The sequence below is a fragment of the Myotis myotis genome, unplaced genomic scaffold, assembly GCF_014108235.1.
Source record: "Myotis myotis isolate mMyoMyo1 unplaced genomic scaffold, mMyoMyo1.p scaffold_m19_p_1, whole genome shotgun sequence".
NCBI lineage: Eukaryota > Metazoa > Chordata > Mammalia > Chiroptera > Vespertilionidae > Myotis > Myotis myotis.
Window position 1 is genome coordinate 120,093,960 of NW_023416313.1, and position 72,089 is coordinate 120,166,048.

The 72,089-nt window shown below is 42.1% G+C and overlaps 1 pseudogene; it reads right to left on the reverse strand.

The window, feature by feature from the left end:
• Positions 1–21,912: 21,912 nt before the first annotated feature.
• Positions 21,913–31,611, reverse strand: LOC118669541 (annotated as a pseudogene).
• Positions 31,612–72,089: the final 40,478 nt, after the last annotated feature.

The following is a 72,089-nucleotide window of genomic DNA, read 5'->3' on the forward strand; positions in this document are numbered from 1 at the left end:
TAAAATCTTTTATTAAGTCTAGTAGTTTTAGGTGGTCTTTAGGGTTATCTCTATAAAATATTTCATCTGCAAATATTGACAATTTTACAACCTCCTTTTCAATTTGGATGCCTTTTATTTTTCTTTTTGCCTGATTACTGTTGCTAGAACCTCCAGTACAATGTTGAATAGAAGTGATGAAGGTGGACAACTGTGACTTGTTCTAGTTTTTAGGGGAAATGGTTTTAGTTTTTGCTTATTGAATATGCTGTTGGCTGGAGGTTTGTCATATGTCATCCCTTTTTATTCCTCTATTCCCACTTTGCTGAGATTTTTATCAAAAATGGGTGTTGGATTTTGTTGAATGCTTTTCTGAATCTATTTATTAGATGATATGATTTTTGTGTTTCAGTTTGTTTATGTGGTGTATCACATTTATTGATTTGTGGATTTCGTACCAGCTTTGCATCCCTGGAATAAATCCTACTTGGTCATGGTGTATGATCTTTTTAATATATTACTGAATCTGTTTTGCAAATTATTTCTTAAGGGTTTTAGCATCTATGTTCATCTATGACCTGTAATTCTCTTTCTTTGTGGTACTGTTGTAATGTACCCTGCGAATCACACCAGGATGCCTCCAGAAGTCGAATTAAGGAGCCACATTTATTTCAGAACTGGCAGCTATGGGGGGCAAATGCTCTCCAAATCTTGAAGCCCCAACTGGCTGTAACATTAGCCTTATAAAGGCAAATATCACAAAGGTATTGATTACATCTCTAGGTTTGGAATGAGGAACCTGGTTTGCAAAAGCAGTTTGTTACAGAAGCTAAAATTGAGCAAGTTACTTATCTATGAAGAATAATTATAGTTTCAGGTCTTGGGACCACTGAGTCGACAGAAACACATTCTCTGGAGCCACTGAAGCAATTAAAGCAATTGTGCTGTCCTGGTCTGCAGGTGCTGAGGAATGTGTTTTGAAAGACCAGTAAAACCACAATCAATGGGTATTCAATCGAATTCAATTGAATGGAATGATTTGTATAAGTTCAGAAAATAAAAATAACTTCTCTATTATTTTAGCAAGCAAATAAGTACAGAAGCCAGAACAGCAGGGTTAAAAATTAAACAGTAGTTTTTACCCAAGGTGATTGTTACCATGCTTTAGTATCTTTATCTGGTTTGGAATTAGGATAATGCTGGCCTCATAAAAAGAGCTTGGAAGTGTTCCTTCCTCTTGGATGTTTTTGGAATAATTTGAGGAGGATAGGTGTCAGCTCCTCTTTGAATGTTTGGCAACCCCCCTCTCCCTCCCCCACCCTTGAGAAGCCATCTGGACCAGGGCTTTTGTTTGCTGGGAATTTTTTAAATTACTGCTTCATTTCCATGAGTAGTTATCAGCTTATTCAGGTTTTCTGCTTTTTCTTGATTCAATTTTGGATGTTGTATGTTTCTAATAATTTGTTTATTTTGCCCAGGTTGCTCTGCTTGTTGTCATATAGTTGTTCATAGTATTTTCTTACAACCCTTTGTATTTCTGCGGTGTCAGTTGTTATTTCACCTCTTTCATTTCTGACTTTATTTTTTGGAGTCCTCTATCTTTGTTTCTTGCTGAGTCAGGCTAAAGGTGCACCAATCTTGTTTATCTTTTCAATGAACTAGCTCTTGTTTTTGTTTTTTGCTTTTAATCTTTTGTATTTTTTTAGTGTTTATGTCATTTATTTCTGCTCTGATCTTTATAATTTCCTTCTTTCTACTTATTCAGGACTTTTCTTGTTTTTCTATTTGTAGATCTTTAACTTGTAATGTTAGATCATTTATTAGTCATTTTTCTTGTTTCTTGAGATAGGCCTATAGTGCTATGAACTTCTCTCTCAGGAGTGCTTTCTCTGTGTCCCATAGGTTTTGGGTTGTTGGGTGTTCATTTTTATATGTTTCCAGGAAGTTTCTAATTTCTTCCTTGATTTTGTTGGTGACCCAATTCATTGTTCAATAACATGCTATTTAGCCACTATGTGTTTGAATCTTTTGGGTTGTTTTTATTGTAGGTGATCTCTAGTTTCATGTCATTGTGATCTGAGAAGATGCTTGATATGATTTCAAGCCTCCTGAATTTGTAGAGACTTGTTTTGTGTTCTAGCATGTCTATCTTTGAAAATGTCCCATATGTACTTGAATAGAGTGTAAATTCTGTATCTTTTTGGTAAACTATTCTGTAAATATCTATTAAATCCATTTGATCTATTGTATCAATTAAGGTTGTAGTTTCCTTGTTGATTTTTTTTCCGGATCTATCCAGTGATTTCAGTGGGTTGTTAGGGTCCTCCACTATGATTGTATTGCTGTCAATCTCTCCCTTTAAATCCTCAGAAGTTTTTCTTTATGTATTTGTCTGCTCTTATATTGGGTGCATATATGTTTTCCAGGGTTATATCCTCTTGTTGTATCAATCCTTTTAGTATTATGAAATGGTCTTCATTGTCTCTTGTGGCCTTCATTTTGAAGTCTATTTAGTCAGATATGAGTTTTGCTACCCCAGGTTCTTTTTCATTTCTATTTGCATGAAAAATTATTTTTCTATCCCTTCACTTTTATTCTGTGTTAGTCTTTTGTTCTAATGTGGGTCTCTTGTAAACAGTATATATATGGGTCATGTTTTTGTATCTATTCAGCTATGCTATGTCTTTTGATTGGAGCATTTACTCCATTTACATTTAAGGTTATTATTGACGAGAGGTCCAGTGCATGAATTCGTGCACCAGTGGGATCCCTCAACATGACCTGTGGGATCGGCTGAAACTGGCTTTCTGACATCCCCTGAGAAGTCCTGGATTGCTAGATGGTGCAGGCCAGGCCAAGGGACCTCACCAGTGCACGATGGGGGTGAGGGAAGGACTCGGGAGGTTGGCCAGCCAGGGAGGACCACGGGAGGGCTCCAGGGTGTGTCGGGCCCATCTCGCTCAGTTCTGATTGGCTGGACCCCAGCAGCAAGCTAACATGCCAGTCAGAACGTCTGCTCCCTAGTTGTCAGTGCACATCATAGCGAGCAGTTGAGCAGCCTTAGCATATCATTAGCATATTATGCTTTGATTGGTTGAACAGCTGACTGGTCAACTGGACACTTAGCATATTAAGCTTTTATTGTATAGGATAGGTACTTATTTATTGCCACTTTTATTCTTTATGCCTGTGTTCTTTTTCTTCTTCTCCTTATAGCAATCCTTTTAGCATTTCTTGCATTGCTGGTTTGGTGGTAATAAACTCCTTTAGCTTTTTTTTTTTTCTTTTTTGTCTGCAAAGCTCCTAGTTGCACATTCAAACTTGAGTGATAGCCTTACTGGATGGAGTATTCTTTGGTTCAGTCCCTTGCTTTTCATTTCTTTGTATATTTCATGCCACTCCCTTCTAGCTTGAAGTATTCCTATTGAGAAATCAGTGGATTTAATTTATTTTCCAGTATTTATTTTTAATTAAATCTTTATTGTTCAGGTTATTACAGTTGTTCCTCTTTTTTCCCCCCATAGCTCCCCTCCACCAGGTTCCTCTCCCACCCTCCGCCCTCACCCCCCCACCATTGTCCTCATTCATAGGTGCACGATTTTTATCCAGATCTTCCCGCATCCCCCAAACCCCTTTCCCCCCCACAAGAATAATCAGTCCACTCTCTTTCTATACCCCTGATTCTATTATAATCACCAGTTTATTCTTATCATCAGATTATTTATTCACTTGATTTTTAGGTTCACTTGTTGATGGATGTGTATTTGTTGTTCATAATTTGTATCTTTACCGTTTTCTTCTTCTTCCTCTTCTTAAAAGATACCTTTCAGCATTTTATATAATACTGGTTTAGTGGTGATGAACCCCTTTAGCTTTTCCTTATCTGTGAAGCTCTTTATCTGACCTTCAATTCTGAATGATAGCTTTGCTGGGTAAAGTAATCTTGGTTGTAGGTTCTTGGTATTCATCACTTTGAATATTTCTTGCCACTCCTTTCTGGCCTGCAAAGTTTCTGTTGAGAAATCAGCTGACAGTCGTAAGGGTACTCCCTTGTAGGTAATTGACAGTCTTTCTTTTGCTGCTTTTAAGATTCTCTCTTTGTCTTTTGCTCTTGGCATTTTAATTATGATGTGTCTTGGTGTGGTCCTCTTTGGATTCCTTTTGTTTGGGGTTCTCTGTGCTTCCTGGACTTGTAAGTCTATTTCTTTCACCAGGTAGGGGAAGTTTTCTGTCATTATTTCTTCAAAGAGGTTTTCAATATCTTGCTCTCTCTCTCTTCTTCTGGCACCCCTATAATTCGGATGTTGGTACACTTGAAGCTGTCCCAGAGGCTCCTTACACTATCTTAGTATTTTTGGATTCTTTTTTCATTTTGCTTTTCCAGTTGGGTGTTTTTTGCTTCTTCGTATTTCAAATCTTTGACTTGATTCTTGCGATCCTCTGGTCTGCTGTTGAGAATCTGTACAATATTCTTTATTTCAGTCAGTGTATGCTTAATTTCTAGTTGGTCCTTTATCACAACATCGAGGGTCTCACTAGATTTCTTGAGGGTCTCATTAAGTTTATCTGCGGTTTCTAGAAAATTCTTGAAAAACCTTAAAATTGTGGTTTTGAACTCTATATCTAGTAGTTTGCTTTCCTCCATTTCTGTCATTTGTGTCCTGTTTCTTTGTCTCAGCATTTTATATGCTTCGCTGTGTCGATAGTGTAGCTTTCTGTGCTAAGTGTCCTATAGGGCCCAGTGGCTCAGCCTCCCCAATTACCTGAGGTAGACACTCTTGGTGCGCCCCCTTGTGGGCTTTGTGCACAGTCTTGTTGTATTTAAGCATTGATTGTTGTAGGTATCACTGGGAGGAATTGACCTCCAGGCCAATTGGCTGTGAGAATCAGCTGTGTCTATGGTGGGAGAACTTCTGTGCTGAAGGCACCCTTCTGGGGCAAGACTTGCTTCAGTGGGGCTTTGGTGCTCACTGAGTCTGCCCCCTGAGTGTGTCCCTTATGGATCTGAGGAGTTGTAATTGGATGGTCCTGCTCTGACCAGTGGGTACACTGGCTCTTGGATCTAAGGAGGTGCTAATCTAGCCTCTGCCTGAGGCTACCCAGCAGAAGCCAGCTGTAAAGCAATGCAAGTTACCATGGGGCCTTGGGCCAGCTGCAGTTTGTTAAGTCATTTTCAGATTACAAAGGGCCAGGCCTTTCATATGCAAAAGCCTCCGTGCACGGCTTGGGCAGGGCGAGCTGAGCGAGCAGTATGGCTGCTCTCAGTCCTGCCCTCAGAGGCCCTGGCAATCACTGTGAGCGCCTCCTAGAGAAAACTGTCTTGAGTTCCGACCTTTGCCAGACAGTCCCATTTCTCCCGTATGAGTATGGGTCCCCAGAGATTCGCCCGGAAATGGAGCTCAGAGCTTGAGACTCCCTCCTAATTGAAAAAGACAATCATGTCCTCAGCCGCCAGCCCTCTCCGCATGCACCTCCGCACCTTTGTATTTTACTTCCGCACCGCACCTCCTCTGAGTCTCGGTATGCTTTTCTCTTTCCTTCTAGTTGTAGAATTTCCACTCAGCCAGCCTTTCTGTGGTTCTGGATGATGTTCATTCATCTTTTAGTTGTATTTTTGAAGTGGTTGTGCGAGGCAGCAATCTCCGGTGTTTACCTATGCCGCCATCTTGGTTTCTCCTCATCAGTGGATATTCTAATGGTAATTCCCTTCTAGGTAACTTTTTGTCTCTCTCTTACAGCCTTTATGATTCTTCCTTTGTTTTTAATGCTTGCCATTTTAACTATGATGTGTTTTGATGTGGGTCTTTTGGGGTACATCTTGATTAGGACTCTGTGGTTCCTTCACTGTGTGACTTTTTTGTTCACTAGGTCAGGGAAGTTTTCTGTCATTATTTCTTCAAACAGGTTCTCTATTCTTTGGTTAGCTTCTTTTCCTGATACCCCTATTATGTGGATTGTTTCATCTCATGTCCCATAGCTCCCTTAAATTCTCCTCTTGCTTTTTAAAATGTTTTTTCCAAATGCTGCTCTTATTGGATTTTTTTTTCTACCTTGTTTTCTGACTCATTGATTTGGCGCTCAGCTTCTTCTACTTTACTGTTTAATTCTTCCAGGGTTTTTTTTTTTTTATTTATTTCAGCTATGTCATTATTCTTTCTGCTTAATTATTATTCATGTTGTATAAGGAGCTAAATGGTTCCTTATAATTCCCATTAAGTTGTTTGTAATTCTCACTTGGATGATTGAGCATCCTTATAACCATTACTTTGAATTCTTCATCTGACAAATTACTTGCCTCCATTTCATTTAGCTCCTTTTGGTTTTTTTTTTTACTTTGTCTTCCCATTTTAGCAGTCTGGTAGTCTAGGGAGCCCTGTGAGGCTGGCATTGCTGCTGCAGTGTGTCAGTGCATTCAGAGGTGACTGGGCACACTGGGTCCTAGAAGTGCATCTGATCTTCTGGTGGCACTAGGTTAGGCCCATCTGGTCTCTGTGGCAAGCAAGTCCTTGCTTGTTTGTGGGTGTGTGTGTGTGTGTGTGTGTGTGTGTGTGTGTGTGTGTGTGGCGGAATGTTAGGTCACATATACCAGGTGGTGTCAGCAGTGGAGACATTTAACCTGGGCCGCCAGGTAAGACACAGTGGGTCATGATGACATGTGCATGTATGTGGTTGTGTTGAGTTAGGGTGGCACAGCTTAGCATGCATTAAGGCAGTGGGGCCAGTCATCCAGGGGCACCAGGCTGGGCATACTGGTTCAGGGTGGCAGGTCCTTGTGCCCAGACTGGGTCCCTGTCAGGGTGGTGGTTCAAGCTGGGCCTTCTGCTGCTGGAGGGAGGTGTCTAGGCTGGTGATGCTCCACTGGTGCAGGGGATGGGCCAGGTTGAGTGCTACTCTGCTGGTGCAGAGGGCATGTGCTTGCCCTGTTCACCTTTATGGCAGGGCTGGCCTGTCACTCTGTTCACAGAGGGTTAGAGGCAGCTGAGAGCTGTGCTGCTGATAAGGCAGGGTGGCCTATAGCTCTGCTCTGAGGTGTTGGGAAAGCTGGGTGCTCACTGCTGAGGATTGGATGGGGTGCCCCATTTGCCAATATGGCCTTGCTGGCCTGTTGCTCTGTTGTGGAGGGGCCTGGGCAGTCAGGGTTCACATTCACCAATATGGCAGGGAAGGCTCCACTCACTACCAGTCAAGTCAGCCAGCCGGTCCTCCAAGATGCACAGTTCAGGCTAACTGAGCTGGTATGGCTGATCTGTGTGCCCATCGACTTTAGGTTTCAGCAGTGGAGCTGCGGGCATCTGACTGTGATTTAAGGGCACTGGGGCAAGATAACTCCCTGAAGCCTCCCTCCACAGAGCTCCCTGAGGCTCCCTCAAAATGATGCACCCTCTCCTGTAGTGGAGAGACGTGCCCAGGAGAGCAGCATGCTGCAGTGGTGATTCCTCCACCTGGAGTGCCCAAATCACCACTCTAACCTCCCCTCCCCAAACAGATGCCCTCCCACACTCATACTCTCCCTCTCACACACTCACACACTCACATACTCACCCTCATTCTGGACCTGGCTGCCTCCATGTTGGACCCCAATGACCTGCTCACATTTTTTTTCTTCGAACAGAGGTTGCTTTTTGAATTTGAAATATTAACATGCTTGACTTCTATTTGGCAATGCTCAATATTTGACATGCATAGGTCTCTCTATAAATGATAGGAACATAGAAAAAGTATCCTGTTTCTGATTAATTTTTGAAGTGGTTATATTTTTCTGAAAAAAGTTATTATAAAAAACAAAATTCAATGAATGCAGTAAATAGCTTGCTAAGTAAAGAAAAATAAATAAAATAAATGGAAAGCAAATTGGAATACCTTTAGAAAACAAAAAGAAAAAAGATAAAAGGATGAAAACGTGAAAGGGAAAATAATAGTTATGGAGGGCATTTATCAGAGATGCAGTCAATATAAAGATAATAGGCTTGCTGATAAGAGATCAAATTTAACATAAATAATAAGAAAACACTAAAAAAAATTTCCTAATCTAAATGAAGACTTCAATGAAATGTTTAACATGATCTAGGTAAAATTCATGCAGACCTGCTCCTAGTAATTATAATGAAAATTTTAAACAATGAAGACAAGGAAAAGAAAATCTTAAAGAATTTAGAAAAGAAAGCCATGAGGCCATGAGGATAATAATAGTTATGCCTTTGAAACAGTTATTTCCACAGAAGAATTAGCCCTAGATAGAGAACTTTCAAGGGAAATATGCAGACCCAATGATGCAGAAACTGATCACTGTCCCCACATATTCATTCTCCCCTTCTTTCTTTTCTAAACAGAAGCCCCTTGGTTTTAGCTGGAGAATACATTTCACAGCCTTGTTCCAACTTGGGTGTGGCCATAAGAACATGCAGGCCAGTAGGATAGGATCAGAAGTAATGTGTCCTGTCACCTTTTGGTAGATGAGGCTGCTTGAGTCAGGCTTTCTTCTTTCTTTCCTTAGATTGGAATGTCAGCCTGGACCACTGAGAAGTCAGTATGTGAAGAGATGGTGGAGCTATACACCAAAGTGTCCTGATAGACCCTGGGCTTTGGAGGTTCTTAGCAAGTCCTGATTGATCCCTTTGGACTGTTACGTTGAAGAGAAATAGACTTCTACCTTGTCTGAACACATAACACTTTGTTACAGCATTTTATCCTGTGCAATAACTAGAATGCCCAAGCCTTGTGCACACAGACAAGTTGTCAACCATAAAAAATATCAAGGAAAAAATTTTCCATAAAGTGAAGTGACAAATGATTTTGTAGCAACTGGATATCTATAGGCAAAATAGAAATCTCAACCAATACAAAAATTAACTCAAAATTGATCACAGATATAAATGTAAAACTAAAACTTGTAGAGAATACAAAAGAAAATCTTTTGGATCTAGAGCTATGGAGAGTTTATAGATATAAAACGAAAAGTGCAATTCACAAAAGGAAAATTGATAAGTTGGACAGCATCAAAATTAAACACTTTTGCTCTGTGAAAGCCCATGTGAAGGGAAAAGACAAACTACATACTGGGAGAAAGTTTTTGCAAGCCACATATCCAACAAAGACTAGTATCTAGAATATATTAAAACTTCTATAACTTAACAGAAATAAATGATCCATTTAGAAAGTAGGCAAAATACATGCAGCCATTTCACCAAAGTCAATATACAGATGGAAAATAAGCATTTGTAAGATGTTCAGTATCATTAGCCATCAGGAAAATGTAAGTTAAAACCTCAATAAAATATTACTACACATTTATCAGAATGGCTAAAATAAAAAATGATATTGTCAGATATTGAAGAGAATGGGGAAAAGTTGGACCCCTCTTACATTGTTGGTGGGATGTGAAATATCACAGTTACTCTGGGAAACAGCTTGGCAGTCTCTTTAAAAAACTAGAGATGTTACAACCTAGCAATTGAACTCTTAATCAGTTATCTCAGATAAGTAAAAACTTACGTTAAAAAACAACAACCGTGTATGTCAATGTTCATAGCAGCTTTACTTGTGATAACCAAAACCTGGAAATAGCCTTGACGTGCTTTAACAGGTGAACAGGTAAACAAATGGTATAACAGCCACACTATAGAATATTACTCAGCAATAAAAATGAACAAATTATTAATACACTCAATGACTTGGATGAATCTTTGGGGAATTATGCTGAGTGAAAAACCAATCTCCACAAGTTATGATTCCATTTATATGACATTTTTGAAATGTGGATATTTTAGAAATGGAGAGCAGATTGGTGGTTTCCAGGGATTAAGGAGTGAGATAGGTGTGAACACAAAATGGCAAAACTAGGGATTCCTGCCATGATGGAACATTCAATAATTTGATTGTGGTGGTGGCTACGTGTGATAAAATTGTAGAGTGTGCACATGTATGCACACACACACAAAATGGGCACAAGTAAAGTGGGAAAATTTAAGATTGGTAGATTCTATCATCTAAAAATCCTAGTTGTGATGTTGTACTTTCATTTTGCAAAATGTTACCCTTGAGGAAACAGTATAAATGATACACAAAACACTATATTATTTCTTTCTTTAAAAAATATTTGTTGTTGAAAGTATTACATATATCTCACTTTTTCTCCTATTGACCTCCTCCAGCCTGCCTCTGCCACTGCGTCAGGCCTTCAGCACCCTATTGACTGTGTCCCTAGGCTATGGATATATGCATACAAGTTCTTTGGTTGATCACCTCCCACACACCCACTTTCCTCTGCCATTCCCTCTGAGATTCTGCACCCTGTTCCTTGTCTCTGTATCCACGCCATTCATCAGTTTATTTGCTAACTAGGAGCCCAGCGCACGATTCAAAATTGTACAAGGTGGCCCACCAACCCGCAGTCCTGCCTTGACACTTGAACCTGTCCACGCAGAGCTCCAGTGTGCCTGGCCCAGCCCCAAACCCTCTGGGCCTTCTCTGGCCGCTTCAAGCCCCGCCCTCAGTCCCTCAAGTCACCTCCAGCTGTTCCCTCTTCTCTGGGTGCCCCCTGGCTTCCGCCCAGTCTCAGAGCAATATGCAGCGGCTCTGCCCCATCATGGCACCGGAGGAGAGCATGGAAGCCTCTCGCCTGCTGCGTTGTGCTCCTTCTGCTGGCAGGTGGGCCACAAGTGGTACTCAGAGTGTGAGCAGTACAATGGCTAAGGACTGGTGAGGGGGGTGATATGGGCTCTCACCCCTACCCTCCCCAGCCGGGATGGTCCCGCCTCCTCTGGGCGCATCCCTACTTCTGCCCCTCTGCGGAGCAATGCCCCAGCTAATATGCTAATAACTTGGTCATTACCGTTATGGCATATGGACCATTAGCATATTAGTTCTTTATTAGTATAGATTAGATTCCACATATGAGTGAGAGCATGTGATACTTGTCTTTCCCTGACTGGCTTATTTTGCATAGCATAATAATCTCCAGGTCCCTCCATGCTGTCTCAAAGGGTAAGAGATCCATCTTTTTCACTGCTGCATAGTATTCCATGGTATAAATGTACCACAGCTTTTTCTCTATTGATGAGCACTAAGGTTGTTTCCAGATCTAAGCTATTGTAAATTGTGCTGCTATGAGCATGGGGTTGAATACATTCTTTCTGATTGGTGTGTCAGGTCTCAGGATTTATTCCTAAAAGTGGGATCATTGGGTCAAATGGCAGTTCCATATTCAATTTTTTGACGAAAACCCATTCTATTTTTTATAATGGCTGCATTTCCAACAGCCTGTGCTATAGTACCCTTTTTTCCACATCCTCACCAGCATTGCTCATTTGTTGATTTGTTGATGGTAGCCATTCTACAGGTGTGAGGTGATACTTCATTGTCGCTTTAAATTGTTATCTTTCTGATGGTCAGTGACTTTGGGCATTTTTTCATATGTGTCTTGGCCTTCATTTGGAGAAGTGTTTATTTAGGTCCTTTGCACATTTTTTGATTGTCTTCCTATAGTTCAGTTGTATGAGTTCCTTATATATTTCAGATATTAACTCTTTATCAGATGTATTATTGGCAAATATGTTCTCCCATACATGCAGTGGGTTCCCTTTTCCTTTGGTTGATGATTTCTTTGATGTGCAGAGCTTTTTATTTTGATGTAGTCCCATTTGTTTATTTTCTCTTTAGTTTACTTTGCCCAAGGAGATGTGTCTATAAACATATTGCTATGATAGATGTCTGATATTTTGCTGCCTGCCTATGGTTTCTTCTAAGACTTTTATGGTTTCATGACTTACATTTAAGTCTTTTATACATTTTGAGTTTATTCTTGTGTATAATATAATTTGGTGGTCTAGTTTTATTTTTTTCATGTGTTGTCTAATTTACCCAACACCATTTATTGAAGAGACTCTCTTGACTCCATTGTGTGTTCTGACTCCTTTATCAAATATAAATTGAGCATAATAGCTTGGGTCAATTTCTGGGATCTTTGTTCTATTCCATTGATCAATATGCCTGGTTTTGTGCCAGTGCAAAGGTGTTTTGATTATGGTGGCTTTGTAGTATAACTTGATATCTGGTATTGTGATTCCTCCAACTTTGTTCTTTTACAAAATTGCTGCAGCTATTCGGGGTCTTTTTTGGTTCCATGTAAATTTTTGGAGTATTACTTCTAGATCTGTGAAATATGACATTGGTATTTTAATGGGATTGTATTGAAACTATAGATTGCCTTAGGTAGTATGGATATTTTAATGATGATAATTCTACCAAATCATCAACATGGTATATTCTTCCATTTGTTTATATTTTCCTCTATCTCTTTTTTCCCCAATATTCTATAGTTTTCTGAGTGCCTCCTTGGTTACATTTATTCCTAAGTATCTCAATTTTTTATTGTGATGGTAAATAGGATTTTTTGTTTAGTTTCTCTTTCTGAGAATTTATTATTGGTGTATAAAAAAACATTGATTTTTGGTGTGGATTTTGTATCCTGATACATTGCCAAATTCATTTATTAAATCTAGTAGTTTTTTTTTTTTTTTTTTTTGGTGGAGTCTTTAGGGTTTTCTATGTACAATACCATGCCATCTGCAATAATGACAATTTTACTTTCTCTTTTCTAATTTGGATACATTTTATTTCTTTCTCTTGTCTGATCATTGTGGCTAGGCCTTCCAGTACTATGTTGAATAAGATTGGTGAAAGTGAACCTTCCTGTCTTTTTCCTGTTCTTAGGGGAAATGGTTTTAATTTTTGCCCCTTGAGTTTTTTTTTTTTATATAGGTTTGTCATATATGGCCTTTGTCATATTGAGATATGCTCCTTTCTCGATTTCCCCTTCACTGAGAGTTTTTATCAGAAATGGTTGTTGAATTTTGGGGAATGCTTTTCTGCCTCTGTTGATATGATCATGTGATTTTTGTCTTTCAATTCATTTATATGATGTAATACATTTATTGATTTGTGAATATTGTACCAGCCTTGCATCCCTGGAATAAATCCCACTTGGTCATGGTGTATGATCTTTTTAATATATTGCTAGATTCTATTAGTTAATATTTTATTGAGGATCTTATCATCTATGTTCATCAAGGATATTGGCCTGTAATTATATGATTTTGGAATTAGGAAATGCTGGCCTAATAAAAAGAGCTTGGAAGTATTCCTTTCTCTCAGTTTTTTGGAATAGTTCCAGGAATACAGGTGTTAGCTCTTTGAATGTTTGGTAAAATTCCCCTGTGAAGCCATCTGGACCAAGGCTTTTGTTTGCTGGGAGTTTTTGATTATTGCTTCTATTTCATCAGTTGTTATTGGCCTATTCAGGTTTTCTGCTTCTTCATGATTCAGTTTTGGGAGATTGTATTTTTTTAAATTTATTCATTTCATCCATTTTGTCCAGCTTGCTAGCATATAGTTGTTCATAGTATTTTCTTACAGTCCTTTGTATTTCTGTGGGGTCAGTTGTTACTTCACTGCTTTTGTTTCTTATTTTATTTATTTGGATCTTCACTCTGTTTCTTGATGAATCTGGCTAATGGTACATCAATATTATTTATCTTTTCAAAGAACCAGCTCTTGGTTTCATATATATATATATATATATATATATATATATATATATATATATATCCTATCTAATAAAAGAGAAACATGGGATATATATATATATCCTATCTAATAAAAGAGAAACATGGTAATAGCCGTAACTTTGCTACCCTTCCCATTGGCTAATCAGCGAGATATGCGAAATAACTGCCAACCAAGATGGCGGCCGGCAGCCAGGCAGCTGACGCGAACATGGAGGCTTGCTTGCTCCAGTGACGGAGGAAACCAGGTTCCCCGCCTGCCTGCTGGGCTCTGAGCTGATCTCTAAGAAACATTGTTACAAATATAGAAGCTAAACAAAACCCCAGAAACCTGCTTTCAGTCAGCCGGGATCTCAGAGCTGGAGTCGCAACAAAGTTTCAAATACAGCAAGTAAACAAAGTCCAGAAACCTGCTTTCAGCAGCCGAGGTCTCAGAGCTGGAGCCGAGCCTCAGAGCTAAAGACGGCTTTCAGCTCCAATGACAGCCATAGAAGGTAAATAAAATCCCAGAATAAAAAAGAAATAAAAGACAGTTTGGGAGCTTCAGTCACCCGCCAGCCTGAAAACGGCCCTCAGCCCCTTACCCAGACTGGCCAGGCACCCCAGTGGGAACCCCCCTTTTTAGGGGGTGAGACCAGCTGCAAACAGCCATCATCCCCTCATCCAGGCTGGCCAGGCACCTAAGCAGGACCCCCACCCTCATCCAGGACACCCCTCAGGGCAAACCAGCTGGCCCCCACCCGTGCACCAGGCCTCTATCCTATATAGTAAAAGGGTAATATGCCTCCCAGCACCGGGATCAGAGGAACCGCAAGGCCTCCTGGCCTGGGATCAGCGGAGCCACAAGGCCTCCCTAACCCAGGATCAGCAGAGCTGCGAGGCCTCCTGGCACTGGAATCAGCTGAGCAGCAAGGCCTCACTGCCCTGGTGTCAAGTGAAGCGGCGAGGCCTCCCAGCACTGGGATCAGTGGAGCTGCGAGACCTCCCAGCCTGGGATAAGTGGAGTCACGAGGCCTCCCGAACCCGGGATCAGCGGAGCTGCTAGGCCTCCTAGCACTGGAATCAGCGGAGCCACGAGGCCTCCCAGCACCGGGATCAGCAGAGCAGCGAGGCCTCCCTGCCCTCATGTCAAGCAGAGCCGAGAGGCCTCCCAGCACTAAGATCAGCGGAGCCACGAGGCCTCCTGGCCCCTGGAGCAGCGTGACAAGGGGCAGCGCCCCAACCCCCTGATCGGCCCTGCTCTGTGCCTGATAGGGGGGAGCTCCCCAACCCCCTGATTGGCCCTGCTCTGTGTGTGACAGAGTGGAGCTCAACCTCCCCATCGACCCTGACTTGAGTGTGACAGGGGGTGGCGCCCCAACCCGCCAATCGGCCCTACCCTGAGCGTGACTTAGGGTGGCATCGCAACTTCCTAATCCTCCCTGCTCTGTGCATGGCAGGGGGATCTTCCCAACCCCCTGATCGGCCCTGCTCTGTGGGTGACAGGGGGGAGCTCCCCAACCCCTTGATCGACCCTGCTCTGTGTGTGACAGTGTACAGAGCCCCCAATCCCCCTGATGGGCCCTGCTCTGTGCGTGATAGGGGGCAGCACCCCAAACCCCTGATTGGCCGGCTCTATATGTGACAGGGGTGGCACCACAACCCCCTGATCTGCCCTGCTCTGTGCGTGACAGGGGGTGGCGCTGCAACCTCCCCATCGACCCTGCCTTGAGTGTGACAGGGGCCAGCGCCCCAACTCCCCAATCTGCCCTGCTCTGAGCCCAATCAGGGGCTGCAGGGCAGGCACCTAGGGATTGGGCCTGCCCTCTGCCACCAGGGAGCGGGCCTAAGCCAGCAGGTCATTACCTCCCGAGGGGTCCCAGACTGTGAGAGGGCACAAGTGGGGCTGAGGGATACCAGCCCCCCCACCAGTGCACAAATTTTTGTGCACTGGGACTCTAGTGTATATATATATATATATATATATATATATATATATATATATATATATAAATTTATTTCTGCTCTAATCTTTGTTTCCTTTTTCCTACTTACTCCAGGCTTCTCTTGTTGTTTTCTTTCTCATTCTTTAAGTTATAGGGTTAAATAGTGTATTATTAATTTTTCTTGTTTTTTGAGGTAGGCCTGTAATACTATGAACTGCCCTCTCAGGACTACTTTTGCTCTATCCCAGAGATTTAGGGTTGTTGTGTGTTCATTTTCATTTGTTCCCAGGAAGTTTTTGTTTTTTTCTTAATTTTATTAGCATCCCATTCATAGTTTAATAACATGCTATTTAGCCTTCATGTGTTTGAATGTGTTTTTTTTTACTGTAGTTAATTTCAAATTTCATTCCACTGTGATCTGGGAAAATGCTTGATATGATTTCAATCTTCTTGAACTTATAGAGACTTTTTTTTTTTGTATGTGTCCTACCATGTGGTCTATCTTTGCAATTGACCTATGTGCATTTGAGAAGAATATATATTCTGCAGCTTTGGGGTGAAATGTTCTATAAATGTCCATTAAATCCATGTGAACCAGTGTGTCCTTTAAAGTCACTATTCATTTGTTAATTTTTTGTCTGGAATATCTATCCAGTGAAGTCAGTGGGGTGATATAGTCTCCTACTATAGCTACTGCTGTTAATCTCTCCCTTGAAGTTCTCCAGAAGTTTTATTGATATATTTAGGTGATCCTATATTGAGTGCATATATGTTTACCAGGGTTCTATCCTCCTGTTGCATCGATTTCTTTAGTATTATGTAGTGACCTTTATTGTCTCTTGTTATGGCCTTTATTTTGAAGTCTATTTTGTCAGATATAAGTATTGCTACCCAGCTTTTTTTTGTTTCTTTTTGCATAGATTTTTTCCCCCATCCCTTCACTCTAATCTGTATGAATCTTTTGTTCTGAGGTGGGTCTCTTGTAGACAGTTTTTGTATCCATTCATATACTCTGTGTCTTTTGATTGGAGCATTTAATCCATTAACATTTAAGGTTATTATTGATAGGTATTTACTTATTGCCATTTTAATTATGTAAGCCTATGTTTCTCTCTCTTTCTTCTCATTACAGAAGTCCCTTTAGCATTTCTTGTAATGCTTGCTTGATGGTAATGAGCTCCTTTAGCCTTATTTTTATTTTTATTTTTTGGTCTGGGAAGCTCTTTATTTCACCATCTATTTTGAATGATAGCCTTGCTGATAAGTAATCTTGGTTTCAGATTCTTCCTTTCCATTACTTTGTGTACTTCATGCCATTCCCTTCTGGCCTGTAGAGTTTCTGATGAGAAATCAGCTGATAACCTTGTGGGAGGTCCTTAGTAGGTAACAGATTGCTTTTCTTTTACTGCCTTTAAGATTCTCTCTTTGTCTTTAATTTTTGGCAATTTAATTATGATGTATCTGGGCATGGGCCTGTTTGGGTTCTTCTTGCTTGGGACTCAGTGCCTCCTGAACCTGTGTGACTTTTTCCTTCACCAGGTTAGGGAAGTTTTCTACCATTATTTCTTCATACACGTTCTCTATTTCTTCCTTCCTTTCTTCCCCTTCTGGCATACCTATTATGTGGGTATTATTCCTTTTCATGTTGTCCCACTGCGCCGTTAAGCTGTCCTCTTTTTTTTATTGTTTAAAGTATTACATATGTCTCCTTTTTTTTCCAATTGATCCCACCCCTGCCACTCCCATCCTCCAGGACAAACCCCCTCCACCCCAGTGTCCATGTCCACTGGTTATGTTCATATGCATTCATACAAGTCCTTTGGTTGATCTCTTACCCCCTCCTCCAGCCTTCTCTCAGAGGTTGGATGGATGGTCTGATCAGTATTTCTTAGTCTCTGGATCTATTTTGTTCATCAGTTTATGTTGTTTATTATATCCCACATATGAGCAAGATTATGTGATATTTATCTTTCTCTGACTGGCGTACTTTGCTTAGCATAATGCTCTCCAGTTCCATCCATGCTGTTGCTAATGGTAAAAGTTCCTTTTTATAGCACTGGAGTATTCCATAGTGTATATGTACCACAGGTGTTTAATCCACTCATCTGCTAATGGGCACTAAGGTTGTTTTCAAATCTTAGCTATTATAAATTGTGCTGCTATAAACATAGGGGTGCATATGAACTTTCTAATTAGTGTTTCTGGTTTCTTGGGATATATTTCCAGAAGTGGGATTACTGGGTCAAATGAGAGTTCCATTTTTAATTTTTTGAGGAATCTCCATACTGTTTTCCACAGTAGCTGCACCAGTCTTCATTCCCACCAGCAGTGTCCAAGAATTCCTTTTCTCCACATCCTCACCAGCCCATGTCATTTGTTGATGGTAGCCATTCTGACAGGTGTGAGGAGGTATCTCGTTGTTTTGATTTGCATCTCTCAGATGATTAGCGACTTTGAGCATGTTTTCATATGTCTCTTGGCCTCTTTCAAAAAGTGTCTATTTAGGTCCTTTGCTCAATTTTTGATTGGATTTTTATTGTTCCTTTGTTAAGTTGTATTAATTCCCTGTAAATTTTGGAGATTAAACCCTTATCTGAAATAGCATTGGCAAATATGTCCTCCCAGGTAGTGGACTTTCTTGTTTTGTTGATTGTTTCTGTTGCTGCACAGAAGCTTTTTATTTTGATGTAGTCCCATTTGTTTATTTTTTCTTTAGTTCCTATTGCCCTTTACTATATCAGTAAAGATATTGATAGGAAAAAAGTCTGCTATTTTGCTGCCTATGGCTTCTTCTAAGATTTTTATGGTTTCCCATTTTACATTTAAGTCCTTTAACTATTTTGAGTTTATTTTTGTGTATGATGTAAGTTGGTGATCTAGTTCCATTTTTTTTTTTTTTGCATGTATCTGACCAATTTTCCCAGCACCATTTATTGAAGAGACTGTCTTGATTCCATTGTATGCTCTTGCCTCCTTTGTCAAATATTAATTGAGCATAGTGGCTTGGGTTGATTTTTGCGTTCTCTGTTCTGTTCCATTGGTCTATATGTCGGTTCTTGTGCCAGTACCAGGCAATTTTGAGAACAGTGGCTTTGTAGTATAGCTTGATATCTGGTACTGAGATCCCTCCAACTTTGTTCTTCTTTCTCAAGATTGCTATGGCTATTCGGGATCTTTTTTTTATTCCAGATGAATTTTTGGAGAGTTTGTTCTAGGTCTGAAATATGCCATTTATATTTTAACTAGTAGCCCAGTGCACAAAAATTTGTGCACTCGGGGTGAGGGTGAGGGTGAGGGGTGGGGCCAGACCCCTCAGCCCGAACTGCACCCTCTGTCATGTTCCTGGAACCCGGCCACTCCTGGCCTAAGCACAGGCCTACAGGCTTGGGTGGCCTGGCTCCCGAGGCCCCATTTTATCAAGAGAACAAAGTCAGCGTTAGTTACAACCCTCACCGAACCCAGTACAGTGCATCTGTGCATACAACTGCCTCGTTCATGTGCCTGCTTCGCCCTACTGAATTACTAACATCTTGAGGACATAGCTCTGTCTTGTCCTGCTTCACTTTCAGTGCCTGGCCTGGTGCCAGGGACCTGAGAGGGTTTGCGGAGTGAGTGAATGAGTGAATGAATGAGCAAGTAAGTGAATGAGCAAGCAGCTACACAGGCAGCCTGGAGTGGGGCTGGAACATCTGCTGTGTTGCCATAGCAACATGGCAGAAGTTCCCCCTGTAGCTGCTTGCTATGGCAACACAGCAGATGTTCCAGCCCCACTCCAGGCTGCCTGAAGTCCACTCCAGGAAAGTTCCCGCCCTGCTCCCAGCGGCCTGGCGCCCCTCTCCTGGCTGCATACTGAATTACTAACATCTTAAGGACATAGCTCAGTCTTATCCTGCTTCAACTTCACTGCCTGGCCTGGTGCCAGGGACCTGAGAGGGTTTGCTGAGTGAGTGAATGAGTGAATGAATGAGTGAGTAAGTGAATGAGCAAGCAGCTACCTGTCGGGATAGTTGGCACTTCACTCTGGGCTGCCTGATGCAAACCCTGGGAAGTTCCCACCCTGCTCCCAGCAGCCCCACTCCCCTCTCCCAGCTGCATAGTATTCGCAGGGCAAAGGCAGCCCTGGCAGATTGGTGCATTAGCACCCGCCAACCCGGGATCCTCGCGGGAGGGCCGTTTGTGGGCGTGGCCATTGGTGGATCGGTGCATTAGCACCTGCCAACCCTGGATCCCCGTGGGAGGGCTGTTTGTGGGTGTGGCCAGTGAGATGGGTGCATTAGCACCTGCCAACCCGGGATTCCGGGAGGGCCGTTTGTGGGCATGGCCATTGGCTGATCTGTGCATTAGCACCTGCCAGCCACGGATCCCCATGTGAAGGCTGTTTGTGGGCGTGGCCAGTGGCTTATCTGTGCATTAGCACCTGCCAACCCGGGATCCCCACAGGAAGGCCGTTTGTGGGTGCAGCCGGTGTCTGATCGGTTCATTAGCACCTGGCAACCAGGGATCCCCGCCAGAGGGCCGTTTGTGGGCTAAGTGGGTGGCTGATCAGTGCATTAGGACCTGCCAGCCATGCATCCCTATGAGAGGGCCGTTTGTGGGCGCGTGGGATGGTGGATCGCTGTGGTCCCGCAGGCCAGCCCTGGGTCGGGTCCCATATGGGCTGCCTGCCACCCCGGTTGCAGATAGCAGGCCCGGATGGCAGGGGGGCAGGCGGGATGGCGCTGTCCCGCCCTGCCTGTAGTATGCAAATTAGCCACCATCTTTGTTGGTGGTTAACCACCATCTTGGTTGGCAGTTAATTTGCATATCGCCCTGATTAGCCAATGGGAAGCATGTTGGAGGAATGGTTAATTACCAAGTTTGTCTATTATTAGGTAGGATGGTGATTGCATTGAATCTATAAGTTGCTTTGGGTAGTATGGAGGTTTTAGTGATGTTGATTCTACCAATCCAGGAACAGGGTATGTTCTTCCATTTGTGTATGTCTTCCTCTACCTCCTTTTTCAATGTCCTGTAGTTTTACAAGTACAGGTCTTTTACCTCCTTAGTGAAGTTTATTCCTAGGTATCATAATTTTTTTGTTGTAAATGGGATTTTTTTTTAATTTCTCTTTCTTTGAGTTCATTGTTAGTGTATAAAAAAGCTATTGGGTTCTGGGTGTTAATTTTATACCCTGCTACATTGCTGAATTCATTTATTAAGTCTAGTAGGTTTTTGATGGAGTTTTTAGGGTTTTCAATGTGCAATATCATGTCATCTGAGAATAATGACAGTTTTACTTCTTCTTTTCCAATCTGGATGCTTTTTATTTCTTCTTGTATGATTGCTATGGCTGGCACTCCAGTATTATGTTGAACAGGAGTGGTGAAAGTGGGTATCCCTGTCTTGTTCCTGTTCTTAGGGAAAATTATTTTAGTTTTGCCCATTGACTATGATGTTGGCTGTAGGTTTGTCATATAAGGCTTTTATTATGTTGATGTATAATCCCTCTATTCCCACTTTGCTGAGAGTTTTTATCAAGACAGGGTGTTGGATTTTGTCAAATGCTTTTTCTTTCTTTTTTTGTGTGTACACATTTAATTTTATCATAATAATGTAACTTGCACACTTTTAACGTTTAAAACTTAGCATCCTATTTCCTTTCCAGTAAAACAAAAAGAAAATTTTAAAATAAACAGGAACAAAATTACAATAGAGGAATGTCAATTCTGAATAAGATCCTACAGGTTCTGCTGATTCTCCCAGTGAGTGGCAGGGCTTAAGTCATCATTAGGAGAGAATTTTATTTTAAAAGGGTCATCTTAGACTGCAAGGATGTCCATTAAACATCACAATTAAACATGCCAAAGGAGAATCCATGTTGTCTAAATGCCCACTTAACCCACTCAAACATCTCAAACCCACCCTTTGCTTACCTTCTATAACCACCAGGGGGGGGGGTGTGCTTTTAAAAGTTTTTTTTTTCTTTTTTAAACAAGAGAAAGTAGACAGATACATGTTGGTAAAAGCTAACTGTCCATATTGACATAGAGACACAGTGTAATCTCTGAGCCAAATATACATAGAAAGGAGGAAAAAAGCAAGAATTCTATGCACTACTACACAGGGGTCTAGCAACCTCCAGCTCCCAACAGAGCTAAGGGAGTAGAAGGTTTTTCTTTTTTCTCCCACAGAGCATGGTAGTGTTGATTCCATTAAGTTTTTCTTGAGACAGGAAGGGATAAAAATGAATTTGGAACAGAAAGGAGCAAATATTCGTTTCCCACTATATTCTGCTCAAGGTAAACACCCCCCCCGCAAAAAAAAAAAAATTAAGTTGAGAACCATGGTGTGAAGGAGAGAAAAGAGACCTCAAAAACAGGGCAACTGAGCACAAGGGCGTGGGAGGAAGAAAAAGAAAAAAGAAACACTGCAACTTGCTCCCAGGGACTGGAACCCATCAGTGTTCATTAATCATCTTCTCCTTCACCTTCCTCTCCTTCTTCCCCCTCATCATCATCTTAATTTTCTGCACCTTCATCCTCATCACCTTCTTCATCAATATCTTCCAACTCTTCCTCCTCCTCCTCATCATCTTCTTCTCCTTCCGCTTCTTCATCATCCATGTCAGGAACCAAGTATTACTGAAATGGATTTGGCCAAATGTCATCTTTGATGACTTCTCCTAACTCATCTGCACCTGCATCAGAATGGTCAGTAAACCACGTAAAGAAGCTTTCTGGTTCTTCATGCTGTCTCTTACTGCTGGCTTTATTCTGTGTTTGACTTGAATGTTTGGTCAAATCCTTTCCAGATTTCCATTTGATTTCAGTGGACTTCAAAGATGGATCACCACTCTCATTCAGATGAAACTCTTTGGAGAGAACTTTATTTTTGAAGTAAGGATTTTCATTAAAATAAAAATCTATTCTATAACCTGATTTAATATCTTTAAACTCTGTCATTTCAACTCTTGTCAAATAATGTGGCACCTCTTCATCCTTTTCTTTAAGCAGTTCAGACACTTGTGGATGGTTGACAAATATTGTTACCCCAAAATTTGGGATATTGGCGATCAATTCTGACCTCTTCTGAAAAAAATGGTTGGTGGAGTTTGTTATATCTCTGTTTTACTTTCAAAATCTTCTTACTGGCTTTTTCATTAAGTCTGTCTATTTCATTTTGTATTTTATCAATATGTTCAATTGCTTCTTGCTGTTCTTTTTCTCCCTTTGGCAAGTCTGAGGGGTTGGCTTCTTCTCCAGGTTGGGGGCTAGAGGCACTTTTGGTTTCTTCATTTGAGGTGGGAGCGAGGACTGGCATTTGGGAGCCTTACTGTGAGGAAAGTCAGAGGATCTGAATGCTGGGAAGTTGCCAGGCTCAAAGGCGTGCTGAACACTGGTCATATGCTTTTTCTGCATTGATTGATATGATTATGTGATTTTTATCTCTCAATTTGTTTATGTGATGTATCACATTTATTGATTTGCAGATATTGTACCATCCTTGCATCCCCAGAATAAATCCCACTTGGTCATGGTGCATGATCTTTCTAATGTAATGCTATCTCTGATTTGCTAGAAATTTGTTGAGGATTTTAGCATCTATGTTTATCAAGGATTTTGGCCTGTAGTTCTCTATCTTTGTGGTGACTTTATCTGGTTTTAGAATTAGGGTAATGCAGGTTTCATAGAAAGAGCTTGGAAGTATGCCTTCCTCTTAAATTTTTTGAAATAGTCAGAAGAAGATACGTTTTAGTTCTTCTTTGAATGCTTGGTAGAACTCCGCTGTAAAGCTGTCCTGACCAGGGCTTTTGTTTGCTGGAATATTTTTTATTACAGCATCAATTTCATCAGTAGTTATCAGACTATTCGGGTTTATTGATTCTTCCTGATTAAGTTTTGGAAGCATGTATTCTTTTAAGAATATATACATTTTGTCTAGGTTGTCCAGTTTGTTGGAGTAGAGTTGTTTGTAGTATTTAATTTTTTTTCAATCCTTTGTATTTCTGTGGGGTCTGTTGTTACTTCACCTCTTTCATTTCTGGTTTTGTTTATTTGGGTCCTCTCTCTTTGTTTCTTGGTGAGCCTGGCTAGAGGTTCAGCAATCTTGTTTATCCTTTCAAAGAACCAGTTCTTGGTTTAATTCATCTTTTGTATTGTTTATTTTGGTCTGGATGTCATTTATTTCCACTCTGATCTTTATTATTATTTCCTTCCTTCTGCTTACTCTGGGCTTTTCTTGTTGCTCTCTTTCTAATTCTTTAAGTTATAGCATTAGGTAATTTATTACAATTTTTTTTGTTTTGTTTTTTGAGGTAGGCCTGTATAGCTATGAACTTCCCTCTCAGGACTGCTTTCACTGTATTCCATAGATTTTGGATTGTTCTGTTTTCACTGTTGTTTGTTACCAGAATGCTTTTTATTCCTTCTTTGATCTCTTTGGCAACCCAATCATTGTTTAATAGTATGCTATTTAGCCTCCAAGTGTTTGATTTTTTTTTCATTGTTTTTATTGTAGTTGATTTCTGTTGGGGTCCGACCCCAGCAGGTCCAGGGGTTCCCAAAGGTGTGGACAGAGTCAGTGAAGAAGGAATGACACGGAGACAGTGTTCAGTTGATCAGAAGCCTAGCCAGGTTCTCTAGCCAGGTTCTAGCCAGGATCTCCAGCCAGGTTCTGTGTTTTATTGTCTTGTTGCATCTGTATTTATACCAGTTGATTTTAATCCTATCAATTTCTACTCCAAAGGTTAGGGCGTTTCTTATCTCCATTCCAGGGAGTAAAGATTATGTAGCTTAAGCATGATTGTTTGTAGTTAAAGTGATTAACTACCCCCCTGGCACTTAATTAAGGGGTTTTATTCCCTCCCTAACTTCAGGAGAAAATCCCTACCTGGGGAAACAACCTTTCTAGGAGAGGTGACCTTGGTTAAAACACATAGCTCCATGAATAGGAGCAAACATATTAAGAACAGTATGCCATATATGCCAGGTCCCTTGAAATATATGCTGTGTAGATGTTTCTTCCCTGAAGCAACTGTGTCAAGCAGCAAGGATGGACCTGCTTCCAGCAGATTTCTAATTTTTTGCCATTGTGATCTGAGAAGATGCTTGATATGCTTTCTATCTTCTTGAATTTGAAGAGAAGTTGCCTGTGTCCCAATATGTGGTCTACCTTTGAAAATGTCCTGTATGCACTTGAAAAGAATGTATATTCTGTAGCCTTGTGGTAAAATGTTCTGAAGATGTCAGTTAATTGCATGTGATCTAGTGAGTCATTTAGGACTGATGTTTCTTTGCTGAATTTTGTTTAGAGAATTTATCCATTGGCTCAATGGGGTATTAATGTCCCTTACTATGACTGTATTGCTGTCAATCTCTCCCTTGATATCTTCCAGTAGGTTTTTTTTTTTATGTATTTGGGTGCTCCTCTATTGGGAGCATATAAGTTTACCAGAGTTATATCCTCTTGTTTAATTGCTCCCTTTAGTATTATGAAGTGGCCTTCCTTATCTCTTGCTATGGCCTTCACTTTGAGGTCTATTTTGCCAGATATAAGTATTGCTATCCCAGCTTTTTTTTTTTTCATTTACATTTGACTGAAAAAAATTTTCCATCCCTTCACTATCAGTCTATGTGAGTCCTTTGTTCTGAGTTGGGTCTCTTGTAGACTGCAGATATATGAGTCATGTTTTCTTATCCATTCAGCTACCCCATGTCTTTTTGTATTGGGCTGCATATCTGGCACTTCGGCCAGACGGGGCGCGCTGTGCTGTCTGTCCCTGGAACACATAGATAGGAAGGTACTGACATCAGGCCAGGCCTTGAGATATGGTCTCATGGCCCCTTCCCAACACGTAGGCCAGCTTAATAAAGGCTCTTAAATTTAAATTCTGAGTCGGTGGTCTATTCGCTGAGCCAACCCATAACATTTGGAGGCCGCAACAAGATACCCGGCAGGGAGGAGAGGGACCCCTTATTTAGGGCTGGAGGCTCTCCCCCAGCAGGGAGGAGAGGGACCCCCTATTTAAGGCAGGAGGCTCTCCCCAGGCAGGGGTGAGAGGGACCCCTTGTTTAGGGCAGGAGGCTCTCCCCAAGCAGGGAGGAGCGGGACCCCCTATTCAAGGCAGGAGGCTCTCCACCACTTGTCGCCGGGCACTCAGGGAGATACCCCACACCTGTGGAGAACGACTACCAAGGAGGACTTCAGTCCACCCAAAACTTTCAATTCAGAAACCGAGCCACCTGGACTCTCGAGAGAGGTAAGGACTGGTCATTAATCTGGAATTGGGACGTCCCATGGAAGGACCTATATGGAGGGCTGGACGCAGCAGTACTCCTGGTCCTGACCAGCGGACATGACGGTGGCTGGGGTCCCTGGTTTGTGCAGCTTTAGGCTGCACTGGGTTTGTCTGTCTGGTGTTTGTTGTCTTTGATCTTTGTTGTCTTTGTCTTTGTCAAAATGGGTCAGGGTCAGTCATCTTCGTCGACCCCCTACCAGTCTGGCCCATTCCAAGTGAGTGGAAGGGGAGCTTGATCACCTCCCTGGAAGCCATAGAGCTCCCTTAGGCAATTAGTCAGGAATTGGTTAGATTGCTTAAACTCTGAGTAAACATTTGGTAGAAGTCAAAAACTTGGACTGTCTGGTATATGAATGTAAGTGTGAGAGTCTGTGTGAAGCGAAAGCTACTTTGTGCTGTCTGGCTGTACACATGAGAGTATTTTTTATCTCTTTCTGTTGTTTGTTTAAAGATAGGGCAAACACCGCTTTAGGGGGAAGAAAGTAGAGAACTTTTAATTGCTTTGCTCTGATGTATAATTTTGCCGTGTTAGGTTAAAATTTTGGAATTATAGGGTTAATTTAAAGGTATAACGTTGCAACCCAAAGAAGTTTAAACAAAGGCTTGTTAGGTTAAGATTAGTACATTTTCTCATGGCCTATGTAGGGTGAGGGAGCGGGACTGCTGGATTTTTATCATGTGGTCTGGCTTGCCTGCCCTTCCTGATAGATTTACAGTAGGTCTCTGTCAGGGACAGCATCTGGTCTGACTGGGGGATGAAGAGAGCTGAAAACTGCTCCAGAGCGGGTGTGAGATGGGGTGGTGGTGGTAGGATTGGCTAGATAGGGTGGTAGGCTCTCAGCCTGCTGAGATGGAGGAGCCCTAGGCTGGGGGACAGGAGGATAGTCAGAGAGATCAAAAGTAGTAAAAGAGAACGATTTGAGCCTCTGGGGCTTAGAGTAAAGAAGGAAAAATCTAGGAGGGAGAACAGCTAAGGACAGAGTAAATGGTTAATGCAGAAAAGGGGGGCGCGTCGGCAGGGAGAGCAGGGAGAGATGGTTTTTGTTGTGTTTTTACTTATCTGAACTATGTTAGACTCAAGCTGCTAAGCACAGTAAGTTTTTCTCTGCCCTGTTTTGTTCTCTTTAACCCTTCCGATACTAAATTAGACTAATAAAATATACTTGAAATTGCATAGGGAAGGAAGCACCTGCTCTTAGTAATCTAAGAAATACTGGCTGTTTACTTTATAGTAATCATTAAAGGATTGAGGTGTCTAAGAATAAAGAATTACTGAGTAGAAGGTCTGAGGCATGGTTATGCATTTTAAAGGACATAGAAAGAAGGTTTAAAGGCTAATTTAAAAGTATAAAATTTAGAAAGGTTGTGTATGTGATAAGAAGGAGAAGAAAAATGTTGAAAGGAAATTAATCAAATAGTACAGGCCAGTGAGCCAGAGGGTAAATAGTTATGCCAAAGTACTTAGGGGGGAATGATAAAAGAAATCCAACAGATACTGTTTTGTTATAACTCTGGAGAGTCCAAAAAAAGGACTGGCAAGGAAAATCAGAAGACCTTAAGGCAGGTCAGTGGCTTTTTCTCCTTATGTAATTCCTCCAAAATTTGGCAATGCTTAATAAATCATGGCAATACATTTCTTTGCATAAATTCAATAAGACCGGTTTCCAATAGTGGTTTTATTGAATGAAAACTTTGACTGGAGTATCATGTTTTAAAGAGATCTGTCTGGGCTCTGAAGACTTGAAGCCAATAAGAGTGCCACAAGTAAAACCTGGTATCTTACTTGGTAGCCCTGAAAATAGCTGGCACTGGAGCGTCAGGCCCATGCCCTACCATCACTGATGGTTGGTCAGAGTAGAAGGGGCGGCGGAACCCCCATGCACTCTGGGCCACGACGAGTAGGAGGGCTACTGAGATTGGCCTTAAAGCAAGGACAATGGGCAGCAGATACTGCATGCAGGCCTGATGGCAGCTAGATGGCTTGGCTTCCTGGCTCTATGGGGCACATTAAGATTCAATCATGAGATTCCAGCAAAGGTAGTCAGTTACCATTCTTGTTGTGTTTATGCAAACAATCAGGCCAAATTAAATACAGTAAATAAATTAGTATTTTAATAAACAGAGGGATAATTTTAAGGAGAAAACTCTATTTCAATATAGGTTATTAAAACTGAAATGTTTTCTTTTCCTCCAACCAGACCATTTGTTACAGTTTGTCTCTGCCAGGTCACAAGCCCACCTCCTTCTATGCCCAGGCCTCATTGTCCCTCTGACAGACAGCAAGGATCTCTTGGCTCTGAGAGAAACTTCTGTCCCTCCTCAGCACGAAGCAGCTACAGAAGAAATCCAATGCCCATTTTTCCCTGAAAGAATTCAGAGCCAGGATCCTTGAGGTAATATAGTAGGCAGTTAGACAGACATGAGCAGAGCAAGGACGATGGGCCAACTGGCACTGACTCCCCAGAAGCAAGAGGGAACTAGACTGCAGACAAAGCAGCCTGGGAGGCTGCCCTAAAACCAGTGGGGCCTTTGCAGGTTCTAGCGACTCTTCCAGACCCTGAACTACTCATCTCACCAGTTTACTCAAGTTCTTTCAGGCTTTACAGTCTACCCAGAAAGCAGACCAGAAGCATGTCTGAGACGGTCTGCCTGTTTCCGGTGCATTGCTTCCAACCTGGTAACACTGTTTGGGTAAAGAAATTTGCCACCCAAGGACTGAAAGGACCACCCCCACGGCAGTCAAGGTCGATGGGATCCGGACGTGGCTTCATCACACCCAGCTTAAGACAGCCCAGGCAAAATAGAAAGTCCAGGAGTCAGTGGACCCTCATTCCAGGCCCTTATTTTATAAACAGGCCCACTGACTTTATTCTGCAAAGAATTAATTCTATCAAGCTTATAGTCCTCAGGGGTCAATATAACTCCCTCCCCAACAATGACCCAAAAGAGTCAATGATTTGACTCATGTACATAAAACCAGTGGGGAATGTACTGGGCTGCATATCTGGCACTTTGGCCAGACGGGGCGCACTGTGCTGTCTGTCCCTGGAACACATAGATAGGAAGGTACTGACATCAGACCAGGCCTTGAGATATGGTCTCATGGCCCCTTCCCAGCACTTAGGTCTTCTTTCTCAGAAGGCCCGAAAGTCTCATTTCAAATTTGGGAGACAAAGGACTGGAAAAAGTATAAATAAAGAGAGTTTCCTCCATATTGGGGGGCCCAGAATTTGAAAGACACATTTTCTCTAGGCCTCCACAAAATTTAATAATAAAATGTAACTCTTGCAGTCATCGCTGCAGTTCAGCCTCTGCTTCGGCGGGGTGCTGTGACTGTGGTCAGTTGGCCAGCTTAATAAAGGCTCTTAAATTTAAATACTGAGTCAGTGGTCTATCTCACTGAGCCAACCCATAACACTTTGATTGGAGCATTTAGTTCATTTTCATTTAAGGTTATTATTGATAGGTACTTGTCTGTCACCACTTTTATTCTTTACTAGAGGCCCAGTGCACAAAAATTTGTGCACTCAGGGGGAAGGGTGATCCCTCAGCCCGGACTGTGCCCTCTCGCAGTCTGGGACCCTCAGGAGATAATGACCTGCTGGCTTAGGCTTGCTCCCGGGTGGCAGAAGGCAGGCCCAATCCCTAGGTACAGCCCCTGGTCGGGCTCAGAGCCGGGCCGATTGGGGAGTTGGGGCACTGCCCCCTGTCATGCACAGAGCAGGGCAGATTGGGAGGTTGCGATGCCACCCTCAGTCATGTTCCGGGTAGGGCCAACTGGGGGGTTGGGGCACCGCCCCCGTCACACTCAAGGCAGGGTCTATGGGGAGGTTGTGGCGTAACCCCTTGTCACGCACAGAGCAGGGCTGATCAGGAGATTGGGGTGCTGCCCCCTGTCACTCACAGAGCAGGGCCCATCAGGGGGCCTGGGGGTCCGTACCCTGTCACGCACAGAGCAGGGCCCATCAGGGGGGTTGGGGCTCTGTACCCTGTCATGCATAGAGCAGGGTCGATCAGGGGGTTGGGGAGCTCCCCCCTGTCACTCACAGAGCAGGGGCCATCAGGGGGTTGGGGAGCTCCTCCCTGTCACTCACAGAGTAAGGCCGATAGGGGAGTTGGGGCACCGCCCCCTGTCACACACAGAACAAGGCGGATCAAGGGGTTGGGGCACCGCACCCTGTCACACACAGAGCCGCAGGGGGATCAGGGAGATGGGGAGCTCCCCCTTATCAGGCACAGAGCAGGGCTGATCAGGGGGTTGGGGCGCCTACCCCTGTCACAAACAGAGCAGGGCGGATAGGGAGGTTGTGGCCCTGCCCCCTGTCACACACAGAACCGCAGGCGATCAGGGGGTTTGGGCGCTGCCCCCTGTCACGCTGATCCCGGTGCCGGGAGGCATATTACCCTTTTACTATATAGGATAGAGGCCTGGTGCATGGGTCGGGGCCGGCTGGCTTGCCCTGAAGTGTGTCCTGGATCAGGGTGGGGGTCCCGCTTGGGTGCCTGGCCAGCCTGGGTGAGGGGCTGATGGCTGTTTGCAGCTGGTCACACCCCCTTCAGAGTGGGGGTCCCTACTGGAGTGTCTGGCCAGTCTGGGTGAGGGGCTGAGAGCTGTTTTCAGGCTGGCGGGTGACTGAAGCTCCCAACTGCTCCTTTTTTTCTTTTTTTTTTTATTCTGGGCCAGCTTTAGCTCTGAGGCTTAGCTCCAGCTCTGAGGCCTCAGCTGCTGAAAGCAGGTATCTGGTTTTTTGGGTTCTATAATCAAAACAATGTTTCAACTCCAGCTCTGAGATCCCAGCTGGCTGAAAGCAGGTTTCTGGGGTTTTGTTTAGCTTCTATATTTGTAACAATGTTTCAAACTGTAAGCTCAGAGGCCGGCAGCAGCAGGTGGGGAACCTTGGCTTCCTCCGTCACTGAAGCAAGCAAGCCTCATGTTCGCTTCAAGCTGCCTGGCTGCCAGCTGCCATCTTGGCTGGCTGTTAATTTGCATATCACCCTGATTAGCCAATGGGAAGTGTAGCGGAGGTACAGCTAATTACCATGTTTCTCATTTATTAGATAGGATGCCTGTGTTCCTTCTTACCTTTTTATTTCTTCTTTTTACAGCAGTCCCTTTAGCATGTCCTGCATTGGTGGCTTGTTGGTAATAAACTCCCTTACCCCATTTTGCCTATGCAGATCCTGATTTCATCTTCAATTTTGAATGAAGGCTTTGCTGGGTATAGTATTCTTGGATTCAGTCCCTTGCTTTGCATTACTTTGTATATTTCATTCCATTCCTTTCTGGCCTGATGTGTTTCTATTGAAAAAGCAATTGATAGTCTAATAGGAGATCCCTTATAGGTAACTTCCTGTCTCTCTCTGACAGCCTTAAGATTCTTAATTTGTTGGTGGTGTTTGCCAATTTAATTATGATGTGTCTTAGTGTCAGTCTTTTTTGGTTCATCTTGCTTGGGATTCGGTGTGCTTATTGAACTTGTGTGACCTTTTTCTTCCCAATATCAAGGAAGTTTTCTGTCATTATTTCTTCAAACAGTTTTTCTAATCCTTGCTCAGTTTTCTCTCTGTCTGGCACCCTTATTATGTAGATGTTGTTTCATTTCATGTTGTCCCAAAGCTTCCTTAGGCTCTCCTCATGTTTTTTAAGTTTTTTTTCCAGTTGCTGCTCTCTGTGGATGTTTTTTCCTACCTTGTTTTCCAGCTCGCTGATGTGGCCCTCTGCTTCTTCTAATTGACTGTTGATGCTTTCTATTGTGTTCTTTATTACAGCAATGTCATCCTTCATTTCTCCTTGGTTCTTCATTTTCTCTTGATTGTTACACATGTTATTGAATTTGTCTTCCATCCTTTTTGGCGTCCTTGTGACCATTGCTCTGAATTCTTTCTCTGACGAATTGCTTGCCTCCATTTTGTTTACTTCTTTTTCTGGTGATTCCTCCTTTTCTTTCATATGCGGGCTGTTTCTTTGTCTCCCCATTTTTGCTCTTCTCAGGGTGTCTGGTTATGTGGTCCACTCTACCATATTAATCAAAAGGCACAAAATACAACTCTATAAGACATGACACTGGGGAAACAAAACATGAATGTTTTCACAACACTGATAACCCCAATAAAAGTGACCACCAGGGAAAATAGAATTAGGGGAGAGAAAAGAGTGCAAAAAATGATATTGAGAAAATGAAAAAAGGTAAGAGAAAAAAACAAAAAAAGAAAAAATAGGGGAAAATATACATATATGGGGAGAAAATTCCACAAAACAAAAAAATAAACCAAAAAATGCAAAGAACAAACACCCAGAAAAAAGGGGCGGGGGGACTGAATCTGCAGAAACAGAGATTATTTCAAGAAAGTAAGGTAAAGGAATTGAATGAATGGGGGAATGGCCAATGTTCAGTATAGAGGAGGTTGAAAGAGAATGAGTGGATAAGAAGAAAAGTAAAAAACAAAAATAAAAATAAATATAAAAATAGATAAAAATTAAAAATAAATGAAAAATAAAAAGACCAAAAAATTCCCCTTTCTTTAATCTATCTATCTATATATGCATCTATTGTTTTGGAAAGGTAGAATAGGGTAGATAGCAAATAGGCTTGAATTTGGTGAGTGAAATTAATTAAGCAATTAGGAGAAGAAGAGAACAAGTAAAGAGAGAAAAAACAAAAGCATAAATAATTGGCTGTTGAAAAAGAAAAGAGAAGGGTGCATGGGCTTGGAGCAGGGAAGAGGAAATTATATATATGAGTAAGCCAACAGAGACTACTATAATAGTAATGTGTCAATAAAGCAGATAAAGAAGATCAATTTTTAACAAGGGGTAAAAAGAAAGGAGAAAGAAAAAATAAAGCAGGAACAGGAGAAGAGAAACAGGATGAAAAAGGGAGAAGTGAGGAAGAAAAGGTTAGCAAAAAGGGCAAAATGAGATAAAGTAAAATAATGATAAAAGATAAAAATTGAATGAAGAACACTAATCCAAAATAAAAAAATAAATAAATAAATAAATAAATAAAAGGTCAAAAAAATAAAATAAAGAAAAAAATTTTCTTAAGTAAAAGTTAAAAAATGAAAAAGTGAAGTAGTGAAGTGTTCTCTTCAGCTGAGTTTTGATGTCCCATGGGGGCTGGTTTAAGACCCCTTTCTACTGTTCTGTCTGCCACTTCTCAGTTTCCTGTTAGATAGTCAGCACCATGTTGAAATTCCCAGCGATCCACTGTACCTCTTTGTCTGTTTCCACAGCCTTGGTTTCAGGCAGGTAGGACCAATCTGCCCACTTTGTTTGTCTGCCTGCTTTCAATCATATTTACACAAGTGTTTATTTCTGACATGGTTTCTAGGTGGGGGTGTTGCTATATTAGTTTCCGGAACCAAATGGCCCCTCAACCCAGTCTGCAAGGGCTCCCTGGGGGTATTCAGATTCCTTGTTTCCCTGCAGAGCTTGAGGCTGGTTGCAGCTGTGCTCCTAGGAGGGGCCGGCTCTTAAGGAGAAAAATGGCTGTTTAGGGTTGAAGGGACCGGAGTGTCCCAGAGCTGGATTCCTGGTCACCTCTCCCTGTCTTGCTCCCTGTCCTCCACAAAACTGAACCTGCACCTGCACCACAGCCTCAGTGAGTGTTTGTAATTGATATATCCTATGTACTGGGTTTAGCAAGTAAAAGCAAGGAAAATATAAAGACAGAGCAACCACACTGCTGCACGTTTCTCTCACCCCCCAGCACTGCATGGCCAGTGAAGAACTTCAGGCTGCCTTTCGGGACGCAGCCTCCCATGGCTGTGGACTTAGATCTGGATTTCCTGGCTGCCAGCAGCCCTGTGGACCCCCTTCCACAGTCGAGTGTTATATGTGTCTCCAAAGGATGCTGACTTGGTGCAGCACAGTTTTTTTCTGACCCTCTTGTCCTGGTAGTCAGGCGTCTCCCTCTCCAGCCCAGATCCCCAATCCTACCATTCTCCAGCAGTCCTCTTTCCTTTCTGGCTGCAGATTGTCTCACCAGCTGTGTTTAATTTGCCATTTCCAGGTGGATGTTATTCTATTCAGCTGTTTCTTCTATCTGTTCTGAAGGTGCAGGACATGTCCACCTATTCGCCCACCATTTTGTCTCCCCCTGGACAAACTTTTTAGGAGTCTGTGGCTGGAGAGGCTAGAGTCTTGGTGTTCATGGGTTTGCAGCTGAGGCAGCAGGTCCTTGGCTGGTGTGGCTGTGGGGTCCCAGGCAGTATCTTAGGGCTCCCCAGGTGGGTAGAGGTGAGGCTGGGCTCCCAGGCACAGCAGCTCTCCCCTTCAAGATGGTGTGGCCTCTGAAGCAGAGCTGGCTACCCTGGGAGAGATTGCAGTGGTAGCAGAGGCTGCCTGGCTAGGGGAGCCTGGTCCGCCTACCCCCAACAGTCGTGCGGAATAGAACTCTCTCTCTCTCTCTCTCTCTCTCTCTCTCTCTCTCTCTCTCTCACACACACACACACACACACACATGCCCCACAGGCACAACCCTTTCACTCCTTCACTCACTCAAACTCTTTCCCTCACTGCTGCCTTGTCGGCTGCCATCTTGGATCTCTCCATTGTGTATCTCTTTATGTTTATCTTACTCAAGATGTGCTGAGCTTCTTAGACCTATATATTGAAGCATTTTCATTAGTTTAGAATCTTTCAGCCATTATTATTATTGTTATTCTCACTCAATGATATGTTTATTCATTTTAGAGAGATAGAGAAAGAAACATCAATGTGAGAAAGACACAATAGATTGCCTCCCGTACATGCTCTGATCAAAACTACAGTCTTACTGGGATCAAACCCACAAAATTTTCCTGTATGGGACAATGCTCCAACCAACTGAGCTAGGCTATTATTTTTTTAAATATTTTTTCTGCCCCCTCTTCTCTTCTTTTCTTCTGGGACTACCATTTCAAGTATGTTGGTTCAGTTGATGTTGTCCTGTAGTTCTTTGAGGCTCTAATAACTTTTCTTTAATCTTTTTTTGAGATTGGATAATTTCTACTGATCTATCTTCACGTTCATTGATTTTTTTTTTCTTCAGCTCAAATCTGCCATTGACCTCTCTTAGTGTATTCTCTATTTTGGCTAATTTACTTTTCAACTTCAGAATTTTCATTTGTTTCTTTTAAAAATAAATTTTCTGTCTTTATTAAGATTATCTAGTTGTGGAATCATTGTTATTATACTTTCATTTAATTCTTTAAACCTGGTTTCTTTTAAGGTTTTGAACATACTTATTATAGCTGCTGTGAAGTCTTTGCCTACTAACTTCATCATCTGGGGACATTCATATAGTTTCTATTCACTGCTTTTTTTTTTTCAGTCCTGATCCAAAAATATGTTTTTATTGATATTTTTAGAGAGGGGAAGGGAGAGAGAGAGGAAGGGAAGGAGAGAGAGAGAGAAAAGAGAAACACTGATTGGTTTACCTCATATGTACCCCAATTGGGAATCAAACCTACAACCTAGGTATATGCCCTGACTGGGAATCAAACCCACAACTTTTTTAGTGCATGGGATGACATTCCAACAAACTGAGCCCTTTGACTAGGACCACTGCTTTATTTGAGTTTCGGTCACACTTCTTTGTTTCTTTGAATGCCCACTAATTTTTATTGTTCTTGATGAATTCTGGGCCTTTTTAGGTAATATATTATTGCAACTCTAGATTCTGAGTTTAATTATCCCTGACAGTTGTCAGTCTTTTGTTTAATGACTTGCCTAGACTAACTTTGTCTCCTCACAATGTGTGACTACTAATGGCTCTGCTCAGTTACTTTAAAAAAATTTAAACCTCATTTCCTAGGGTTTGAGTGTCTGTATAACTTAGCATTCAGCCAAAGATCAGCAGTTTGTGTTCAAACACCTTAAGCCAGGAAGGCTTTTGTTCCATGTGGTCCAGAAGCACATTCAGATTCAGCCCATTTTTAAGTCTGTCCCAACATTTATGTTATGCCGGACCTCATAACTCCTCTGTTCTGGTCAATGTACTCTTCCAGCTAGGAATACATTGGAAGCTTGCACCTGTTCTGGTCTCTTCTATGAATGCATACAGCCCTGAGTAAACTTGGATTATATGGAGACCTTCTCAAACCTCTATGCCTATTTCATCTCCTAGAACTTCCTAAGTACCAGTATAGTCTACTGGTTAATTGCTTGCTTATATATAGCATGACTTCATCCTTAGGTAAGTAGAGTCAATATTTCTTTCTGTTTACCAGGTCTGACTATATAATTTGCAGGTCCTAGTGTAAAATGAAAATTCAGTGCCTCTCAATAAACAATTATTATTTACTATATATCTGATGGCTTAGAGGTTATAGATTACACTAGTGGCCTGGTACATGAAATTCGTGCATGGGGGAGGGGGTGTTCATCAGCCTGGCCTGCACCCTCTCCAATCTGGGACCCATCGAAGGATGTCTTACTGACAGTTTACAGGGATCGGGCCTAAACCGGCAGTTGGACATCCCTCTTGCAATCCGGGACTGCTGGCTCCTAACCGCTCACCTGCCTGTCTGATTGCCCCTAACCACTCTGCCTGCTGGCCTGTTCGCCCCCAATTTCCCCCTGCTGCTGGCCTCCTTGTCCCCAGATGCCCCCCCACCAGCCTGATCACCCCCAACTTCCCCCCTGCTGGCCTTCTCGCCCCTACCTTCCCTCCCCACTGGCCTTCTCACCTCCAACTGCCCCCCTGCTGGCCTTCTCACTCCAGACTGCCACCCCTGCTGTCTTGATCACCTCCAACTGACCCCCACTGATGGCCTTCTTGCCTCCAATTAGCCCCCCTGCTGGTCTGCTTACCCCCAATGGCCCCGCCCCCCACCAGCCTGATCACCCACAACTGCCCTCCCCTCTTGGCCTCTAACCACCTCTACCTTGGCCCCGCCACCATGGCTTTGTCCAGAAGAATGTCCGGAAGGTCTTCTGGAAGGTCCCCCAGTCTAATTAGCATATTATCCTTCTATAGATAGAGGCCTGGTCCACTGGTGGGGGCTGGCTGGTTTGCCCTGAAGGGTGTCCCAGATCAGGGTGGGGGTTACCTTGGAGCATTGGGCAGCCTGGGCAAGGGGCCTGTGGTGGTTTACAGGGTGGCAATGCCCCCATGGGGTGAGGGTCCCCACTTGAGGGGGCAGTGTGGCCAGCCTGGATGAGGAGCTGAGGGCTGTTTTCAAGCTGGCCAAACCCCCTTCTGGGTGGGGGTCCCTGCTGGGGTGCCTGGCCAGCCTGGGTGAGGGGCTGAGGGCTGTTTACAGGCTGGCCATGGCCCCGCGCAACCCAGGCTCCCAGACCCTCCTTGAGTTGAGGCCAGAGTGGCTGGAAGCAGATATCTGGGATTTATTTATCTTCTATAATTGAAACTTTGTAGCCTTGAGTGGAGCACAGGGCCAGGGCAAGCGGGAAGCTTGGCTTCCTCCATCGCCAGGGGCAACCCAAGCCTCCTGTTTGCTCCAGCTCTGTGGCTGCTGCCATCTTGGTTGGGTTTATTTGCATACTTGCTCCTGATTGGCTTGTGGGTGTGGCTTGTGAGTGTTGCGAGGTACGGTCAATTTGCATGTTTCTCTTTCATTAGATAAGATTGCTATATGTTTTATTATCTTATTTAAAAAAAACACTGTCATCTTTTTCTAACAAGACTATGGTCATTTAATATTTCTCTCCTGAGCATGACATAAATATTTCCCATTAAACACAACTCCTTAAACCTCCTTTATAATTGCCATCTAGAGTTTTATTTTGATGTGTCCCTTTCATATAAAAAGAGTAAAATTAATTTTCTACTAAAGTTTAATTAATTTAAATGATATGCTTTTGTTATTTACTGTTTTTAATATTACTTATTGTATGCTTTAGAAGTTCTTTAAGTAAGGCTCTCAGTAGATTAAACTCTCTTATGTTCTTAATTTTGAGTAATCATCTAATCTAATAAAAGACAAATAGGTTAATTAACTGTACCTCCGACACACTTCCCATTGGCTAATCAGGGCGATATGCAAATTAACTGCCAATCAAGATGGCAGCCGGCAGCCACGCAGCTGAAGCGAACATGAGGTTTGGTTGCCCCGGCAATGGAGGAAGCCAAGGTTTCCTGCCTGCCGCTGCTGGGCTCTGAGCTGCACTCTAAGAAACAATGCTGCAATTATAGAAACAAAACAAACCCCAGATACCTGCTTTCAGCAGCAGAGGCCTCAGAGCTGGAGCTGCAACAGTGTTTCAATTATAGAAGCCAAACAAACCCCAGATACCTGTTTTCAGCAGCCGAGGTCTCAGAGCTGGAGCCAGGCCTCAGAGCTAAAGCCAGCTCAAGTGACAGCCATAGAAGGTAAATAAATCCCAGAATTAAAAAAAAAAAAAGAGGTTGGGAGCTTCAGTCACCCACCAGCCTGAAAACGGCCCTCAGCCCCTCACCCAGACTGGCCAGGCACCCCAGTGGGGACATCTCCCTAAAGGGGGTGTGACCAGCTGCAAATAGCCATCAGCCCTTCACCCAGGCTGGCCAGGCACCCAAGCGGGACCCCCACCCTGATCCGGGACACCCTTCAGGGCAAACCAGCCAGCCCCCACCCATGCACCAGGCCTCTATCCTATATAGTAAAAGGGTAATATGCAAACTGACCCTAACAGCAGAATGACTGGGAATGACTGGTCACTATTACACACACTGACCACCAGAGGACAGACGCTCAATGCAGGAGCTGCCCCCTGGTGGTCAGGGCACTCTCACATGGGTAGCTCTGCTCAGCCACAAGCCAGGCTGATGGCTGTCAGTTCAGTGGTGGTGGTGGGAGCCTCTCCTGCCTCCTCAGCAGCGCTAAGGATGTCCGACTGCAGTTTAGACCTGCTCCCTGCTGGCAAGTGGACATCCCCCTAGGGCTGCCGAGTTGCCAGAGGGATGTCTGAATGCCATCTTAGGCCCAATCCACTGGAAAGCAGGCCTAAGCCAGCAAGTAATCATCCCCTGAGGGGTCCCAGACTGCAAGAGGGCACAGGCTGGGCTGAGAGACGGCCCCATAGTGCACAAATTTTTGTGCACTGGGCCACTAGTCCTATGTAATAAAAGAGAACCATGTAAATTGACCATCCCTCCACTACGCTCACCAGCCAATCAGGAGTGAGTATGCAAATTAACCTGACAAAGATGGTGGGTTAATTTGCATACACAGGCACCAGGCGGAAAGCAGAGTGGGAGAGCTGACAGCTAGGAGGACTTGGCAGAGTGGGAGGTCATGGGTCAGAGACAGAGCAGAAAGGGAAAACCAAGAGCATGGGGAGCACCAGGAATTCTGGGAATAGTAGTTTTGGTGGCAGCCCCAGGACTGAAAGTGGAAGCCCAGAGCATGGGGAGAACCAGGAATGCTGGGAATCATAGTTCTGGTGGCAGACGGATCTCCTAGACACTAGAGCAAAGTGAGCCTGGAGCAAGTAACTGTTGTGGTGGGGGATGGAGGGAAAGCAAAAATGGGAGACATAAGTAAAATCAGAGTGTCTAGGAAAAATTAAAGGGGAGATATCCTAAAACTTCCAGGAAATCTCCACCAATGAAGCAAAGAAAAAAAAATTCCTCTATTATTCTGTGAGCAACAAACCAAACTGAGTTGGGGGTCTCAGACATTTTGCTCATATGATTGCAAAGACAGACAGAAACTCCCAGATTGGAGAGGGCTCCCCTGAGGCCTCCCAGATTGGAGAGGGTGCAGGATGGGCTGAGGGACCCCCACAGCTCCCAGAGCATGAATGTCATGCACCGGGCCTCTAGTTTGTTATAAAATTCTAAATTAAGATTTGCTTTATTCATGTATTTTACACCATTCTTTTGAAATCTGTTGTAGATGTCAATCTAATTATTTTCTCTGTAGTAGCTTTTTAGCTTTCTCTTTATGCTTACTGTAATTACTTTTTATGTTTATTTGTAATTATGTCACTTTAAAATATATATATATTTTATTGATATTTTTTTACAGAGATGAAGGGAGAGGGATAGAGAGTTAGAAACATCGATGAGAGAGAAACATCGATCAGCTGCCTCCTGCACACGCCTACTGGGGATGTGCCCGCAACCAAGGTACATGCCCTTGACTGGAATCGAACCTGGGACCCTTGAGTCCGCAGGCCAATGCTCTAGCCACTGAGCCAAACTGGTTACGGCATGTAATTATGTCACTTTAATGGTTATTACAATGTGCCTATGTTTATATTTTCTTTATTTTTATTTCCTGTTGAGCACTCAATATGCATTTTTTCATTTGTGCACCCATTACTGAAAGTTCTTAGTTCTTATTTCTTTCTATCTTGCGTTTTTCCATTGTGTTTTTATAATTCATTTTATTTTTATTTTTTTAAAATATATTCATTGAAGTCCCAGCAACAACAACAACAACAACAACAAATCACAGACATTCCAGAAACCTGGGAACTTAAGCCAGCCAAAGGAATGACATTTCAATTTTTCATTTTTATTTTTTTATTATTATTTTGTTAGGTTTTTTGTTTGTTTTTTTTGTTTGTTTTTTTTTTGCTTTTTGCATTGTTCTCCTTTTTTTTGTTTGTTCCTTTATTTCCTACTCCTTTTCACATTATTTTTTGAACCACGTGAGCAGCACACACGGGAGCAGCGCGCCCTTGTCCAGGGAGCATCAGCCCCGTGAGCAGCCTGCCTCGAGCCTAAGAGAAGCAGCCTCATGTGGCCTGCCCCTGTCCAAGGAGCAACAACTGTGTGAGTGGCCCGCTTCCACAGCAGAGGTGGAGCAACCACGCAAGCAGTCTGAACTGTCCGAGGAGCAGCAGCTTTGAACACCCTGAACTAGTCCGAGGAGCAGCAGCTACACAAGCATCTTGCCCTCGTCCAAGCAGCAGCAGCCGCACGAGCAGCCTGCTGAATCCAAGGAGCAGCAGTTCTGCAAGCGGCCCGCCCCCATTCAAGGAACAGCAGCAGCCACACGAGCAGACTGCCCACGTCCAAGGAGCGGCAGCCCTGCGCAGCACGCACCGGTCTGAGGAGCAGAGTCACAACGCCCTGCACCTGTCCGATGAGAAGCAGCCAGGTGAGTGGCACGTCTACATCCAAGGAGGAGCAGCTACGCATGCTGCTCACTCCTATCCAAAGAGCAGCAGCCTCGCAAGCAGCCCACCCCCATCCGAGGAGCAACAGACATGCAATCAACCTGTCCAAGTCCTAGGAGCAGTAGCCCCACACGCAGCCCACCACATCAGAGGAACAACAGCAGCATGCAGCCAGCCCCCATCCAAGGATCAGCAGCCATGTGAGCACTCTGCCCCAATTCAAGGAGTAGCAGCTGCGTGTGTAGCCCACCCCCATCCAAGGAACAGCAGCCTCGTAATCAGCACAACCTCTGTCTGAGGAACAGCAGCTGTGTGTGAAGCCTCCCCACACCAGCCAGAGGAGCCACCACAGCTGTGAAGAGCACCCAACAGAGGATCTGCTGCAAACTGAGGAGCAGCTGCTACCACAACCTCCCGAGGAGCAACCACAGCCTGAGAAGCCACTGCCACCCAACGAGCAGCCCCTGAACAACTCAACATCTAGATATGTTGGTGAGATCAAACATGGGTAAACAAAGAAACCCCCAAAGGAAAGAAAAGGAGGACTCACCAGAAAAGCAGCTAAGTGAAACAAAGGCATTCAGCATGACAGAAAAAGAATTCAGATTAAGGGTCCTAGAATGCATAAACCGGATGGAGGGAAAAATCAGCAACTTATGCAAGAAGCAAGAAGAAACGGATGAAAAAAATCAACAACTTATGTAAGAATCAAAAAGAAACGGATGAAAACATCAACAAATTATGTAAGAACCAAGAAGAAATGAAGAGTGATATAGCAGCAATAAAAAACACCATTGAAAGTTTCAACAGTAGACTAGGAGAATCTGAGGACCAAATTAGCGAATTAGAAGACAGGGAAGCAAAACACAACCAAACTGAACTGCAATTGGAGAAAAAAATTAAAAGACAGGAGGAGAGCTTAAGGGAGCTATGGGAAAACATGAAACGAAACAACATACGAATAATAGAGGTACCAGAACAACAGAAAGAATAACAAGGGTTAGAAAACCTATTGGAAGAAATAATATCAGAAAACTTCCCTGAGGTGGGGAAGAAAAAAGTCACACAAGCACAGAGAGTCCCAAACAAGGTGAACCCGAAGACCCACACCAAGACACATCATAATCACCATGGCAAACATTCAGGAAAAAGAGAATCTTAAAGGCTGCAAGAGAGAGATGGAAAGCTATATACAAGGGATCTCCCATTGGATTATCAAATGATTTCACAACAGAAACACATAAGGCCAGAAAAGAATGGACAGAAATTTACAAAGTGATGCAAAGCAAAGGACTGAATCCAAGAATACTCTATCCAGCAAGGCTATCATTCAAAATTGAAGGGGAAATAAGAAGCTTCACAGACACAAAAAAAAGGCTAAGGGATTTATCACCACCAAGCCAGCAATGCACAAAATGCTAAAGGGACGGGTGTAAAAAGAAGAACTAAAAAGCCCAGAAAGAAAACAGGCACAAAAAATAGAAATGGCTACAAACAAGTACCTTTCAATAATAACTTTAAATGTAAATGGACTAAATGCTCCAATCAAAAGACATCGAGTGGCTGAATGTATTACAAACCATGACCTATACATTTGCTGTCGAGAGACCCACCTCAGAATAAGGGACTCACACAGACTGAAAGGGAAGGGATGGAAAAATATCTTTAGGCAAATGGAAATGAAAAAAAAAGCTGGGGTAGCAATACTTATATTGGACAAAATAGACCTCAAAGTGAAGGCATAACAAGAGACAAGGAAGGCCACTTCATAGCACTAAAGGGGTCAATGCAACAACAGGATATAACCCTGATAAACATATATGCACCCAATGCAGGAGCAGCCAAATACATTTAAAAAATCCTGGAAGATATCAAGGGAGAGATCGACAGCAATACAATCCTGGTATTGGACTTTAATACACCACTGACATCACTGGATAAATCCTCTAAACAAAAATTGGCGAAGAAACAGCAATCCTAAATGACTCACTAGATCAGAGGTACTTAATTGAAATCTTCAGAACGTTTCATCCCAAAACCACAGAATATATGTTCTTCTCAAGTGCTCACGGGACATTTTCAAAAATAGACCACATATTGGGTCACAAACAAAGTCTCCCCAAATTCAAGAAGATTGAAATCATACCAAACATCTTCTCAGACCACAATGGCATAATATTAGAAATAAACTACAATAAAAACCACACAAAATACGCAAACGCTTGGAAGCTGAATAGCATGTTATTAAATACTGATTGGGTTACCAATGAGATCAAAGAAGAAATTGAAAACATCCTGGAAACTAATGACAATGAAAACACAACAATCCAAAACCTATCGGACACCATGAAAGCAGTCATGAAAGGGAAGTTTATAGTTCTACAGGACTATCTCAAAAAAATAAGAAAAAATGGTAGTAAATCATCTAACTCTACAACTCAAAGAATTAGAAAGAGAGCAACAAGAAAAGCCCAGATTAAGCAGAAGGAAGGAGGTAATAGAGATTAGAGCAGAAATAAATGACATACACACCAAAAAAAAATACAGAAAATCATTGAAACCAAGAGCTGGTTCTTTGAAAGGATAAACAAGATTGACAAACCTCTAGCCAGGCTCACCAAGAAGCAAAGACAAAGGACCCAGATAAACAAAATCAGAAAGGACAGAGGCGAAATAACAACAGACCCCACAGAAATACAAATGATTGTTAAAAAATTACTATGGACAACTCTACTCCAACAAACTGGACAACCTGGAGGAAATGGACATATTCCTAGAGAAATACAACATTCCAAAACTCAATCGGGAAAAATCTAAAAATCTAAATAGGCCAATAACTATGAAAGAAATTGAAGCAGTCATCAAAAAGCTTCCAGCAAACAAAAGCCCAGAACCAGACAGCTTCACAGGGGAGTTTTACCAAACATTCAAGGAAGAACTAAAACCTATCCTCCTCAGACTACTACAAAAAATTCAATTGGAAGGAACACTTCCAAGCTCATTCTATGAAGCCAGCATCACCCTAATACCAAAACCAGATAAAGACAACACAATGGAAGAGAATTACAGGCCAATATCCCTCATGAACATAGATGCCAAAATCCTCAGCAAAATCTTAGCAAATCAGATCCAGCAGTACATCAAAAAGATCATACACCATGACCAAGTAGGTTTTATCCCAGGGATGCAAGAATGGTACAATATCCGCAAATCCATAAACGTGATACATCACGTAAACAAATTGAAAGAAAAAAACCACATGGTCATATCAATTGATGCAGAAAAAGCATTTGGCAAAATCCAACACACATTTTTGATAAAAACTCTCAGTAAGGTGGGAATAGAAGGATCATACCTCAACATAATAAAAGCCATATATGACAAACCCACAGCCAACATCATACTCAATGGACAAAAACTAACACCATTTGCCCTAAGAACAGGAACAAGACAGGGATGCCCACTCTCACCACTCTTGTTCGACATAGTACTGGAAGTGTTAGCCATTGCAATTAGACAAGAAGAAGAAATAAAAGGCATCCAAATTGGAAAAGAAGAAGTAAAGCTGTCCCTATTTGCAGATGACATGATATTATTCATAAAAAACCCTAAAGACTCCATCAAAAAACTATTAGACTTAATAAATGAACTTGGCAATGTAACAGGATACAAAATTAACGCCAAGAAATCTATGGCATTTCTATACACCAATAGTGAACTTTCAGAAAGAGAGATTATAAAAACAATCCCATTTACCATCGCACCAAAAAAATTAAGCTACCTAGGAATAAACTTAACTAAAGATGTAAAAGACCTCTACTCAGAAAACTACAGGACACTGAAAAAAGAGATAGAGGAAGACATAAACAGATGGAAGAGCATACCATATTCTTGGATTGGTAGAATCAGCATCATTAAAATGTCCATACTGCCCAAAGCAATCTATAAATTCACGCACTTCCCATTAAAATACCAACGGCATATTTCACAGACCTAGAACTAACTCTCCAAAAATTCATCTGGAATAAAAAAAGACCCCAAATAGCTGCAGCAATCCTGAGAAAGAACAAAGTAGGTGGGATCTCAATACCAGATATCAAGCTGTATTACAAAGCCACTGTTCTCAAAACTGCCTGGTACTGGCACAAGAACAGACATATAGATCAATGGAATAGAATAGAGAGCCCAGAAATCGGCCTGAACCAATATGCTCAATTAATATTTGACAAAGGAAGCAAGAACATACAATGGAGTCAAGATAGTCTCTTCAATAAATGGTGTTGGGAAAATTGGACAGACATATGCAAGAAAATGAAACTAGACCACCAACTTACACCATACACAACAATAAACTCAAAATGGATAAAGGACTTAAATATACGACGGGAAACCATAAAAATTCTAGAAGAATCCAAAGGCAAAATCTCAGACATATGCCGAAGCAATTTCTTCTCTGATACAGCTCCTATGGCACTTGAACCTAAAGAGAAAATGAACAAATGGGACTACATCAAAATAAAATGCTTCTGCACAGCAAATGAAACAAGCAACAAAACAACAAGAAAGCCCACTGCATGGGAGAACATATTTGCAATGTTTTCACTGATAAGGGTTTAATCTCCAACATTTATAGGGAACTCATACAACTTAACAAAAGGAAGATAAACAATCCAATCAAAAAATGGGCAAAGGATCTAAATAGACACCTCTCAAAAGAGGACATTCAGAAGGCCAAGAGACATATGAAAACATGCTCAAAGTGAGTAATCATCTAAGAAATGCAAATCAAAACAACAATGAGGTACCATCTCACACCTGTCAGAATGGCTATCATCAACAAATCAACAAACGACAAGTGCTGGAGAGGATGTGGAGAAAAAGGAACACTCGTGCACTGCTGGTGGGAATGCAGACTGGTGCAGCCACTATGGAAGACAGTATGGAGTTTCCTCAAAAAAATAAAAATGGAACTCCCATTTTACCCTGTGATCACACTTCTAGGAATATATCCCAAGAAGCCAGAAACACCAATCAGAAAGGATATATGCACCCCTATGTTCATAGCAGCACAATTCACCATAGCTAAGATCTGGAAACAGCTTAAGTGTCCATCAGTAGATGAATGGATTAGAAAACCGTGGTACATCTACATGATGGAATACTATGCTGCTGTAAAAAAGAGGAACTCTTACCATTTGCAACAGCATGGATGGAACTGGAGAGCATTATGCTAAGTGAAATAAGCCAGTCACTGAAGGAAAAATACCACATCATCTCACTCATTTCTGGATAATAAAGACCATTATAAACTTATGAACAAAAATAGATACAAAGGCAGAGCAGCCTCGAACAGACTGTCAAACTACAGCAGGAAGGCCAGGGAGGGTTGGGGGGCAGGAGGGGAGGGTAAGAGATCAACCAAAAGACTTGTATGCATGCATATAAGCATAACCAATGGACATATTGACAGTGGGGGGTAGGGGAGGCCAGGGGATTGTCAAGGGGGTGAAAAAAAGAAGACATATGTAATACTCTTTATAATACTTTAAGCAATAAAACAATTAAATATATATATTGATTTCGAAGAGGAAGAAAGAGGAGAGAGAGATGGAACATCAATGATAAAAGAGAATCATTGATTGGCTGCCTCCTGCACACCCCCTACTGGGGATCGAGCCTGCCACCCAGACATGTGCCCTTGGCTGGAATCGAACCTGGGACCCTTCAGTCCACCGAGGCTCTATCCACTGAGCCAAACCAGCTAGGGCATAATTCATTTTAGATGTATGCTAGAGCTATGATTCTCAACAAGAAGACATTTGCCCCACTGGGAAAAATGTCTGGAGTCATTATTTTTTCCCAAAAGTAAGGGATACTACTGACTTTTAGCGAGTAGAAGCCAGGGATACTGCTAAATATCCCATAAAGTCTAGGACAGCCACCCATAACAACGAATTACCTTCCACAAAATTTCAATAGTGTCTGGCTGAAGAACTTACCCAAAAAATACTGTCAACTCTTAAATTTATTTTTCACATATTTAAAATATATTCTTGATTTCTTTATACTGTAGTTTAGGTTCCTTAGTACTATGTTCTAGTTCTTTCATTTATTCTGTTTTCATTCATTTGAGTTTTGGTCATACTTCTTTGTTTCTTTGCCTGTCCACTAATTTTTGTTGTTCTTGATGAATTCTGAACATTTATACAGTTAGGTGTTTTTTTAAAATTTACTTCAGTACATTGTTTTATTTCCAACATTTTTTATTGTATTTTTTTCATACTTAATTTCTATTTCTGCTTTAATTTTTTATCATTTTACCTCCCCAATACTTTTCTTGGTGTCTTTTAATTGAAGCTTTTTCATTTATCTCCTTACACTTCTAAAAATACTTATGCAAAGTCATTATTATACTGTTTCATCACACTATTTTTACTTGAAATGTTTACCTCCATTAGAAATTTATGGCTATCTTATTTTTATTAAATATTTCTATAGTTTTTAGAATTTAGGTTTTCAGTTTCAGTTTTCAGATTCAGGCACTGGATCAGTCTGTGCCTTGACCAGTTTTTGGTCATGCGATTGTATCTGAATTTTTTAGGTCTAGAACTTGTTAAAAAAAAATTTAAGGGAGTATCTAGTACTGTTTCCTTATCTTCCAGCCTCTGGCTTCAAACCTCGCTCTGGCCAACCATGTGATATAAAGAATATTTTGTTTTGTTTCACCCACTGGAGTCAATGTCTGGCTACCACTACAAACAGGCTCGTGGCTTTAATCTTGCTGTTTTGATTCTCTCTTCTGTGGTTTTCCTTCTCTTTTTTTGAAACTGGTTTTGTCTTTTTCTTTTTAATCTCTGTTTTGTTTATAATGGCTATGTGTTTGAAACTGATAGAATACTTCAGAATAAGAACATACCATATTATTGGGCCAGAAGACTTAAAAAAATTTTTTAATGCCAATTATTCCTTTCAATATTCAATACATTCATGAAAGTGCATTCTTTCTGATTTAAGCTTCAATACTCTCATTGTCTCTATAGCTTTTTTTCTTTTCTTTAAAATTAAATTTATTGGGATGACATTGGTTAATACAATTATATAGGTTTCAAGTGTACAATTCTATGATACATCATCTGTACATTGCATTGACACACCCAATGTCAAATCTTCTTCTGATACCATATATTTGACCTCCTTACTCTTTACTACTCCCTCACCTTCATTCCTTCTCATAACCACCATACTAATGTCTGTGTCTGAGTCACTGCTTATTTGTTGTTTTCAGTTTTATATATCACATATGAGTGAAATCATATGGTTTGTGACTTTTTCTTTCTGTCTTATTCCACTTAGCATGATGTCCTCAATATCCATCCATGTTGTTTCAAATGGCAGTATTTCATCTTTTCTGTTGGCTGAGTAGTATTCCATTGTATATATGTATTACATCTTTATCCAATTATATATCAAAGGACACTTCAGTTGTTTCCATGTCTCATACACCGTGAATAATGCTACAGTGAACATAGAGGTGCATATCTTTGTGAATAAATGTTTTCAAATTTTTCAGATAAATAGGAGAAGGGTAGCTGGGTCATATGGTAACTCTATTTTTAATTTTTTGAGCAACATCCATACTGGTTTCCATAGTGGCTGTACCAGTTTGCATTCCCACCAGTAGTGAAAGAGGGTTCCCTTTTCTCTACAACCTCTTTAACACTTGTTATTACTTGTCTTGCTGATAATAGCCATTCTAACAGATGTGAGGTGGCATTTCATTGTAGTTTTGATTTGCATTTTCCTAATAGCTAGTGAAGTTGATTATCCTATCTAATAAAAGAAAAACATAGTAATTAGTGTACGCCGACTACCCTTCCCATTGGCTAATCAGCGAGATATGCAAATTAACTGCCAGCCAAGATGGCGGCCAGCAGCCAGGCAGCTTGAAGCTAACATGAGGCTTGCTTGCTTCAGTGACGGAGGACTCCAATGTTCCCCGCCTGCCTTCCGGCCTCTGAGCTTGCAGTTTGAAACATTGTTACAAATATAGAAGCTAAACAAAACCCCAGAAACCTGCTTTCAGCCCGCCAGATCTCAGAGCTGGAGTTGATACAGTGTTTCGATTATAGAACCCAAACAAACCAGATACCTGCTTTCAGCAGCAGAGGCCTCAGAGCTGGAGCCAAGCCTCAGAGCTAAAGCCCAGAATAAAAAGAAAAAGAAAAAAAGGAGCAGTTGGGAGCTTCTGTCACCCGCCAGTCTGAAAACAGTCCTCAGCCCTTCACCCAGATTGGCCAGGCACCCCAGTGGGGACCCCCACACTGAAGGTGTGTGACCAGCTGCAAACAGCCATAATCCCCTCACCCAGGCGGGCCTGGCACCCAAGCTGGACCCCCACCCTGATCCAGGACACCCTTCAGGGAAAACCAGCTGGCCTCCGCCCATGCACCACGCCTCTATCCTATATAGTAAAAGGGTAATATGCCTCCCAGCACCGGGATCACCGGAGCTGAGAGGCCTCCTGGCACCGGGATCAGTGTGACAGGGGGCAGTGCCTAAACCCCCTGATCGCCCTGCGGCTCTGTGTGTGACAAGGTGTGGCCCCCCAACCCCCTGATCGGCCTTGCTCTGTGTGAGAGCGTGCGGCGCCCCAACGCCCACCCAACGGGCCCTGCTCTGTGTGTGACAGGGTAGAGCCATAACCTCCCCATCGGCCCTGCCCTGAGTGTGACAGTGGCAGCACCCCAACCCCCTGATCGGCCCTGCTCTGTGGGTGATAGAGGGTGGCGCCCCAACCCCGTGATCCGCCCTGCTCTGTGCATGACACGGGGGAGCTCCCCAACCCCCTGATGGGCCCTGCTCTGTGCATGACAGGGGGGAGCTCCCCAAGCCCCTGATGGGCCCTGCTCTGTGCATGACAGGGTACAGAGCCCCAACCCCCCTGATGGGCCCTGCTCTGTGAGTGACAGGGGGCAGCACCCCAACCCCCTGATTGGTCCTGCTCTGTGTGTGACAGGGGTGACACCGCAACCTCCCCATCGACCCTGCCTTGAGTGTGACAGGGGGCGGTGCCCCAACCCTCCAATTGGCCCTACCCTGAGCGTGACTGAGGGTGGCATCGCAACCTCCAGATCCGCCCTGCTCTGTGCATGACAGGGGGCGGCACCCCCACTCCCCAATCGGCCCTGCTCTGAGCCTGACCAGGGCTGTACCTAGGGATTGGGCCTGCCCTCTGCCACCTGGGAGCAGGCCTAAGCCAGCAGGGCGTTATCTCCCAAGGGGTCCCAGACTGCGAGAGGGCACAGGCCGGGCTGAGGGACCGCCCCCCCCCCCCCCCGAGTGTACAAATTTTTGTGCACCGGGCCTCTAGTCTTTTTATATATCTTTTGGCCATTTGTATGTTTTCTTGGAAGAAGTGTCTGTTAAGGTGCTCTGACTATTTTCAAATTGGATTGTTTGTTTGGTGTTGAGTTGTATGAGTTCTTTAGTTTTTAAAATATATTAATCTTAAGTCTGTCTTATCAAGTCTTTTCAAAATCTGCTATTTTCACTGTAATAATTCTTCATGTTTATTTCTTATCTTTTCAACCAGATTGTGAGTTTCTTAAGTGCAATGATTCTATATTTGATGTTGTTTATGACTCGACAGTGCATAAATAAGGTTTTGAATAGAATAAATGCTCTCTATATTTTTGTTGTTCTGATCATTCTACATAAAACATAATAATTCTACATGATTATTCTTCATAAGTTTGCAGCCACTTACCTTAGTGAATTCTACTTAGGGGAACCACTTGATCAGGATATACCCTCTAAATGTGGAGAAATGGGCATTTTGGTGTTAGAAGTAAGATAACCTAACATGAGTTTTCTTTCTTTTTTAAAAAAAATATATTTTATTGATTTTTTACAGAGAGGAAGGGAGAGGGATAGAGAGTTAGACACATCGATGAGAGAGAAACATCGATCAGCTGCCTCCTGCACACTCTCCACTGAGAATGTGCCCACAACCAAGGTACATGCCCTTGACCGGAATCGAACCTGGGACCCTTGAGTCCGAAGGCCGATGGTCTATCCATTGAGCTAAACCGGTTAGGGCTCATGAGTTTTCTTTTGATTAAATCCTGAGTTACTATTTGTAACCTTCTATGAAGTGAATTTGCAATGAATCCTGAAACCATGTAGTATTTGACTTGGAAGGAATTCATAAGGCTTTTATTCTGGACTAATCTATCAGTGAGATTGTGTTAGACTGGTAGAAACAGAAACTCAAAAATTGTTTTAAACAAATAACAGTGGGGTTTTTTTTGTTGTTTGTTTTTTCATGTAAGAAGTGAGATGTATGGCCAGAGGTACGCAGTACAGCCCAGATTGATTTGATAGCTCATAGGACTCAGCTTCTTGTATGAACCTGTTTTTCCAACTTGGTTTGTTGTATTCTTTCTTGATGGTGTTAAAGAGGTTGCTACACTACTTGCTAGTCTTGATAACTTCCAAATGGAATTGAGAAGGAAGGGAAAATGGTGAAAGGTCCATGTCAATTCTCCCATTTGATTACAACAATAAACATTTCTAAAAGTACCACCCAGAGACTTCTACTGAAATTTCATTGTCCAGCACTGGTCATGGTGAGCCAAGGGAAAAAAGTATTTTTAACTGGACAAATTGCCACTCTATAAAAATGAAGAGTTAATTGATAAGGATGAAAGCAAAATCAATAATAAGTAGGCAAATTGCAGTGTGTGGCCAATCCCTACCATTTATTTTATAGATATGATACCTCTAAAGGAATTTTAAGGAGTTTTTCCAACTGATGATGAAAAGGATGGATTATAGATGAGTGAGACTGTAGGTAGGTATTTCTGAGAGGGATGTTCATAGCATTGCAGACTTACTTTAAGAAATAAATTATCTAACCCTATAATCACTGATGAACCCAAGCAAGAAATTATTCTTGAGATTCCAAGATGACAGTGGATTAAGGGTAAGCTACACTGACATTCTCCCGGGACCAAACTAGAATTACTACTCAAATATAGAATAACCAACTGAAGAATAGCTGGAGAGAACCTTTATACCCAAGGATGGAAAGAGAAGGCCACATCGAGACTAGTAGGAAGTGTTGAGGTGCAAGAGGACTAATGGGCTCCCACAGGAATCAGCTGAAGTTCTGGATGGATATCTCAGCTGTGGGAAGTTCCCCCTGAGAAGCCTGGGATATAAACCCTAAGCTGGATTCCACAGCCCAGCATAACAGTACTGGGAAATATACCACATAAAACCTGGCTGTGAAAAGCACTAGGGGTTCTGTCTGGCAGGGAGAGACAGCTAGAAATCCAGGCACCTCCTTAAAGGGCCAACACACTAATTTTGTTTGCAGCCACTTACCTTGGGATCCACCAGTGGGAAGTCAGAGTGGAATAGAGCTGCATGAGGGTAGCCTGGGTTTGGTGGCTTGAGGGAGAAAGCTGAAATTACAGCTGCAAGGATCCCTGTGCTGAGTCATTTCCCTATACAGCAGAAGCTACTTTTCACAGGCAGACCTTTCCCATCAATGAAGCTTTAGCCTGAGTAGAAGTAATTGCCCCTCCCATTGGAAACTCACTTGTCCCACATCCCACCCACCATATAGAGTTTATATCCAGCAAAGCTCTACAGCCTGAGGCTCATTAAGTGACTGAAACTAACAATCAGGAAGAAATAAAAAACTACCTGAAAACAAATGAAAATGAATACACACAAACCCCAAATCTATGAGATACAGAGAAAACAGTTCTGAGAGGGATGTTCATAGCTTTATAGGCTTACTTCAAGAAATAAGAAAAAGCTCAAATAAATGATCTAATCCTACAACTAAAAGAATTAGAAAGAGAAAAACAAGAAAGGCCCAGAGTAAGCAGAAGGAAGAAAGTAATAAAGTTCAGAGCAGAAATAAATGACATACTAGTAGAACCTAAAAAACAAACAAACAAACACACAACACAAAAAACCAATCAAACCAAGATCATGTTCTTTGAAAATATAAGAAAGATTGACATACCTCCAATCAGACTCATCAGAGAAAAAAGGAGAGGATCCCAATAAATAAAATCAGAAATGAAAATGGCAAAGTAACAACCGACACCACAGAAATACGAAGGATTATAAGAAAATACTATGAGCGACCATATGCCAAAATATTGGACAACCTGGGTGAAATGGAAAAATTCCTGGAAACATACAATCTTCAAAAATTCAATCAGGGATATTCAGAAAACCTGAATAGGCAGACAGCAGGTAATGAAATTGAAAGTAGTATAATAAAAAGAAAAAACCTCCCAGCAAACAAAAGTCCTGGACTGGATGGCTTCACAGGGGAGTTTTACCGAACATTCAAAGAACTAACATCTATACTCCTTAAACTATTCCAAAAAATTAAAGTGGAAGAAACACTTCCAAGCTCTTTTCACAAGGCCAGCATTATCGTAATTACAAAATCAGATAAAGACACTACAAAGAAGGAAAATTGCAGGTCAACATTACTGATGAATATAGATCCTAAAATCCTCAATAAGATGTTAGGAAATTAGATCTAGCAATATGTTAAAAAAAGATCATACATCATGACCATGTGGGATTTACTCCTGGGATGCAAGGCTGGTGCAATATTCTCAAATAAAAAAATGTGACACATTACATAAACAAAATGAAAGATAAAACTGATATGATCATATCAATATATGTAGAAAAAGCATTTGACAAAATCCAACAACGATTTTTGGTAAAAACTCTCAGCAAAGTGGAACAAGAGGGATAATACCTCAACATAATAAAGGCCATATATGACAAACCTACAGCCAATATCATACTCAATGGGCAAAAACTAAAACCATTCCCCCTAAAAACAGGAACAAAATAGGGATGTCTGTTTTCACCACTCTTATTCAACATAGTACTGGAAGTGCTAGCTATAGCAATCAGACAAGAAGAAAACATAAAATAACCCAAATTGTAAAGGAGGAAGTAAAACTCTCATTATTCACAGATGACAAGATATTGTATATAGAAAACCTTAGAGACTCCACCAAAAAAACTACTAGATCTAATGTTTGGGAGTATAGCAGCATACAAAATTAGCATCCAGATATTGATGGCATTTTTATACACGAATAAAAAACCTTATAGAAAGAGAAACTAAAAAACACACTCCCATTTACCATTGTAAAAAAAAAAAAAGTGTTATACTTAGGAATTTATATGCGTACAAGAGGCCCGATGCATAAAAATTCGTGCAAGAGTAGGCCTTCCTTCCCCCAGCTACAGGCACAGGCTTCCCTCCAGCAACCAGGATCCGGGCTTCCTTCCTCCTGCCGCCATCAGGCACCCAGAACCTGGCTGGCTTCCCTCTGGCCCTGGCTTCGTCAGGAGGGACGTCCAGAATGACGTCCATTCTAATTAGCATATTAAGCTTTTATTATTATAGATATGGACATAGACAATAGTGTGGTTCTGAAGGCCTGGGGTTGAGTGGGGGTTGGGTGGAGGTGGGAAGTGGGGGCAAAATAGGGGACATCTATAACACTGTCTAAACCAGGGGTGGGCAAACTTTTTGACTCGAGGGCCACAATGGGTTCTTAAACTGGACCAGAGGGCCGGAACAAAAGCATGGATGGAGTGTTTGTGTGAACTAATATAAATTCCAAGTAAACATCATTACAGAAAAGGGTACGGTCTTTTTTTTTTTTTTAGTTTTATTCATTTCAAACGGGCCGGATCCAGCCCGCGGGCCGTAGTTTGCCCACGGCTGGTCTAAACTAAAAAAAAAATTCAAAAAAATTAAAGTGTTTCATGATAAAATTGTAATTGGTATGGAAGTAAAACATCAGGAGGTCAAAATACATTGACTTGGTCACTGGGAATTCTTGATTCCTCAGGCCACATGATGAGTTCAGGTATGAGTGTATAACCTACTCTGGTTAATTAGAGCCCTGCCAGACTCATTGTAGAGCTATACAAGAGTCATAATCTCTATCTTATAATTACTATCTTTAAGCCTAAAATTGCAGATGATTGTCTTAAGGGAATTAAACCAACAGAAGAAAACCAGCAAACTGAAAGATCATGTCTTGATGACATTGTTTGACCGTCTAGACTCCACTATACCTGAAGTCAGGTGCTCCTCCAGCTGCCTTCTTACTTACCCACACCAATAAAATTTTCTGTGCTGAGGTTAGCTGGACTTGGTTTCTGATACTTACAACATAAAGAATACTGTTATATAGTGACCAGGGAACATAAGAATCTCTAGCATTTTTGTGCATGCTCAATGCTCAAATAAATATTACCTATGATTCTCAAATAAGGAGGAAAGAAGCAGGGCAGGACTTTGGCTGCTGCCTTGCACAAATTCAGATAGTGCTATTCACCCAGAAGATAGTTTGAAGGCCTCTGTAGATGTGCAGCAGTACTTCTGGGAATTGTTAGGGTAGAAAGGGGGCACTGTATAAAAAACTCCACTCTCTTTCACATAGATAATTTTGATCAGTTCCAGCAATCCTGTGGTGACTTCTTATTCTGGAGATACATAAAGACTAGGAGTGGGGCGGCCCTTTGGGTCAGGCAGAAGTGGAGGAAAGTTAGTGCAGTACATAGATAAGCAGCAGCCACTGAGCAGGGCTAATTTTCTGGTCCTGAATTCTGGTGTTTGTTGGCTGTATTATGATTTTTGTAAAAAGTAGATTGAGTGGCATTTCTATTTTGTATTAACTGGGTGCCTAGAGAACTTCTATGGATCTGAATTTCACAATTCTTACCCAAACAAGTTAAGTTTCTTTTAAATGACTGAGATTCTAATTCCTCTCCATCTCTAGGAAACCCCACATGCATCTGCATACTCCTGTTGTTACTTGCATGGAATCCCTTTTGCTATAACCAAGGAGAGACTAGGGCCTAACCATTGAAAAAGAAAGGTTAATTTATTAGAAACTGGTCTGAAGAAACAACTGCTGATAGACCCACTCATATAACACTTGCTCTCTGGGAGTTTTCATCCAGTGAAGGAACCAAGACTTGAATTGCATGAATAGCTAACTGATACTGAAGAGTTCAGGAAAAGAACAAGATTGAGGGAGAAAGCCAGCAAGGAACCCAATGTCACTGTGAATGAGCTGAGATGCAGCAGTGAGTGCTGGAGGAATGCAGGGTCAGAGATGAGATCACTTCCAGGCAGGGAAGCCTGGAGGGCTGGGAGAAATCACTTAGTCACTGTAAGTCTCTTGCAAACATTTAACAGTCTAGGCAGGTGCAAAAAGTATTTATTATTCAAATTAAATAATGTATTCACAAGGGGGATTATGATTTTTTTTTTTTTAGGCTGGCTAGTCAACAAAAGAGGAGTAAAATCCTTGAAAATATTGCCTCTGTTTTGTGATATCTGTAGTGTGTCTTCAAATTCACTTCCTGGGTCTGGATTTGCCATTTTTCTCCCACTCTGCTCTCCTCTCTGGTGCAAATGATGGGAACCTCTCTATGCTATCCTTTGCTCCAAAAGTGGGAAAAGCACACAGAAACAACTTGATAGCATATTACTCTTGAATTATTAATCAGTACCCAGGCTTCTAAGCTGATAGTGCACTGATTATTCTCCTTCAGGGGAGTTATGGATCTCTGTACAGCAATTGTTAACCAGAACAGGAAGACTGGAATTGGAAGAAACTGAAATTTGTTTCTTCTGAACACAACCTCTCTGGTAGCCTGATAATTAAAAAAAAGCATCTGTTAGAGATGGTGTAGTCTGCCTGTGTTTTGCTCATTAATTAGTTTTCTGGCTGAGGGGAAAATGATTTAATTTATACTCATAATTAGGAAATTGATTTCACAATAGCTATAGTTAAAGTTGTTAGGTCACCAAAGGAGGAACCCACAAGGCCAGAATAGGGAGAGATTACGAATTTATTTGATCATCTGCACACCAGGTGGCTGAGCCTGGATGGCTCCAGCCCCCAGTGACAGGAGTCAGTGGCTTTTAAAGGACTTTTGGCGGGCTTTTTCTGGGCAGAGAATTTTCTCTGTGCAGGTCCAGATTCTGGGAAGTCCGGAGGGGAGAGATAATGGTCTTAGCAAGTGGATTGTGGACTAGACAAATGGAATGTCCATTGTGAAGTAGCCCAAAGGTCAGTTCCCAGGGGAGGGGCTATTGATTCAATTATTTGATCAGACCTAACAAAAGTCTTAAGTTATTCACTTCAAATATGCATCTTCTTTTTTCCTCTCTAAATACTGGGTAGAACTAGTATATTTATGTTTTCTCATTGGCTTAAAATGATAATTAAGGAATAAAAGGCACAGACTTGAGCTATTTGTAATTAGACCATCAGGATAATGGATGTGTTTGACTTACATATCCCAGACTATTTGGAGGTCCAAAATAAGAGATTAGAGGGGAAGAGTGTGCTCAAATCCAGTTCTACTATGAACCAGGACATCCTTACGACAACGAAAATTGATAGAAAATGAAGGTGGCTGTAAAAATTAATCAGTCATCTTAGGTATTGTGAATATAACTAGGAGCATAGAACAACAGTGCTGTCTTCAGAAAGTTATGATTGGGTAAAAGACTTAACACACTTGTGAACAGGCACCTGAAGCACAGACCAGAACAAGATGTGGCAAATGTGAAATTGTCACATCTTTTGAGTAACTACCCTATGCAGCACTCCTGGTTGGCACAAAGGAGGCAACCCCATCCTCAAAGTGTTGATAAACAGCATGTGAGGAAGGAGCATATGAAAATGTAAATGACAGAATGTATCCCAGTACTTAATGCTATTGAGCAGGCCAGATTAAAAGCTATCAGAATTCCAAGGAGGGGGAGGGGCAGAGGGCCAGACATTAACATAGTACAATTGGTCAAGATTTCATTGAAGAGGTAGCATTTGCATTTGAAGCTAATTCTTGAGATGAAAGTATAATTTAATGATGCAGAAAACATAGGATTTAGAGAGTCATGGGCAGGTGATCTCTGAGGGTGAATTGGAATTCAGGAGCACCAGGCTCTACCCCCTGTATCATCAATAATTTGTGGGTTCCCCCTTTTATGACAGTAGCTAAAAAGATGTGATACAGACTAACATGGCTGGTGATACTTGGTGAAGCTGAGAAAATCTGATGGATTTTGGATAATAACAGAAGGCAGGTATTATATGACTTATTTCTTAGAGGCCTCTGTTAGACAGTCACTGAATCAGTTATGTTTGGGTTTTTTTGTGAAAAATAAGGATTAAGCTATTTTTAAAAATGTCCTGGCAACTCATATAATTTATCACCAAAAGGACAAACAATCTGATTAAAAATGGGCAGAGCATCTGAATAAATATTTCTTCAAGAGGACATATAGCTGGCCAAAAGACATATGAAAAGATGCTCAATGTTACTAATGTTAGGTTTGATCGAACAAGTGAATTAATAACCCCTCCCCTGGGAACTGACCTTTAGGCCACTTCACAATGGACATTGCACTTGCCTAGACCATAATCCACTTGCTAAGACCATTATCTCTCCCCTCCAGACTTTCCAGAATCCGGACCTGCACAGAGAATTCTCTGCCCAGAAAAAGCTTGCCAAAAGCTCTTTAATCGATCAGACCATCAAACTCAGAGGGAAGGTAGGGGAGAGTGGGGGAGAGATCAACCAAAGGACTTAAATGCAAGCATATAGGCCTAACCAATGGACACAGACAACAGGGGAGTGAGGGCATGAGTGGGGCGGGGATGGGAGGTAATGTGGGGATAAGGACACATATGTAATAACTTAATCAATAAAAAATTAAAACAAAAGAAAAGCTCTTTAAAAACTGTAGACTGCTGTCACTGGGGTGCTGGAGCCATGTAGGCTCAGCCACCTGGTGTGCGAATGATTGAATAAATTCATAATCCCTCACCATTCTGTCCTCCTGCATTCCTCCTTCAGGAATTCTAACAACTAATAATCAGGAAAATACAAATTAAAACCATGATTTGATATCATTTCACACCTGTCATGATGGCTATCATCAATAAGTCAACAAACAAAAAGTGCTGGTGAGGATGTGGAGAAAAGGGAACCCTCCTGCTCTGTTGGTGTGGATATAGACTGGTGCAACCACAGTGGAAAACAATAAGAAAGATCCTAAAAAAAAATTAAAAAGAGATCTACCAGATGACCCCACAATCCCACTTTTAGTTATTTATCCAAAGAAATCGAAAAGATGAATTTGAAGACATTTTCACCTATGTTCATTGCAGCATCATTTACAATAGCCAAGATATGGAAGCAACATCAGTATCACTTGATAGATGATTGGATAAAGAAGAGGTGTTAGATATACACAATGGAATATTACTTGGCCATAAAAAACAATGAAACTTTACCATTTATGACTACCTGGATGCACCTAGAAGGTATTGGCTGAGTAAAATACCAAGGATTTCACTTACATGTGAAATATAAAAAACAAAATAAATGAACAAACAAAATAGAAACAAACTTATAGATACAGAGAACAAACAATGGTTGCCAGAGGGGAGGGGATTTGGGGCTTAGGTAAAACAGTTGAAGGAATTAAGAACTATGAATTGGTAGTTACAAAATAGTCACAGGGATTAAAGTACAGCATAGGAATATAATCCATAATGTTGTAATAATTATGTATTGTGCCAGGTGGGTGCTGAATATATGGGGGAAACCAATTCAAAAAGTATATGATTATCTAACCACTATGCTGTACACCTGAAACTATTATAATATTGACTGTCAGCTGTTACTGAAAATTAAAAAAAATTTAAAAAAAGAATAAAGCTGGAAAAATAAATTAAAATTTAAAAACATCTTAGCAAATACAGAGTGGGCTGGCCAATTTCTGACATAACTTGTGGAAGATTTTAATACTCAAGGTCATGCAAAAACCCCCTGGATGCAGCAACTTAATTTTTCAAGCAATTAACAGGTACCAATTAATTGATATGGAAATAAATCATCAATGAGAATAGGAATCATACCTGAGGTCACACTGTTTGCTGAAAGCAAAAAGAAATATGCCACAGGGGGAGGAGGAGCCAATTTAGGTGAAATAAACTCACTTTGGCAGGAAATTCATCATCTTGAAGTTTGGTAACACTGCCCCAGCATAACAGCTAGTAAGTGGTGTGGGTATTAAGCCACATTACTTTGGGTCTTTTTGTAATTGGGAAATGACCCCCTCATCCTCTAAATCTGTAGGACTTGACTCCCAGGATGGCTAAGGTAGATCAGGCATCTGTCCTGTCAGTCAATCCCCAGTGCCTCAAGTCCACTTTTAAAAAAGAAAGGAGCCCCATATCTGACAACATACTGGTAGACTTCACAGAGATACTGAAAAAAAGGGACATGCCCTATCCCACCTCCATCCCACTCCAAATGCCAATCAGCAGTCAGGAAACGCATTTTGTTAAAAAAAAAAATGCTCCCTGCCTTGGATTTTGTTTCATAATCATCAAATTCCACCACACATAGAAGCAAAGAACACTTCACCAAGGGCCCCGAGAGCAGAGAATAGACAAGGGAGATATAAGGCAAATCTCTTAACTTTATGTTCCAATGTGCTTTGGAGGAAAGACACTGGAAAATTTGAGAATGAACACAATGAGCAAGCTATTCCTTTCTTGAGTAGGCAAGTCATTACTTTTTCTTTAAAAAAAAAAAAGGAATTTAAAGATATTTTTAAAAGAAAGGCCAAACTACCTCAAAATATTTTTCTCAAATATGCAGAGATTTTGTTGGAAAGAGAGCAGCCATATGATGGTTTAAGGTGAATAAGTTATGTGAAGGAGTTGTTAAATAGAGTATACTAATACAAATTTAAAATTAGAATGGCTAGGTGATTGGAAGGAGTGGTATTAGGGAAAAGAAGTTTCTACAAATCAGATTACTACCCTTTACTGAAGGCTGTTGCCATTTTCTGTTGAAGATTTGATGAGTTGGGTGGATTTCCATTTCTAGTGGGTTTTGTAGGCATTTTCTCCTTTTTGTATGGAGAGATCTAATTTCTTCCATGTCTACTCTATGTACTCTACTCAGATCCTGGGCTTCTCATTCTGAATTGTTTCCAAAGCATAGAGTGCTTTATAGGATTGTTAGAGTTATTAAGTAGTGAGCAAAATTCTGGCATTTGGCGGGGGTCTTGTCCAGCATCTAGAAGGGTTCAGGAATCTGGAGAAGGGCTGGGGTAAATTATTAAAGAGTCTAGGGATGAACCATAATTTTGGAAGGCATTTTGGGGAGCCAGAGAAGACTTAGCTAAAGAAACCAAGTCCTCCTGTCTCTCTGGAGGACTTGGTTTCTTTAGCTTTTTATTAACACAATTTATCCCAAGGCAAGGTAGATATACACATCAAAGGCCAAGGTTTAGTACACAGAAGCATTGTTGGATTGGGGGAACTGCCTACGGCTGTTCCTGTGTTTGGCCAGAAGGAGGCAATAACATGTAGATTGAAATGCCATCAGCTGTCTGGCAGCAAGCAATCATTTTATGCATCCTTTTCAGGTTTGGGGAAATGCCTTCAGCCATTCCAGATGATCAGCCCTGCTGACATGCTGGAATTAGCTTCCATCAGGCATTCTAATTTTTAAAAGGCTATGATTATCATTAATACTGTTTTCTTTGTTTTGCAGAGTTCATCCAAACAATAATAAAAGAGCAATCCTATATAATAAAGTGCTAATATGTTAATTAGACCAAACAGCGGAACAACCTTCTGGAATGACCTTCCTGAATGACCTTCCAGAATGACCAGTGGGCGGGGGTGGCGGCACCATGAGGCAGCTGGGGCCATGAGTGCCAAGGCAGCCAGGGATGCGAATGCCTACTCTTACACAAATTTTATACATCAGGCCTCTAGTTAGAAATATAAAATTATGGAAACTCTTAAACCAATACAAGGTCATTAAACTTGGCAAGAATTGCTATATTCAAAATTTTTATCTCATTCCTTAAGTTTTTATTGCATTTTAAGAAAACAGTAATTACATAAATTTTAATACAAATGATGTTTGGCTAAATCTTAACTTGTATTTATTTGGGGAAAAGACAAAAATCTTGTGAACTGATGACAGAGAAGTAAACTGAATTTTTAAAAATCATCTTTTTAATATATACCATCCAGTGAGTTTTTTTTTATTATTATTCACAGAATTGTGTGACCATTACCACTAATTTTAGAACATCTTCCTTACCCCAATAAAGAAGCGCTGTATGCAAATCAGTCATTCTCTTTTCCTTCCGCTGCTCCAAGTCCTGGGAACCACTAATCTATAGATTTTCCTCCTGTAGACATTTCATGTAAACGTATCATATATATATATATATATATATATATATATATATATACATATATATATATATATATATATATATATATATGTCTTTTTGCATCTAGATTCTTTCACTTAGCACAATGTCTTCAAGGTTCATCCATGTTGCAACATGTATCAGTACTCCATTCCTTTCTATGACTGAATAATATTCCATTGTATGGACATACCACATTTTACTGATCTATTCCTCAGCTTTTGGGTTCTTTCCCCTTTTGGGCTATTATAAATAACTAGAGGCCCAGTGCATGAAATTCGTGCACTGAGGGGGGGGGGTTGTTCCTCAGCTCAGCCTGCACTCTCTCCAATTTGGGACCCCTCGAGATTGGGCCTAAACCAGCAGTCGGACATCCTTCCCACAATCCAGGACTGCTGGCTCCCAATCACTCACCTGCCTGCCTGATTGCCCCTAACTGCTTCTGCCTCCCAGCCTGATCACCCCTAATGACTCCCCTGCCAGCCTGGTCATCCCTAACTGCCCTCCCCCGCAGGCCTGGTTCCCTCAACTGCATTCCCCTGCAAGTTCAGTCACCCCCAAGTGCCCTCCCCTGCTGACCTGGTCCTCCCCAACTGCCCTTCCCTGCTGGCCTGTTTGCCCCCAGTTGCTCTCCCTTGCAGACCAACTTGTGGTGGCCATATTGTGATGACATGGTGTGGCCATCTTGTGACCACATAGGGGTGGCCATCTTGGGACCACATGGGGGTGGCCATCTTGTGCAAGGGCGTGATGGTCAATTTGCATATTACCTCTTCATTATATAGGATGCTGCTATGAACATTCCTATATAGTTTTTGTATGGATATATTTTCATTTCTCTTAGGCATATATCTAGAAGTAGAATTGCTGGGGCACATGTTAATTCTGTTTAACATTTTGAGGAACTTCCAGACTGTTTTCCAAGTGGCTGTGTCATTTTACATTCCAACCAGCAATTTATGAAGGTTCTAAATTTTTCACATCTTCCATTTATTATTGTCTGTCTTTTTTACTTTATCCATTTTTTTAAAAAATAATTGATTTGAGAGAGAGAGAGAGAGAGAGGCATAGATTTGCTGTTCCATTTATGAATACATTTGCTGACTCTTGTATTTCCCCTGACCAAGGATAGAATGATGCTCTAACCAACTGAGCTACCTGAACAGGGCTGACTTTAGCCATCTTAATAAATCCTTATAATCATAATAGAAAACTTATATAGTTCCTACTAAGTGCTAAGCACTGTTCTGAGGGTAATTTAATCCTCACAACACCCCTGTGAAGCAAGTTCTATCCCCATTTCACAGATAATGAAATTGCAGCACAGAGAGATAAAGTGAATTTGTTGGTCCCTCAGCTAATAGTTGTTAGAGCTAGGATTCAAATATGAATCATTCAGTTGTGGAGTCTGTGCTCTTCATGTTATTCTATTATCATATCATGATAATAAAAGTGTAATATGCTAATTAGACGGGACAGCTGAATGACCTTCTGGACGTCATTCCGAATGTCCTTTCTGACAAAGCCATGGTGGCGGGGGCTGAGGCAGAGGTGGTTAGGGGCAATCAGGCAGGCAGGCGAGCAGTTAGGGGTGATCAGGCAGGCAAGCAGAGGAGTTAGAGGCAATCAGGCAGGCATGGAGAGTGGTTAGGGGTGTTCAGGCAGGAAGGTGAGCAGTTAGGAGTGATCAGGCAGGCAGGCAGGCAGAGGCAGTTAGGGGTGATCAGGGAGGCAGGGAGAGAGGTTAGGGGTGATCAGGCAGGCAGGCAGAGTGAGTGGTTAGGAGCCAGCAGTCCCAGTGTGCAAGAGGGATGTCTGACTTCCGGTTTAGTCTTGTAGGGTTCAGGCCCAAACCAGCAGTTGGACATGCCCCGAGGAGTCCCAGATTGTAAGAGGGTGCAGGCCAGGCTGAGGGACCCCCCCCTCCTGTGCACAGATATCATGCACCAGGCCTCTAGTATTCTTAAAATGTGCTTACTATGTATCTCTCTTTTTTAAAAAAATCATTATTTAACATTTTAAAAATAAACTTTTTATTCTTGACAGTATTACAAATATCTCCCTTTTTTCTCTTTCCCCCTCATGCTCTCAGCCCCTACCCACCCCCATGTGTTCACTACCCTGTTACCCCTGTCTATGGGCTATACCTATCCGATCTAATAAAAGAAAAACAGGGTAATTAGCCATACATCCGCTACCCTTCCCATTGGCTAATCAGGGCTATATGCAAATTAACAGCCAGCCAAGATGGCAGCCGGCAGCCAGGCAGCTTGAAGCTAACATGAGGCTTGCTTGCTTCAGTGACGGAGGACTCCAACGTTCCCCGCCTGCCGCTGCCGGCCTCTGAGCTTGCAGTTTGAAACATTGTTACAAATGTAGAAGCTAAACAAAACCCCAGAAACCTGCTTTCAGCAAGCTGGGATCTCAAAGCTGGAGTTGAAACAGTGTTTCTATTATAGAACCCAAACAAACCAGATACCTGCTTTCAGCAGCAGAGGCCTCAGAGCTGGAGCCAGAGCTAACACTGGCCCAGAATTTAAAAAAAAGAAAAGAAAAAAAGGAGCAGTTGGGAGCTTCAGTCACCCACCAGGCTGAAAACAGCCCTCAGCCCCTCACCCAGACTGGCCAGGCACCCCAGTGGGGACCCCCACTCTGAAGGGTGTGTGACCAGCTGCAAACAGCCATCAGCCCCTCACCCAGGGCTGGCCAGGCACCCCAGTGGGGACCCACACCCTGATCCAGGACACCCTTCATTGCAAACCAGCCAGCCCCCACCCGTGCACCAGGCCTCTATCCTATATAGTAAAAGGGTAATATGCCTCCCGGCACTGGGATCAGCGTGACAGGGCGCAGCGCCCAAACCCCCTGATCACCCTGTGGCTCTGTGTGTGACAGGGGACGGGGCCACAACCTCCCTATCGGCCCTGCTCTGTTCGTGACAGGGGAAGGTGCCCAACCCCCTGATCAGCCCTGCTCTGTGCCTGATAGGGGGGAGCTCCCCAACCCCCTGATCGCCCTGCAGCTCTGTGTGTGACAGGGTGCAGCACCCCAACGCCCCCCCCCCCACAGCCTCCCCATCGGCCCTGTCCTAAGTGGCGGCGCCCCAACCCCCTAATTGGCCCTGCTCTGTGGGTGACAGGGTAGAGTCATAACCTCCCCATCGGCCCTGCCCTGAGTGTGACAGGGTGCGGCACCCCAACCCCCTTATCCGCCCTGCTCTGTGTGTGACAGGGGGCAGTGCCCCAACTCCCCAATCGGCCCTGCTCTGTGTGTGACAGAGGGGAGCTCCCCAACCCCCTGATGGGCCCTGCTCTGTGCGTGACAGGGTACAGACCCCCAACCCCCCTGATGGGCCCTGCTCTGTGAGTGACAGGGGCAGCACCCCAACCCCCTGATTAGCCCTGCTCTGTGCGTGACAGGGGGTGGTGCCACAACCTCCCCATCAACCCTGTCTTGAGTGTGACAGGAGGCGGTGCCCCAACCCCTCAATCAGCCCTGCTCTGAGCCGGACCAGGGGCTGCACCTAGGGATTGGGCCTGCCCTCTGCCACCCAGGAGCAGGCCTAAGCCAGCAGGTTGTTATCTCCTGAGGGGTCCCAGACTGTAAGAGGGCACAGGCCAGGCTGAGGGACTCCCCTTTCCCCCTTACTGCACAAATTTTTGTGCACTGGGCCTCTAGTCTATACTATAATAAAAGAATACTCAAATTGTCCAGGATGCAGTCACCGTAACAGTAACGACCAAACAGCAGGCTGCATGGGGTGACCAGGCCGGCAGGGGGCCATTGGGGGCAACCAGGCCGGTGGGGAGGGGGAAGTTTGGGTCAACCAGGCCAGCAGAGGGGGACATTTGGGGGCGACAAGGCCAGCAAAGGGGCAGTAATGGGAAACCAGGCCAGTGGGAGGGGGGGCAGTTAGGGTGACCAGGCTGGCAGGGGAGGGCAGTTGGGGGCGACCAGGCGGGTAGGGGGGACAGTGGGGGTGACCAGGACATCAGTGGGGGCAGTTAGGGGTGATCAGGCTGGCAGGCAGAGGCAGTTAAGGGGTGATCAGCTGGACGGGGGCGCAGTTAGGGGCAATCAGGCAGGCAGGCAGGTGAGCAGTTAGGAGTCAGTGGTCCCGGATTATGAGAGGGTTTTTATGTATTTGGGTGTTCCTGTATTGGGTACATATATGTTTACCAGAGTTATATTCTCTTGTTGTATCCATCCTTTAATACTATGAAGTGGCCTTCCTTATCTCTTGTTATGGCCTTCACTTTGACAACTAACTTGTCAGATATAAAGGGTGTCCCAAAATACACGCAAGATTTGAATTTTATGCCATTTGTGCCATAAAGTGTTGCCAACGAAAAAAAAAGATAGCGTGACAACTGACAGTTCGGGGTCATTAAAAATGGAGTGCTACATGAAAGACCAATGCATTTTCATTGTTGAGCAATATTTTTAAAATAATGAAGGTTTGGCAGCTACAGTTCGCAATTTTCGTGCAAAATTTGGTCGGAATAGTGATTTAACTTCATCAACTGTAAAGAGATTAATTAAAAAATTTAGGGAGACTGGATCAATTAGTGGCCATCCTTCAACAAGTTGTTCAACACAAAACATCGAAGAGGTTCATGAGAGTGTTGTTGAGAGTCCAGGGACATCAATTTGGCACCGTGGTCAAGAATTGGACATTTCGAGAAGCTCTCTACAGCGTATTCTCACAAAAGATTTGCATCTTCATGCTTATAAAGTTCAATTGACTCAAGAACTGAAGCCTACTGACCATGCACAGTGAATAGAGTCCATTGAATGGATTATGGAACAACAAGTGGATGCTGATTTTTTTAACAAAATCATCTTCAGTGATGAGGCTCATTTTTATCTTGATGGCTTGGTTAATTGACAAAATTGTCACATTTGGGGTTCAGAAAATCCATGAGTGATTACTGAGAAACAAATGCATCCACAACGTGTCACTGTTTGGTGCAGATTTTGGCCTGGAGGCATCATCGGACCATTATTTTTCGAAAATGCGGCTGCTCAGGAAATAACAGTTAGTGGTGCTAGCTATCACGACATGATAATCCAGTTTTTTGTGCCTAAATTGCAAGATATGGATGTGGACGACATGTGGTTTCAACAAGATGGTGCCACATGCCATACAGCCTGAGAAACAATTCAATTACTGCATGAGTCATTTCCTGGTCGTGTAATTTCCCGTTTTGGTGATCAGAATTGGACGCCCAGATCATGTGATTTAATGCAGTTGGACTTATTTTGGGGGGTTTTTTTGAAGTCTAAGGTTTATGCCAACAAGCCCATGACCACCCATGTCTTGAAGGAGGAAATTGAGCGCTGTATCAATGAAATTCAACCACATTGATGCAAAACGGTCATGAAAAATTTCACCAAAAGAGTGTGTATGTGCCAGAAAAGCCATGGAGGCCATTTACCCGATATGCTATTCCATATATAACCCTATACTGTATACTTTATGAATCAATAAAAAATTTACAATTTTTAGTTATAAACCTGTGTTTTCTATCAAAATTACTTCTTGCGTGAATTTTGGAACACCGTTTAGGTATTGCTACCCCAGCTTTATTTTCATTTCCATTTGTCTGAAAACATTTTTTCCATCCTTCATTTTCAGTCTGTGTGAGTCTTTTGGTCTGAGGTGAGTCTTGTGTAGACAGCATATATATGGGTCATGTTTTCTTATCTATTAAGCTACCCTATGTCTTTCAATTGGAGCATTTATTCCATTTATGTTTAAGTTTATTATTTATAGGTTCTTGTGTGTTTTTGCCATTGTTATTCTTCATGCCTGTGTTCCTCTCTCTATTTCTATTGCTTGTTCTTAGAACAGTCCCTTTATCATTTCTAACATTGCTGGTTTGGTGATAATAGTCCCTTTAGCCTTTCTGTGTTTGTGATGCTTCTGATTTTACCTTCAGTTTTCAATGATAGCCTTTCTGGTTAGAGTATTCTTGGGCTCAGTCTCTTGCTTTTCATTATTTTTTATACTTCATGCCACTTCCTTCTAGCCTGGTGTTTCATTGAGAAATCAGCAGATATTCTAATGGTAGTTTTCTTGTAGGTAATTTTCTGTCTCTCTTGCAGCCTTTAAGATTTTTTTTTGTCTTTAACCTTTGCAATCTTAAATATGATGTGTATTGGTGTGGGTCTTTTTTGATTCATCTTGAGTGTGACTCTATGTGCTTTCTGGATTTGTGTGCCTTTTTCCCTTTCCAAGTCAAGGAAGTTTTCTGTCATTATTTCTTTAAACAGGTTCTCTATTCTTTGCTCAGCTTCTTCTCCTTCTGGCACCCCAATTATGCAGATGTTGCTTCTTTTCACGTTGTCCCAAATCTTCATTAAAATCTCCTCCTGCTTTTTAATTTTATTTTCTACAACTGCTGCTCTCCTTGGTGTTTTTCTATGTTTCTTCTAACTTGCTGATTTTGTCCACAGCTTTTTCTAGTTTATTTTAAAATTCTTCCATTGTGTTCTTTATTTCAGCTATGTCATCCTTCATTTCCTCTTGATTCTTAGTCATGTTAATGTATTTCCCATTCAGCTTCTTATAATTCTCATTGAGTGGCTTGTAATTCTTAGTAAGATGTTTGAACAACTTTATAACCATTATTTAATTAGATATGTCCCCTTTTCCTCCTATTGACTTCTCCCAGCCTGCCCCTGCCTCTCAACACAGGCCCTCATCCCCTATAATCCATGTCCATTTATTATGCTTATATGCATGCATACAATCTTTTGCTTGATCTCTTAAACCCCCTCCTCTGCCTTCCCTCTGAGGTTTGATGGTCTGTTCGATGCTTCTATGTCTCTGTATCTATTTTTGTTCATTAGTTTATGTTGTTCATTATATTCCACAAATGAGTGAAATCATGTGATACTTATCTTTCTCTGACTGCCTTATTTCACTTAACATAATGCTCTCCAAATCCATCTATGCTGTTTCAAATGGTAAGAGTTCTTCATTTTTTTTTATTAAAATGTCTTTTTTTAAATATATTTTATTGATTTTTCACAGAGAGGAAGGGAGAGAGATAGAGAGTCAGAAACATCGATGAGAGAGAAACATCGATCAGCCGCCTCCTGCACATCTCCCAGTGGGGATGTGCCCGCAACCCAGGTACATGCCCTTGACGGAATCGAACCTGGGACCTTTCAGTCCGCAGGCCGATGCTCTATCCACTGAGCCAAACCGGTTTCAGCAAGTTCTTTATTTTTTACAGCAGTGTAGGATTATATTGTATAGATGTACAGCTGTTTTTTAATCCACTCATCTGCTGATAGGCACTCAGGCTGTTTCCAAATCTTAGCTATTGTAAATTGTGCTGTTATGAACATAGGGGTGCATATATTCTTTCTGATTGGTGTTTCTGATTTCTTGAGATATATTCCTAGGAATGGGATTACTGGATCAAATGGGAGTTCCATTTTTAGTCTTTTGAGAAAATTCCATACTGTTTTCCACAATAGCTCCACCAGGCTGCATTCCCACCAGCAGTGTATGAGGGTTCCTTTTTCTCCACATCCTTGCTAGCACTTTCCATTTGTTTATTTGTTGATGATAGTCATTCTGACAGGTGTGAGATGGTGCCTCATTGCTATTTTGGTTTGCATATCATTTGAATTCTTTATCTGACAAATTACTTGGCTCTATTTCATTCAGTTCCTTTTTTGGCAATTCCTCCTTTTCTTTCTTTTAGCAATTGTTTTTTTGTCCCCCTAATTTTGCTTTCCATTTTTATTTGTTTTTATGTATTAAGTCAAATTGCTATGCCACCCATATTTTTGCAGGTGGCTTTATGTGGTAGGTATTTTGTGGGACCCATTGGTTCAGTCTCTCAGATATCCTGAAATGAGTGTTCTAAGGAAGCGCCCTACTTGACTTATTTGGGTTCTCCTGTTGTAGTTGGTTCTTGACTGTTATTGTCCTGTTCATGGATGGAGTCTCCTCTCAGGTTGTCTAACTATGTAGCTCACCCCCAAACTCATTGTGCAAGCTCTTTGGGAGGTGCTGACCAAACAGTACAAAATACAACAAGACAAACACATCACAGGTGAAATAAAACAAGAATGTACACAAGACCCTTATGCACTAGAAAATGTGAACACCAGAGAAGAGAGAATTAGGAAAGAGAAAAGAGAGCATGAATGATAGAAAAAACAAAGACAAAATTGTTATGCCCATATTTCAAGATCCCCAAAAGCCCACCAGGGAACCAGCCGAGTCCGATGCAAAAGCAAAGAGTCTTTATTCGAATTAGTTCGGCTCCCCGACCACACTCACCGATGCAACGGCAAGCCAAGTGGCAGAGAGGGAGAACTCTGTGTGGAGAGAGGTTTTATAGGGGGGTTGGAGCAAGGGGAGGAGAAAGGACTGTGGGCCCTGCCGATTGGCCAGGCGCAAGTCGGTGTCTTGTCACACAGGATGTGGTCATATCTATGGTGACTTCCCTTGATTGTCATTGGTTAGTTCAAAGAAGTCCTGGGTGTGGCCAGCAGAGGCTCGGGCTTCCGGGAAGAAGCCTTGCCGAGCACATGGCCAAGGTAAGATGGAGGGTGTAGCCCTTACCTTGGGTCAAGATGGAGGGCGTAGTACTCACCCCTTCAAAAATAGGGGTTCAAATAAACAAAAAAGAACAAACAAACAAAAACAAGAAGAAAAAGAGGGGGCCAAATGTATAGATGCAGAGCTTAAATGGAGAAAATAATAATAAAGAGTTAGAGGAATTACAGAAGGAAAACAGTTTAGAAAAACAGGGAGAAAAGAAATGAAAAGACAAGAAAAATAATTTTGAAAAGGAAAATAGAGGAGAAAGCAGATAGATTGAAATTAAGGAAGAGAAAAACGATAAGAAATTAGGAGGAAAAGAAAAGAGAGCAAAAACAATGGGCAGTGAAAAAAAAAGAGAAAGGAAAATTGAGCGGAAGGGAAAAAGAAAATTACATGTATGAATAAAACTACAAAGACTAGAATAATAACAAATCAATAAAGCAGATAAATTAGATAACTTTAGAAAGTGGAAAAAAGGAAGGAAAGAGAAAAAGTAAAAGGAGATAAGAGAAATAATGGGAGGGGAAAAGATAAGAGAGAGAAAAAAAGGTGGAAACAAAAGTAAAGTGGCAATTGTTTCAGCCGAATTTAATGACCCCTGAGAGCTTTCTTGAGACTCCACTCTTTTGTTCTATTGGCCAATTCTGAGCTTCCTTTTAAGTACTTAGGTGCTAACCACTGTTTTTTTTGGCTTTTAGCAACATGCTTGAAACTCCAGGGGATCCACTGATCCTCAGATCTGAAATAAGAATTTTAGGGGGATATAGACAGTTTTTTGGAATTTTTATAATTGGGGGTCCATGGGAAAAAAACAACAACAAAGCGTTACAGACTAGGAGAAGTTACATTTCCATAACACAAGAGAGCGGAGCAGCAACAGTTACATTTACATAAGACAAGGAATCTGGGAGAAGTTACACTTCCATAAGACAAGGAAGTAGTAACAGTTTCATTTCCATAAGACAAGGGAGAGGCAACAATTACATTTACATAAGACAAGGGAACTGGGAATAGCCAAGTGGTCTATATTTACAAATAAAGAAAGAGGAAGAAAGCCCAGAAGGAATGGGAGGACAATGAGGGAGGAGGGCCTCGGGAGTTACTATAATAACCAATTCAAAAGGGAATATTTACCAATCAGAAGGGATATCAGGACACAGAGACTTGCAGCCTTTATAAACTGTGGAAACAGGAAGTCTGTGGGACTCTTTCCCCTTCCCCACGTGGGAGTCTGTGCTTGTTCTTCAATAAATCTCCACCTTTGCTATACCATCTTCTGTCCATGTATTCATTCTTTGACACTTGTGGACAAAGAATCCGGGAACCATCCTGCCTAGGGAACATCGTGTGTTCCAGTCCAAAAATCATGTATCAAATCCACTG